We start from the raw sequence: 72,089 nt of genomic DNA, 5'->3' as shown, positions 1-72,089 counted from the left end.
CGGCTAGGAGGAGATAACAACTAGACTGTAAAAAGCAAAAGATTAAAGATTTTTTAAAAATCTGCTAACAGTATAGATTGAGCTTTCTGTGTAGCTTTTTTAAACTTAGGTTTTTCTATCAAGTTTTTTCCAGTGGAAAAGCACAATTTTGTTTAGAGAAATTAAAATCAATCTCAGTGCATGATCTTTGAGGAAGTTCTAAATCTGGCTCATTCCATTCTAGTGAATCAACTTAAACTCAATATACTTGAGAACAGAGATGAGCCAGCATATTTTGGCTTTCATTCCCTTTGAGTCATGCTGTGTATAACAAAGGCCACAAGCTTTCTGCACAGATCCTTGCCCCTCTCTTGGACACAAATGGAGAGTAGGATGCAGATTCCAAACCTCTGTGGATTTATTCCTTACCTGTACTTGGTACTGAGATGGATAACAGCGTTTGTTATTCACATGGCCAGAAAAAGAGATTTCAACAATGAATATCTTTATCCTTTCATTCCTAAGATATATTACTCCCTACATAGTGTCATGACAAACTGACATAGGCTAGGTGGCTTATACATGATAAAATTAATATATTTTGATTCTAGAAGATAGGAAATGAAAGAATAATGTGCACAGGTGTTAGGTGTCTGGTGAGAGACTACCTCCTTGCTCCTAGATAAAGATCTTTCAATACAGACTCAAAAGAGCTATGGCTTCCTGATGCACCTTCCAAATAACTTACCTCTAAGTATCTTCCTGCAGAGTATATTTCAACATATTAATGCGAGAAGAAAACAATCTTTAGTATATGGCTGTGATGGAAAACCTCCTCAGCTTTATTGTCTTGACTCATGGTAGCAAAGTGCACAGCTAAGAAATCATAATGAAAAAGAAGTCCAGGAAGCAAGACAGTAAGAGCAAAATATCAGATAGGAGTATAAATTCTGCACCAACTGGTAACTGGCTGTTACACGACGATTTATGCTATTGGTTTTTTATCCAGCATCCTCCAGGATCAGGAGTGCTACCAGTTCCCTCCTGGCTTCCCTTTTATTCTAGCTGCCTTTAGCTCTTGGGTGTGTGTGTGTGTGACTCTACTTCCAGCCCTCCTAAGACACACACACATACAGTTTCTTTATAACTTGCCTTCTTGGCACATTGCTGGACACTTATATTTCCTGCCTGGAAGAACTTGCCCTTATCAATGTATTACCTCTGTCTCTCCACCTGCCCTAGACTTCAGTGAGCAATCCCACTAAGTACCTGTCAAACATACTTGGCCCCACCTCTCCCCACCCCCAGAGACCTCACATGGTTGCTGTGTTCTTCTCCCTCTAAAGCATGGCAGATACTCCTCTCTTCTTTTCGTCTGCCTTTTTCTCCTGGGACCCAGAAATCCCGCCTGGACCCTCTGCCCAGCAATTAGTCCCCATCTTTTTTTACTGACAAAGCAAGAACCAATTGAAGAACAGGTCTTTAGGATCAGAACTGCTCCCTATACTTTGTTTGACCTTTTCTGTCAAACAAACAAATGAAACAAAACAAAACAAAACAAAACAAAAAACCCTTCTCCCAGTCATAAATTGAACAAAACCTTAACAATCATGTAAATTACATAGTATCATATACAGATGATATCTAATTCATCATATTTGTCAGTTAGATAAAGTATTCTACCATCATTCCTAACTGAAAGAGTTATTATTCTATCCCTAGATTATGTTTATATTTTAGCCTGTAACGCCACCTGAAAACCATGTCATCCACTCTATAAACCCCCTCTTTCAATGTTAAATAACTTGAGTTTGATTATGAAACTAAAACTAGTTTTCAGTCCCATCAGAAATCTGATAACAACTTAAATATTACCTGGGTATATAGGAAGCATCAAACATAGCTTCTTAAACAACTGTAGAGACAGCTAACTACTTAGATAGACCCATAATTCCTCACAACCTTGGAGCGCCAGTCTTTGGCCTTGTGGATCAGGATCATCTGACAGACTTTTGCAAAGCAGAATTATGAGCCTCCTCACCCTGTCTGAGCAAAGCCAGCAAATAGTCAACTATTCTGCATAATGTGTTCTTTTCGTGGACAGTATTTGTCTGTAGATGAAATAGGCAATTTCTACCCAGTGGCTAACTTGCCACAATAAACAACTTGGCCTGGAGGTGAAGATGCTCAATATCTTCTTTGTACCAAGAAGGGGGTGCTGTTTGGAGCAGATATGTCTCACTGTCAAATTATTAAATAACATTAAATGTCACATTCTGTGGATTTCTGATGGTTTTGAAGAATATATATTCTGAACTCTTAAAATTGACTGCTATATTCCCAAATATAGGAGAATGCCAGGGCAGAAAAGTGGGAGTGGGTGGCTAGGTGAGCAGTGGGGGGATGGATTAGGAGGTTTTCAGGGGGGAACCAAGAAAGGGGACAACTTTTGAAATATAAATAAAGAATAGATCTATTAAAAAACGTTGACTGCTTTCAGCTATTTCTAATTGAAATATTTCAAAAACATCCTTTTATAATTAAATCAGAATCTAATATAACCATGCTATCTGTCCCCTGACTCTCATTGTTCAATCATTTAAAAGGAGTTTGCAATAGCAGTTATAGAATGGCTGGGTCTCAGCTTTGTATTGTTAAATGAGTTGCTTAGATACAATGCTTGTCCAATATTTATCCCTACACTCAACAACTGGCTGTTCATTTACATAGTGCAGAGAGTTAGTAAAGAACTGGACAAACCTATATCAAAACTCAAGCAAAACCTAACCCTGAAAGCCCTTACTGAAGAAGATGAGTTTAGAACAGGTAACTGTCAAGAGGCAGAATGAAGATACCATGATACGTGAAGAGGCCAAAGAAAACAGGCCAAAGCTGGCTGATATACTAAAAATATAAAGGAGATTTAAAAAAATCCACAGGAATGGTATGTCCCAGTATAAAATAAACTTTTGCCCAAATCTCTAAATGCCTTTAATCCAGGAACTACTGCAACATAAATTTGAAGAGAGAATGCAAAGACTAGATAAAATAGGAGAGGTGTGGTATGCTGTTTGTACTAGGCAAGAAAATTCTGCTGAACAAAAATATGACCCAAAAGAATACAGAGTTGCCACTCCACCTTTTATGTACCATGTCCAACTCCAACTATACATCACTGAGCTTACATAGAAGCAGGAAGTTGTGAGTCAACTCAAAAATTAAAAAGTAGTAAATGGAAAATGACACGGAGTCGAAACAAACTCAATTTAGTAGAAAATTTTCAATAAAATGAAAATGTTCACAGATATATGGAAAGAATTAAAAATGTGTACTAACAGTAGTGGCCTTTAAGGATAATGTCTACTGAAATCAGTTTGGGTTAGATTTTGTTTTAGTTCTTGTTCTGCTAGTGTAGTAATTGGCAAAAGCAATTTAAGGAGGAAGAGATTTATTTGGCTCACAATTCCAAGTTACTAGGCCATTATTTTGAGTGAGTCAGGGTAGCAAGAATGAAGCTGCTATTTACATATGTAGAGGAATTTTAATCCAGCAACATGGCTGCTCTGTCAAGAGACCACATCCAAAGACCTTCTAGGTATGTGTTACAGCTGAAATCATGCCAAGATTATGATTATGTGGTGAATGATATACCTTTAATCTCTCAGCTGGAATACAGACATGTCCTTAAGACACACATTTAATCCCAAACAATGAAAGTATGGTTAGTTTGTAGGAGGAAACAGCCATGTTTGAAAGTAATGTCTAGTTGAGAAAGTGACATTTGAAGGGAAGACAAAGTGACAATTCAGAGAAAGATTTGACAGAATGAGTCAGAGTTAGGGTACACCCAACTCTAAGGAGTACAGGAAAGAAAAAGTACTTAAGAGAACAGCAGAGACAGAGAGGAGGGGTCATGTTTACCAGAACAGTTTTACAGAGACTTGTAGGTGAAGACAGAATGAACCAGAGAATTAAAAGGAGCCAGAAGATTAAAATAGACTGCCAGGGTTAGTTTGAGGCCATGCAATTCAGTCAGAAGTCAAGAGAAGCCAGTTTGAATCTGAAAGCTTGGATAGGCATTCGTGCCAGAACAACTTGAGTTGAACCAGCCAGCCAGAGTTCAGAAAGAGCTAGAAAGAGAGAGTTCATTCAGCATTAAGCATCTAAGACAACAACTGCACCTGAGGAATAAATGTTGCTTTTATACAAATTCACAGTCAACATCAGAGAGAGAATGTGTGCATGCTTACTTGGACTCAGTTCACTTTTTCCACTCTTATACAGTTCAGGATAACTTGCTTAGGGAATGGAACCTCCCACAGTTGGAAGGTTTTTAGATATCAATCAATGGAGTTAAGATAATCTCCCACTTACATGCCCATATACCAATCTGACTTAGAAAGGACCACAGAATTAGGAAGGTTGAGAACCACTGTCTTATTTTGTTGAAAGCTTGCATCCAGCTGCTAGTAGATTTTTGTTAAGTCATTTGGTGAATATTTAAAGAACATAATGATTACCATGATAAACAGTAAATATGCCTATAAATTTTACCAGTTCTTATTTCTTTACCTCTAATTGTCTTATGGATTCATTTCATAAAACTGATAGAAAAAGAATATCAATAATACTGAGTTGACATTGTTTTTAATCTACATAAATCTAAAAATTGCATCACAATTTGTTGATTCCTATCTGAAAGAGATCTCAAAAAGCTGACACATAAATGTGTATCTATTTTTTGAAGATAAGTTAAAGTAAAATTTGATATAGCAAGTAGACAATATTTTATTAAGTAGTAATTTCTAAATAATTTTCTTTCTTCTTTTGTTTGTTTTTAGAAAAGAAATTCAAGGAAGTGGATTATAAATCTAGTGCCTTCTTGTCATTCTGTAGATTGATTACTCTGAAGCATGTACTGTAAAAAAAAAACTATTTTTTAAGCTCAGTTATATTAGCCTTGTTATGGTGATTTCAAGGACACAATAAAACCAACTACATTTGGGTCCTTTTAATTTACTACTGGCACTGTCTTCAAGAGGTTTACAACTCCCATGTCAAGCTAGGATATGAAAACCACAAAATATTAAGTTCAAAAATAGTTTATATAAACAGCTCAAAGACAGGAAGAGGTTTTCCAGAAGCCTTTGTCTCATTTCTGCCCATAGTTTTTGGCCATATCTTTGTCCGATGGTCATGGCTAGCTACAAAGGAAACTACTAGTAGAACTTACTCCTCTGTTGTCTGCAGAGGATGTCAAGTGAAAACTTGGTTAAATGTTTACATTATTTAAGTATCTATGCTATATGTTGTTAAAATGTATGTACTATGATGATCCACCATCAATTATTTCTTAGATGCAAAATCTCCCTTTACTTATTTATTGTAAATGATAGTGGCATAGTTCATTAAGCATTTGTGTATGCCAAGAGATACAATGATCAGTTTATTAACTATTCAAAAACTCTGTGGCAGGTTTCATTACACTCACTTTACAGAGAAAAAAGCTATTATACAAAGTAAAATTTCTTTATCCTCAAGTTCTTAGTCTAGTATACCAAAATCAGAGACACTTTGAAATCAGTTTTTGTGGGTTTTTTTATTTTAAATATTTTCTTAATTAACACTTCAAATGTTTCCCCTTTTCGGGTTTTCCTTCCAAAAGCACCCTATCCCATCCCCCTTCTCCCTACTCACCAACCTGCCCACTCCCTTTTCCCTGTCCTGGAATTCCACTACGCTGAGGCATCCACCCTTGTCAGGACCAAGGGCCTCCCTTTGATGACCAACAAGGCCATCCTCTGCTTGTGCTTTGTTTGATCTGTGAATTGTATCTTGGATATTCCAAGCGTCTGGGCTAATATCAACTTATCAATGAGTGCATATCATGTGTGTTCTTTTGTGCTTGGGTTACCTCACTCAGGATTCTATTTTGTAGTTCCATGCATTTGCCTAAGAATTTTATGAATTAATTGTTTTTAATATCTGAGTCGTATTCCATTGTATAAATATGCCACTATACCATGTTTACTTGTAAGTTATTCTGCTATTTAGTTAGTCCTTTCAATATCTTTGTTATATTTCATTATGTGAATGGTAAATGGATTACATTTATTTACTTGTTTACTTTGCCTTATTTTTTAAATCATTGACACTTTGCCATACGTGTGGATCAGATAATTTTTTTTTTGAGGAGTAATCTATGAAGAGTCCACAGCATGGCACTAGTTGCTCTTAAATGTCTCACCCTTCATGACTATTCCATGTCCTTTAGCACCCTTCTCTGACTTAACACTATATACTTTCAGAATTTTCAAAAGGGTTTTGTCATCACTATCTTTTTTTTTAACAGCAAAACAACATTCAGACAGCTTTTAAAATAATATGTGCTACGGCTGGGAGTTGTCAGTGTGCTCTGGTGAGTCCAGCAGACCCCAGCGGGAACCTTCAGGTGTCTGCTTCGGGATCTGAACATCCTGAGCCACAGCACTCGGTCTCCAGGAAGTGCAAGAGGCCTGGTGTGCACCCAGAGGCAGACTGGGAGCACACAGCTTGCTCCAGCAACAAGCTTAGGTTCCAGTACCCTGGAACCTGCCACAGCACCCTGTCTCCAGGCAGTGCAGGACATCAGCTGTGCACCAGAGGCCACCTGGGAAGAGGCAGCTTGCACTGGTGAGTCCAGAATTGGCAAGACCGACTAACACCAGTGAGAACTAGATGGCAAAAGGCAAATGCAGGAACGTCACTAACAGAAATCAAAGCAATATGGCAGCATCTGAACCCAATTCTCCTTTAGCAGCATATCCTGGATACCCCATCATGCCAGAAAAACAAGATGTAGATTTAAAATCACTGGTCATGATGCTGGTACAGGAACACATGAAGGATATACTTAAAGAAATTCAGGAGAAAATGGATGAAAAGTTAGAAGCCCTTACAAGGGAAACACAAATATTATTGAAAGAAATTCAGGAGAATACAAAAGTCAATAAGGAGGAAATACAAAACTCACTTAAAGAAATACAGGAGAACTTTGGTCAACAAGCTGAGGTCATGAAAGAGGAAACACAAAAAGCTCTTAAAGAATTACAGGAAAGCACAAACAAGCAAGTGAAGGAGCTAAGCAAAACCATCCAGGATCTAAAATCAGAAGTAGAAACAACTAAGAAAACTCAAATGGAGACAACTTTGGAGATAGAAAACCTTGGGAAGAAATCAGGGGACATAGATGCAAATATCAACAACAGAATACAAGAGCTAGAAGAAAGAATCTCAGATGCTGAAGATACCATATAAACCATGGACTCAACAGTTAAAGAAAATGCAAAATGCAAAAAGCTTGTAAGCCAAAACATCCAGGAAATCCAGGACACAATGAGAAGACCAAACCTAAGGATTATAGGCATAGATGAGAGTGAAGATTTACAACTTAAAGGGCCAGCAAATATCTTCAATAAAATTATGGAAGAAAACTTCCCTAACCTAAAGAGAGAGATGCCCATGAATATACAAGAAGCCTACAGAACTCCAAACAGACTGGACCAGAACAGAACTACCTCCCGTCACATAATAATCAAAACACCAAATGTACTAAACAAAGAAAGAATATTAAAGGCAGTAAGAGAAAAAGGACAAGTAACATATAAAGGAAGACATATCAGAATCACAGCAGACTTCTCACCTGAGACTATGAAAGCTAGAAGATCCTGGGCAGATCTCATGCAGACTCTAAGAGAACACAAATGCCAGCCAAAACTTCTATACCCAGCAAAACTCTCAATCACCATAGATGGAGAAACTAAGATATTCCATGACAAAACCAAGTTTACCCAATATCTATCCACAAACCCAGCCCTACAAAGGATAATAGGAGGAAAACAGCAATACAAGGAGGGAAACTTCACCCTGGAAAAAGCAAGATAGTAACCTTCTTCCATCAAACCCAAAAGAAGTTAACCAATCAAATTTAAAAAATAACATCAAAAATGACAGGAAGTAATAATCACTATTCCTTAATATCTCTTAACATCAATGGACTAAATGCCCCAATAAAAAGATATAGACTAACCGACTGGATATGGAAACAGGACCCTACTTTTTGCTGCATACAGGAAACACACCTCAGGGTCAAAGACAAACACTACCTTAGAGTAAAAGGCTGGAAGACAATTTTACAAGCAAATGGTCTCAGGAAACAAGCTGGATTAGCCATTCTAATATCAGATAAAATTGACTTTCAACCCAAAGTCATCAAAAGAGATTCTGACGGAAACTTCTTGCTGGTCAAAGGAAAAATACGACGAGAAGAACTCTCAATCTTGAACATCTATGCTCCAAATGCAAGGGCAACCCTCATTCATAAAAGAAACTTTATTAAAGCTCAAAGCACACATTGCACCTAACACAGTAATTGTGGGTGACTTCAACACTGCACTTTCCTCAATGGACTGATCAGGAAAACAGAAACTGAACAGGGACACAATGAAACTAATTGAAACTTTGGACCAATTATATTTAACATATATATATAGAACATTCTATCCTAAAGCAAAAGAATATACCTTTTTCTCAGCACCTCATGGTACCTTCTCCAAAATCGACCATATAATTGGTCACAAGACAGACCTCAACAAATATAAGAAGATTGAACTAATCCCATGCCTCCTATCAGATCACTATGGTAAAAGTGGTTTTCAATAGCAACAAAAACAACAGAAAACCCACATACATGTGGAAAATGAACAATATTCTACTCAATGATACCTTGGTCAAGGAAGAAATAAAGAAAGAAATTAAAGACTTTTTTTAGAACTTAATGAAAATGAAGACACAACATACCCAAATCTATGGGACACAATGAAAGTAGTGCTGAGGAAAACCCATAGCCCTGAGTGCCTCCAAAAAGAAAATGAAGAGAGCATACACTAACAGCTTAACAACACACCTGAAAGCCCTAGAAAAAAAGAAGCAATTTCACCCAGGAGGAGTAGAAGGCAGAAAATCATCAAACTCAGGGCCGAAATCAATCAAGTAGAAACAAAGAGAACCATACAAAGAATCAACAAAACCAGGAGCTGGTTCTTTGCAAAAATCAACAAGATAGATAAACCCTTAGCCAGACTAACCAAAGGGCAGAGAGACAGTATCCAGATTAACAAACTTAGAAATGAAAAGGGAGATATAACAACAGAAACTGAGGAAATTCAAAAAACCATTAGATCCTACTACAAAAGCCTATACTCAACACAACTGGAGAATCTGGAGGAAATGGACAGTTTCCTAGACAGATATCTGACACCAAAACTAAATCAGGATCAAATAAATCATCTAAACAGTCCCATAACACCCGAAGAAATAAAAAGGGTCATAGAAAGTCTCCCAACCAAAAAAAGCACGGGACCAGATGGCTTCAGTGCAGAATTCTATCAGACCTTCATAGAAGACCTAACACCAATACTCTTCAAACTATTCCACAAAATAGAAACAGAAGGAACTCTACCCAACTCGTTCTATCAAGCCACAATTACACTGATACCAAAACCACACAAAGATCCCACAAAGAAAGAGAACTTCATGCCAATTTCTCTTATGAATATTCATGCCAAAATACTTAATAAAATTCTTGTCAACCGAATCCAAGAACACATCAAAACGATCATCCACTATGATCAAGTAGGCTTCATCCCAGGGATGCAGGGATGGTTCAATATAAGGAAATCCATCAATGCTATCCACTACATAAACAAATTCAAGGAAAACAACCATATGATCATCTCATTAGATGCAGAAAAAGCATTTGACAAAATTCAGCATCCTTTCATGCTAAAAGTCTTGGAAAGAACAGGAATTCAAGGCCCATACCTAAACATCGTGAAAGCAATATAAAGCAAACCAGTAGCCAGCATCAAACTAAATGGAGAGAAACTTGAAGCAATCCCACTAAAATCAGGGACTAGACAAGGCTGTCCTCTCTCTCCATATCTTTTCAATATAGTACTTGAAGTTCTAGCTAGAGCAATTTGACAAAATAAGGAGGTCAAGGGGATTAAAAATTGGAAAGGAGGAAGTCAAATTATCACTATTTGCAGATGACATGATAGTCTACTTAAGTGACCTGAAAACCTCCACCAGAGAACTCCTACAGCTGATAAACAACTTTAGCAAAGTGGCTGGTTATAAAATCAACTCAAGCAAATCATTTGCCTTCCCACACTCAAAGGATAAGCAGGCTGAGAAAGAAATTAGGGAAATGATACCCTTCACAATAGCCACAAACAATATAAAGTATCTTGGTGTGACTCTAACCAAACAAGTGAAAGATCTATACGACAAGAACTTCAAGTCTCTGAAGAAGGAAATCGAAGAAGACCTCAGAAAATGGAAAAATCTGCCATGCTCGTGGATCGGCAGGATTAATATAGTTAAAATGGCCATCTTGCCAAAAGTGATCTACAGATTCAATGCAATCCCCACCAAAATCCCAAGTCAGTTCTTCACAGAGTTAGAAAAAGCAATTCTCAAATTCATCTGGAATAACAAAAAACCCAGGATAGCTAAAACTATTCTCAACAACAAAAGCAATGCTGGGGGAATCAGTATTCCTGACTTCAATTCTACAGAGCAATAGTGTTAAAAACTGCATGGTATTGGCACAGTGACAGACAAATGGACCAGTGGAATAGAATTGAAGATACAGAAATGAATCCACACACCTATGGTCACTTGATCTTCAACAAAGGAGCTGAAAACATTCAGTGGAAAAAAGATAGTCTTTTCAACAAATGGTGCTGGTTCTATTGGAGGTCAGCATGCAGAAGAATGCAAATTGATCCAGTCTTATCTCCATGTACTAAACTTCACTCCAAGTGGATCAAGGACCTCCATGTAAAACCAGACACAGTGAAACTAATAGAAAAGAAACTGGGGAAGACCCTTGAGTACATGGGCACAGGGGAAAATTTCCTGAACAGATCACCAATAGCTTATTCTCTAAGATCAAGAATTGACAAATGGGATCTCATAAAATTACAAAGTTTCTGTAAGGCAAAGGACACTGTTAAAAGGACAAAATGGCGACCATCAAATTGGGAAAGGATACGCACCATCCCTACATCTGATAGAGGGCTAATATCCAATATATACAAAGAACTCAAGAAGTTAGACCCCAGGGAACCAAATAACCCTATTTAAAAATGGGGTACAGATCTAAACAAAGAATTTTCACCTGAAGAAATTCGGATGGCTGAGAGGCACCTTAAGAAGTGCTCAACATCATTGAGGGAAATGCAATCAAATCAAAACAACCCTGAGATTTCACCTTACACCAGTCAGAATGGCTAAGGTCATAAACTCAGGAGACAGCAGGTGTTGGCGAGGATGTGGAGAAAGAGGAACACTCCTCCACTGCTGGTGGGGCTGTAAGATTGTACAACCACTTTGGAAATCAGTCTGGCAGTTCCTCAGAAAACTGGACATGACACTTCCGGAGGACCCTGCTATACCTCTCCTGGGCATAAACCTAAAGGATTCCCCGGCATGCAATAAAGACACATGCTCCATTATGTTCATAGCAGCCTTATTTATAATAGGCAGAAGCTGGAAAGAACCCAGATGCCCCTCAAAGGAGGAATGGATACAGAAATTGTGGTATATTTACACAATGGAATACTACTCAGCAATTAGAAACAATGAATTCACAAAATTTTTAGACAAATGGTTTGATCTGGAAAATATCCTCCTAAGTGAGGTAACCCAATCACAAAAGAATACACATGGAATGCAATCTCTGATAAGTGGATATTAATTAGCACAGACGCCCTGAATACCCAAGGCACAAATCGAATAACAAATGACTCCCATGAAGAAGTATGGAGAGGGTCCTGATCCTGGAAAGGATTGATCTAGCATTGGAGGGGAATATAAGGACAGAGAAGAAAGAGGGAGGTGATTGAAGAATGGATGGAGAGAAGAAGGTTTATGGGACACATGGGGAGGGGGAATCCGCGAAAGAGGAAATCATTTGGAATGTAAACAAAGAATATAGAAAATAAAAATATTTTTAAAAATAATAATAATAATAATATGTGCTACTAATTTTTCATATAATCTTTAATAAAAATCACAGTGAACCTAATTTGGAGAAAAAACCAAATGACAACAACTTTTAATATGATATTTTATAGGATTCATGGAGAAGCAAGAGGGTCTTCTAACTTGTTAGACCCTCCTCTGTACAAGAGGGAAAGTGCAGAGCTCAATTCCACAAGTCTATGTAAATTATAGGTGAATTTGTTTCATGTAAAAATAACTGTATTAATACTCTAAGAACAATTTAAGAATATCAATATATATGCATTGCCAGAGTAGTGCAGGCTCCTCTTGGGTAAATCATGAAAGAGCACAACCTCAAAGTTCCTCCTATGCAGGATAAACATAATCTCCACATACTTTTAGGTAAATGCCATCTTTGCATAATGTTTGGTCAAATGTGATTCCAGTGTTGGCTCTGGTTTGACTCAACTATAACTTGAGCTAATCATGCTACACAAAATAGCCAATGATGATAGAGAGAATATTGAAATGTTGGTTAGAATTTAATGGAAATAATCTTCTAGACATTTAAACAGTGATAACAATGATTACATAGAGATACTGTGAGATAGATGTACCAGTCAATAAAACTTAAGCTGCAGAAAAAACAAACTGTTCTGTGTTGTACATTGTTTGGTTCATGGCCAATTTTGGCCTAACAGAAAGCAGTATAAAATTTAAAAATATTTTTAACCCCGCTTTCATTTATGCTCCCTTTTCTTAAAACACCATTTAGATCATTGAGGATCATCATTCATCTCAAGGTCTTTAACTTCATAGCATCTTCAAAGTTCCTTTAGCATTCAAGGTCATCCATTCACAGATGAAGACATAAATATTTCTAAGGATAGGAAAAAGAATATTTTTCTTCATTGCAGAGAAATGTACTAGACAGATGGTCTCATTGATGGCAAAATTATACCTTACTCATTTTTGCATCATTCTGACTTAGCAGTCACTGTGTGGTGCTTCCAGAACACACCAAGCATACATGTAAGTAAATACTTCCTTAAAAGTATTTACTGAGTATCTAATGTGTGAAAGATACTCTTGTAGTTGGTTGAGAATAATGAAGTGAATAAAGCAATATTCCTGTTCTCCAAATCTTTAACTTTGGTTTAAAAAAAGCAAATAATGCACACAAAAATTAGAATTGGGTGACAGTAACAGCTATGAGTATTCTGGACTGCTACAGGGCACAATTTATGAGATGTGTCATGTGAATGGAAATCCCAGAGAACTGTAGAAGTAGAAGAAGATGCCAACAAAGAACTCTTCTGAAAGAAGAAATGAGAAGTGTAAAGATTCTGAGGTTGGAATATTTTGAAACTCAATAGAGAAGAAAAGTGATGCCCATAAGATTTGCTGTTAAAAATAAAGTCTGTGATAGAAGATGACATCAGGAAATGGAGGAGGGACAGAGTGCACAGTATTTTGCAGTGTTTGGTAAGGATTTAGATAAGATACCAGGTATCTGGATGGAGCTACTATATAATTTGGACCCTGTGTGAGGAAAGAGAATGACTACATTGACTAGAGGATTGTGGGCTGACAAGAAGGAAGTACCACTTACTTGGGATGCTTGGAAACAGTTCTAGACATGATCAGAATGAGTTACCTGTCAGAAAATAAGTATTGAACCTATGCAGGCAGATGGACATGAGAGAGTGGAGTTGTAGAAAGAGACTGTGAAATATGGTGTTATGTTTAGAAATCCCAGCAAATGAAGGTCATGAAAACTGTAACATTGAATAAAACACTCAGAGTGAACTTCTAGAATAGAGCAGAGTCAGCACACTGGAGTTGGAGGCCAGGATAGGAGGAGGGACGGCCATAATGGTGTCTGAACAAGCAGGCCTCATGGACGGAGGGGAAAGTGGCATTCTGGGTCCAGATGAAGACAGATTTTCAAAAGAGGAGTGACCAAATATGTCAACTATAGCTGATAGGTTAGTAAGGTTCAGTGTTTCCAATTTGTCATGTTTTATCATCACAGATGTGACTGTGCTCTCATGGAGTTGGAGCAAAGGGTGTTTTAATTGAAGTTATTTGTGTTTATCCATGTGCCTTATAATCTACCCAATTGCAAGGAATCTCTGAAAATTCTAGAACTCTAAACTCTGACTCCAGGTAGTAGCAAATAGTGCCAAAAGTATATTGGCATTGGCTTGCCTGAATTCCTTTTGTTCAGTTACTTCAGTTTTATTAGAAGACTAGCAAATTCATAAAATAGAGTAACGTGGCCCAGGCACATTCCAATTTCTATGGCAAATTCAGTATAGGCAAAGTAGTTTGGAAAACTCTCTTGCTTTAATTTCTTAGCCCACTTCCTTATGGTGTTAATAAAGACAAAATATCAAAACCCCACGATCACAGACTAGTAACAGAAAATCCTGTTTGAAAAGGAGACACTTTCATGCATTCATTCTCTTGAGATCAATGAACATTACTAACTTGTCTTGTTCAAATGCACATTTTCCTTAGTGAAATTAGGTTGAAAACACCATTATATAACCAACTCTAGTATCTAAACTATAACATATTTGTTAGTTTTGGGGGGCTTTCAGGGTAGAAGCTGAATGTGGTAGTAGTAATGCATGGCTTTAAATTACATGGGGGTCAGGGATAGAGGTGGAAGGATTGCTGAGTTCAAGCCAGGCTAATATACAGAGAGATCCAGGATAGCCAGGGTTGCAAAAAAATACCATTTCCCAAAAACATGGAATAAGTACTTAGATTATAAACTATTGACACTTATTACTCATGGAGCACAAAACAATCTAAAGTATTCCACTACTGCTCCTACAGGTTCCTTATATAGTATAATGTCTAAATAAAAACTATTCCACATATTTCTTTCACAATGTGCCCTTAAGGTTTTTTCATTTCCTTGGTAAAGAAGTGATATTCATGGGTAGTATGGACAAATAGCTAAGGAAATTGGTTTGAAAAGGAAGATATAAGAAAAATTTACCAGAATGAGTTTACAGTAAGAAGCTATAGTCTAAGAACAACAACTTGCTTGTGCATGGCTCATTCTAGACAACTCCTGGGACTCTTGGGATGTTAGAATTTGCTCTTGTTGTCTCTTCTATTACTAAATGCCAACTTCATTCTTATTAATGATAGTCTATATTAATTCACCGTGCTATAAACACATACTTATATAGTTCATTACTTTCTGCTTGACATGTGCCAGGCTTGTTTTGAAGGATGTATGTGGAATTACATACAATGTGAGTGCTTGAGTTTTTACATGATAAGCAATCTATGATAAGCCATCTTGGCTTGATTTCAGATTGAAACAGCCAATCAAATAGCCTTTACTAAATTAAAAATAAAAGTATACAAAAAGGGAGTGATATGTGAGGAAGAGCTGGTAAACAGGAAGCTCCTGGCAGCCTTACTCTGGATATGTGATTTAAAGAAAGAGCTCGTTAGTTGAAACAGGGAAACCTGGAGACATTGGTGATGTGGAACCATTAGTTGCATTTTACAAATGTGGGATTATATTTACTCCTTTGTCTTATTATTATTTAATGCAAACAAATAGTAGAAAGGGTTAGTAGTTGTTTTAAGTGCAACAGAGATCTTGTTTCAATTCAAGGCCTGGGTTTGACACTGGGGAAATCTGACCCCATTACTTAGGTTCTACATCTTAATTTTCTTAAACATAAACTGGTGTCAGGTCTCATATAGTGAGACTGTTGTGATGCTACTGTAAGCATTTTATGTTAAAAGGGGAGTGCAAAATATAACCCCAGGAAGGTTTTAATTGGAAATTGTGTGATATATATTTTGGAAACAAAACAAAATGGCAATTGTACAATGAGCATATAAAAAAGATAGAAAATATTCTTTGAATAGAGACACTTCTCTATGGCAATAAAAGGTCCTGTTGACTTATATTGTCAAATGTTTAGTGCACAAAAATGTATTATTCTTTAGAATATGTTGAAATCTTAATTACCCTTTCTCACTAGAAAAAAAATAATGAAAAGAAATAATAATACCACATCAAAATTAAATGGTTCTGGAGAGATGGCCCAGACTTTGGTCCCAGGCATCCATGTTGGCTGGTTCACAATTCCCGATAATTCCAGCTGCAGAGGATCTAATGCCTCTGACCGCTACAGTCATAGGTATCCATGTGCATATTACCTCCACCAAACACACACATATAAAGTAAAACAAAATAAACACCAAAATAAAAACTAAGTGATTTGACTTATTATACAATTGAAAACATATTCAGGTATCAATACAGAAAACTAAGAAATTAGTTTTTAATTAAAAATTTCCATTTTAGGATGAAAGAATAGCATTGGGATTTATAATTACAATATAATAGTTCTGTTTTTTTTTAAGATTTATTTATTTATTATATGTAGGTACAGTGTAGCTGTCTTCAAACACACCAGAAGAGGGTATCAGATCTCATTACAGATGGCTGTGAGCCACCATGTGGTTGCTGGGATTTGAACTCAGGACCTCTGAAAGAGCAGTCGGTGCTCTTAACTGCTGAGCCATCTCTCCAGCCCAATAGTTCTGTTCTTACTGTACATGTTTATGCCTTCTACTAATATGTCAAAATATATAAGAAACTATTTGTAAATCTCAAACTATGTTTAAATTTAGTTTTTCAAAATAGATTCCTGCTGAAATAATATGCTTCCCAGATTCCCTAGGTCCAGGAAAGACAGTTCCTGAAGGGAGGAACTACAAGAGGAAACAAAACCCATGTGGTCGTCATCTCTGCCATCTTCTTCCTGTGGGAAGTTTCTCATCTGCCTGCCTGGCTCACAGAGCCATGTGGCTGAGATGCCGACCCTTCCTTTTGTATCTACCAGTCTTCACTGTCCCGCTTCCGCTCGGACACACTTCTCTTCCATTCTTTCAGTCTCACCTTTATGCCGCCCACAGAAATCCAAAGGTCTTTGCTTGTACTCACCTTGAAAACTACTATCCAACTTCCTTTGAAATCTAGTCATATAATATGCATTATAAAACAAACAAACTCAAGATCTGAGTAAAACTTATTGATTCTAAAACTCTAATCTACAACGTTAACACCGGAGTAGGCTAAATCGAATCTCTGCACTTTTGTCTTCCAAATGTCAGTGATGTGGGTACATGTGTCTAAAGGACAGCTCTTCATGCATTAACATATTCTGGCTCTGAAATAATGTCTACCCTTGTCCAAATAGCTGGTTTAATTTAATATATAAACAGTAAAATATCTTCATATCTTCTGGCACGTAGAAATCTCAAATCATTTAACAACACAAACCACAGTATGAAGGAAATGATCAGACTTTGGTTTATTGTAAAATTTAGCAAAGTGTTTCATATAATCCCTGACCCCTCACTCTGAAATCAAAAGCAGAAACAATTATTGCTTATTTTCCCCCTCTACTTTATCTGTGCTACTGTAAGAGAAGGGAGAAAGATTATTACAATAAATAAAAATAGAGATGTAACAGAGAAAAATAAATCAGTCTAAATGAGAAATATCAGGAGCAACAGAAATTTCACTAAGCAGTTTAAAAATAAGCTTCTTTAAAAAGGCTGCCTTATTAAAATAAATCACACCAAAAATATAGCAGCAGAGAAGGATACATACAAGTTTAATTGCACACCAGTCCCATGCAAAAAAAGTGGATCATTAGCCAAAGCAGTAGTACTCAGAATCCAACTTGGGATGCTTGTGCAGAGCCTGTGAGTCCTCTATGATGGAGCTGTCACTGAACTGATCAAAGTCGGAAGGGGTCTGATGACCCGGCACATCGTCTGCCAACGTGTCCAGGTAGCTCCCTACTGAGATGCCATCCAGCCCGTCACTGCCATCATGGAGGCTGTTGTAGCTGCCACGTAAGGAGGTACTCTGACTCTCCAGCAAACTACACAGACTGCCGCTGAGACTGCTGCCTCGGCTGGTAATGGTAGCTTTTTCCTCAATCATCCACTTGATGGACTCGATGCTCTCATTAATGAGGAGCAACTGACGCATGAGTCGTACATCAGTGGCTCTGAGGTTGACCTATGATGGAGAGGGAGAGAAGAAAGACATGCCAGTTATTCAGTGTCTAAGAAAACGCTTAAATTCACTCATATTTGTGGACCACAGTCCACAATTTTAAATTCAGTACACACAAATACATGTATGCGTGTGCATACACATGCTGTCTCTCTTGTCTCACCCACTCTGAAAATTGTTGACTCCTAGTAGAAGTCAGAATCAAGAACTCACTTCCTGACATATCCATTAGGCTCCTAAACAACCAAAAACATCCCCCATCGTATTTCTGACCCCATTGAAGCTCCTTGAACACACCCATCAAATGCCAAGTTGTCTATTAAGAAATGTATTCTCTTTCTGTATTACCTTATCAATACTAATATGGAACTGGGTGTGACAAGCAAGAAAGTGAAGAAATCAAGGAATCTTTACTAGTTTTATAGATAACTCTGCTTATTAAATGATAACAGTCAAAATTGTGAAAAATATCAACATTCATTAGAAAAATCTAATTACCCTGTACGGCAGACATTATTGCTTTCATCTTTCAAAAGGAACTGAAAACCTCAGGGGGGAAAAAGGTTAAGAAAAAGTAGAAACTGTCAGTCTTTCTGTCTGCATCTACATAAAGAACGCTACATAATTCATTTGCTTCTAAGGTGAACCAAACTGGGTGGCAGGGACCTGGCTGGCCACAGAGGGCCTAATCACATTCATTGCAGTTTTGAAAATAAATTCCCACTCTTCCACTTGGGATAGTAGCCCAAAAAGCTGGCCATGCCAATTCTCTCTTTAATACATAGCGTGAATTCAGATATGTAGGTCTCTAGTCTCGTTAAAGGCATCCATTCTTGAATGACTCAAACCACAAACAGAAGCCTATTGTCATCAGAAATGTGCTTTCATGCAAAAGGACTTCCTGCTAAGAAGTTAATCCATAACTGAAGGTGAACAGTGTGAATGTGTGAACAAACAGGGGTGGATAAAATCTCCTCCACCAGAGAGCTGCTGGGGGCAGTGCTAGATAAATTGAGTGCTTGTCCATACACTAATAGAAGAGAGAGGGAGGAAACACAGACAGACAGACAGAAGAAAGAAGAAAGTTCCACTCTAGAGTACAATTTTCAAAAAAAATAATGAAACTATAAATGGAAAATTAAGAAGTACAAGGCCCACTCTTAAAATTCTTTAAGATATTAAAACAACTTCTGCATCTTCTCAGTAAAAAGCATAAAGAATAAATCATACAGAGGCCAATTGGCTAAAATTAGTACTCTTCATGGTGTTCTCAAACAAATTCAGTAAGTCTCAAACGTTATTTTTTTTATTATTATGCTGCTTCAATAACCTTGCAATGACTATGGCCAAGATGGAGGCTTTCTGAAAGTCTTTGTGTTCAAATTACCCACATACCTTGTAAGTCATCAAGACAGAGTTCAAATTACAAGCAATACAAGTATTTATAAATATTAACAATGCACATAGATCCACTGAGGAGCAAAGAAAACCAGTGGGTCAAACTCAGAAAATTCTTCAGTCAGCAACTGAAGCTGAAGTAATTTCCCATGCCATTACATGCATAGAGCAAGCTCAGTATGATCTTTTCCCAACCACTCTCCCAATGGTCAATAGACGCCTATTCCCAAATGCCGACTTTTCTCATAAAAACACCCCACCTGGGTCAAGCTCTGAGCATGCACTAATGGACCATCACCATTCATCACTTCTCCAAAGCCTCCTCGTTCTTCTAGGTGGACTGTTCCCAGTTTACTGACTCTAGTCTCCCATGTTGGTCCATAAAACTTCTATAGTACCTACATTTCTATCTTACGACATTGTTGAATTTTGTGCCATTGCATAGTAGGACTGATTTGTGAGACATATATATAGATAGATATAGATATATTTGTGACGTATATATATTGATCTTCTCAATTAAGTGAATAAGCCCCTTACGAAAGCCCTTCTCGCTGCTCTATTACATTGCGAAGTCTTTCCTAAACACTTTTTAATATTCATCCAAATTTTAAGATCTTGGACATATCAGCTCTTAAAAAATTAATAAACTCAGACTTCCAGAAACTATATCACTGAAGCATTCAAGGGTTAATATGTATTAAAAATACATTTTCTGTCAGCAATTTTGGTCTTGTATAGTGGTAGCATCTAATACACATTTTTTTTCAATTTAATTAATCAATAAGAACAAAAAGAAAGCAGACTATAAAGAACAAAAGCTTCCTTTGACCATGAAATGATTCAAGTAAGGAAATCTTTTGCTGCTAAAAGCAAAACATTCGGAGTCTATTGACTCATTGTTAGGGAGGGTTGGGGAAAGTAACATGGTTAAAAGCTGTTGATACAGATAATGATTATAGATGTGGGTCTATCTCTATGTCCTTCAGGACAGTAAACAGTAAATCTTCCAGATTGCTGGGTATGCTGGTTTCTGTGATTGTCTGCTGGTCTGTTCCAGGAGTTCTTGTCTGTTACTTGTGACTTTCTTCCAGAACTAAGGTGTGGTTATGGCATTAATGAACCCTGGGAGTATGAGCCAACCACCAAAACCTGAATCACAGTGCTAATCCAATGACTGCCCGACCCTTTCCATGTTATGATTCATCTCAGTCCTTGTGATGGCTGCACTAAGAACAGAGTAGCTTTGCCACAGTGGCAGGAACCTGTGGTCCTCTCTGCTAGGGTTTTATAGTCCTGTGACTTCACTCTGAGGATACTGTCAATTGGGGAGTCCTCCTCAAGCTCAGAGCTTCCATGTTTTCAGCATATAAAACCCATTCCTGATTAATCATGCTCAGCCCTCAAGCCCAGTTAGATTGAGTTTCATGACTTTTTTCCTGCACAATATTTATGACTTGTTGAAATCAAATTGCTTATTAGTTGCATGTAAGGGAGTTTCCGAGCACTAGGAAATTTGTCTGCCTAATTACCACTGCTTGCTATGTCCTAGAGGCACATAGTATCTACTCAGTCAAAATATGTCCAATGACTGGACATCAGCTATGCTCCAGATTGGATCCCTTCAAAAGCCTGTAGCTTTGTGTGGGCTGGTGGTATAATACTTGAAAGGAAGAAAAGTCATTAGGAAGAAACAACCATAGGACTGAAGCATTCTCAAGCAGATAGTCCTGTCTATTCATTCACGAGACTCTGTCACTGAGTAACTAGAATAGACTCTCCCTTCCTTAAATTTACAGAGTATAAGATAGCATCCAAAAGGGAAGCGGACTTCAAGCTGTGAGTCACAGTGCATACATGATTCTGTTTGCTCGGGGGCGATAACTTGTCCTAGCACAGCACAGGTGTTCTGTAAATACCCAGTGAAAGGAATTGAACAAAGAGACCAAACAAACCTTGTCTCTCCTTCTTCTGTACAAGTGTCTGGACCAACTAATTCAAAGTAATGTCAGTATCTTCTCCTTTCTCTTCTCATTCCCCACGCCCTATTCTGATCTTTATAATTCCTACTGTGTATTTTGCCTTCACACTGAGTCTTCCAACCCTCAGGTCTTTGGCCTCTGGGGAAAGTGCTGAAACTTCCCTGTCTTTTCTGACAAGTGATGGACTGGGTTTATATAAAACTAAAAATGAAGAACCTAGAAAGAGCAACGATTCCCAACAACAGATTTTTCAAGGTCTGTTTTCTTCCAAACAATCCTTTTTAAAAACCATTTTCAAAATACATTTATTTACTAATGTATTTATCTGTGTAGAGGGTGGGGTGTTATAGGTGTGTAGACATAAGTGAAAGTCATTCGAGAGTCATTCCCACCATGTAAGTCTCATGGACTGGAACAAAGTCAGGTCATTGGACTTGGCAGAAAGTGTATTTAGTGACATTTACCAGAGTCATCTTGCTGGCCCTGAAGGGTCCTTTTCTTCTGAGAAAATGCAACTGTTATGAATTAGAATGACAGAATTCAAGGAAGAATACAATCAAATTTTCAATTAACCAAAGAACTAAGGGGACTGGAGAGGTGGCTCAGTGATAGACAGAACTGGCCATTCTCCCAAAGGACTAGAGCTAAATTTCCAGCATCCACAGGGTAACTTAAAAATGATCTCTAACTCCAGTTCCAGGAGTTCTGAGGGTACTGGGCCTATAAGTGGGACATAGGCATACATGCAGGCAAAACTCCCATACACGTAAACAAAGATAAATAATTTGTTTTAAATTAGAGAATTAAATCTCAAGGTGGAATGTGGTCCAACCTTGAGATAATCCCTTAATATAATCTACCTGTGATCTGTAGGTAAACAAGTTGCTGTGTAGGACTTCTACACACTTGATACTACACTTGATCTTAGCCAAAAGGCCAAGAAGCTATCTGTGTAGGACTTCTAATTCCCCAAAACAAAGGAAAATCATGAGAAGGCATTTGTTTCTCTATGAGTTTTGTGGCTTGATAGGAATGCCAAAGCAAGTTCTGTGAAGCAAAGAGGAATCCTGTTCACTGAGACTGAATTTAGTCCAAGCCTCATGTGTTTGTCTCCTCCATTTCCCACCGAGGTTCCATTTCAGATATCACATAATGAGAAAACATTACTGTACTCCTGTAAAATCCCAGGGTTTCCTTCTATCCTAACATATTCTTTTTTTCTTGAGATTGTATGTTTAACAAATCATTTTTGCTATGAAGAAATCATATGAGCCATAACAAGACAGACTTGATAGCTTCTTGATAGCTTCAGCATGAAGAGTAGCTACCAAAAAGCTTGCAGTTAAGACACTGAGATTCAAAGTCAACATGAGTTTTGCTTGGTTTACCAGAAATTGTGTGATCTTAAAAATTTGGACTCTCTCCATTTAATAAAAATTAGAATTATGTTCTAGGTTATAAGGTAAAAGAACTTGCTGTGCAAACCTTATGACCTGAGTTCTGCCCTTGATCTCTTTGTAGAAGGAAATAACTAACTCCTGAAAGTTTCCCTCTGATCCCCCCATGCTGTGGCACACATATTCCTTTACACACACACACACACACACACACACACACACACACATATATATCATACACATTCCCTCACAAAATAATACATAAAAAGTAATATGTTTGCATTGTAACATGTACATAATTTTTATGAAATGGTGCCACCCTTTTAAAAAATACTGTCTTTATATTAATCAATATGCACATTAGTGGCTGAATTTATCTTAAAAATAGGGGCATGTCTCATGTTGTCTTGTCATACTGGGGGACTATGTAAAGACACCTCTGTAATGGAAGTCAAGACAAGAACTTACAAGAAACAGGAACTGAAGCAGAGGCCATGGGAGAGTTTTTCTTATGAGCTTGTTCCCTATGGATTGTTTCTCCTTATATAACCCAGGACCCATACTCCAGGGGTGGCAGCACCCACAGTGGGATGGGCCCACCTACATTAATCTGGTGTAGGCATTTTTTGATTGTGATTGGTTTCCTTTTCCCAAATGGCTCTAACTTTTTTCAAGTTCACATAAAATTATCCATGGCATGCACATGGCATCCCCGTTGTGTACCTCCTAGTGTCCACTTCTGTTCCTTATCCAAACCCAGCACATTTATTTGATGACCACAGGAGATTCCCTGCCTACTCATGCTTGGGCTCTCCAGAAGTTTTACTGACAGCTGTATTATACAGCATGTCTCTTTATCTGCCTTTCTCAATAGATCCACGAGGACACTGCTGTCTCCCCTTGTTCTGAGAAGACGCTACATAACATTTCTATTTGCTGACTGGTTTAGAACCTTGAGGAGAGAAGCCTGTGACCACACACATCTTTCTCATTTGGTTCAAAATTTAGAGTACAATTTGGGAGTGGGAGGGGGGTTATTTTTGTATCAGTCAGCTTTGCCAGCCTTCATTTATGTTCTTCACTGGTAGAATTGAACAGTTTGCTCTTCTCCCAGACCCTTGTGACTGAGGAACTTCCCTGACGACCATATTGCTAACAGAAAGCACTGCTATTGAATACTTTCAATGACACAGAAAGACGAGTTCGGTCATTTAAAAGAGGTACCTGTGACTTTTCTGAATCTGAAAGCAGTTCCAGCATGAGGCTAGTGGGTGAGTACTGATCACCTCCCTCCAGTGTGTCTTTTATTACTAAAGTGAGCTACACATCCTGTCTTCTTTATCCTATCAGATATATTCTAGGAGACTAAAAGTAAACTGTACCTATTCATATCTGAAGCTTATTTGAGGCTAATACAGCAGACTGAAAATTACCCAAGTCAAGATTTTTTTTTTTAGAATGACTTAGCAAACATGCCCCACATTCACCACAAAGAAGCTGGTTCACACAGAACATAGAGCAGAAGTGTGTCCACTAACATAAATATTCTGCATAGCCATCTTTCCAAGATAGACCTCAAAGCAGTATTTCCAGAAGAGGTTCAGGTCACAATACTGTGTTTCTATGTTATCTGTAGTTCATGTTCCAAGATGAGGATGCACATGCAGGGTGGTATAATGCCAGGTGTTCAAAGCCAACTCACTAGCCAACACATGCACACATATACACCTGTTTACAGGGTTATCCAATGTTCTATGTGCTGGCTAGTTTTATGTCAGACTTGTCACAAGCTAGAGTTATCTGAAAGTACAGAAACTCGATTCCTCCCTAAGCTCCTGCTAGAGGGCATTTTCTTAATTAGTGACTGATGAGGGAGAGCCCTTCCCATTGTGGGCAGTGCCATTCTTACTCTGGTGGTCCTTGATTCTGTAAGAAAGCAGGCTGAATGCACTTCTCCATAGTCCGTGCAATGTGGAAATGTACAGAGATAATTTTATGTTTTGTATGGATGCATTACCTATCAATTAAAAGGCCTATGGCCTATAGCTTAGGAGGAAAATGGAAGCTGGGACATCCAGGGGGAGAAAGAATTGTGGGATCAAGCCAGGTACAGGAGAGTCACCAGGAAGATGTGACAAGAAGGATTCATGGTACCTTAGTACAGGTAACCAGCCATGTGGCAGAATACAGGCTAGAATAAATGGGATATTTTACATTATATCTAGTCAAAGAAGAGCACAGCTATATGACCAAGGTATTTGTAAACATATTTTGAGTTTGAATCTTATTTCTGGGTGCACAGGGGCTTGGAGGAAGAACCAGAGCCTAACTTCTACATAGAATTATAAGCCAAATAAAATCCGCAACCCCCTGCAAGTTGTTTTTGGTCATAGTGTTTCATCACAGCAATAAGGCAGTGACTAAGACATCCTACCACTGTGTGGAAATAAATGAGATAATTAATTTATAAGGTGTTAAGATTTATTTTTGCTCATGCTTTCACAAAGGACACTTAGGGGATGTGGCAGAACAATGCTTCACAAGGGCAGTGCATAAAAAGGAGGCCTATTGCATACATCAAATGAGGTACAAGAAGAAAGGAGGAGTGGCCCCTTGTTCTGGAAAGACTCAGTGAAGCAGTATTCGGCAAAACCAGAACGGGGAAGTGGGAAGGGGTGGGTGGAAGGACAGGGGGAGAGAAGGGGGCTTATGGGACTTTCGGGGAGTGGGGGGCTAGAAAAGGGGAAATCATTTGAAATGTAAATAAAAAATATATCGAATAAAAAATAAAATAAAAAAAATTAAAAAAAAAAGAACTTGGAAAAAAAAAGGAGGTCTATTTAAGTGTCAATAGATGAGAAACAAGTAGGGACTGGGATCCCAGTAGCAAGGCATACTGCCCCGTGAGTCAACTTCCTACTAGAAGGTTCTACATTTTAAGTGCTTCCATTTCCCAGTTCTATCACAAAGTTAAAAATCAAGCCTTGCACACATGGGCCTTTGGAAGTCATGTTAGATCCAAACCCAAACTCTACCATATAAATAAATGCAAAATAAACTGGGCTAACATGAAAAATGGGTGATACCCCTTTAGTATAAAGCAGCTTTTGCCATAAACTCCTGATAACCAATTGATTCTCAAGGAATGCCTTATTCTTTCTCAAGTCTTAGACATATGGCAACCTATACAGATAGAAGTGCTCACACTTCACTGACACTTTTTTTATTTTTTTTATTACATGCATTCTTTATTTACATTTCAAATGATTTCTCCTTCCCTGGTTCCCCCTCCCTGAAAGTCCCATAAGCCCTCTTCCCTGCCCCTGTTCACCAATCAATCTTCTCCCTCTTCCCTGTCCTGGTATTCCCCTACACTGCTGCATCTAGCCTTTCTAGGACCAGGGACCTCTCCTACTTCCCTGATTCTTTTCTCAATAATTATTTATCCTTAAGTCTGGCAATTTCCTGTGGCTATACTTTCTCAAATATACAATTTATATTCATTAAAAGTAAAATCTGTGTAAGCCTTACACTAGTTATGTTACTGGTCTTTCAATATTAGTAAATTCTTTGGTAAACTGTAAGACTAGTTTCAAATAAACAGATTGTATTTCCCCTTTCACTGCTAGTGAAGTGACAGGAACATTTTTTAAGTGCATTTACTTTGAATTTTATGTGTACAGATTTTTTGACTGCATGAACTCCTGTACTCCCCTTGCATGCTGGGTGCCTTCAGCATTAAAATGGCTGAGAGCGTCCGTGTGGGCTCTGGGAGCTGAACAATGTGTGCTGTGGAAGAACAGCAGTGTTCTTAGTCATCCAGCCAGCTCTCCAGTCAGCAGGGGCGCTCTAAAGTTTACTCTTCAGTCATAAAATAGTCGCTCATCTTTTAAAATCAAGAATCAATGAATTTAAATCCAAGGATTTTTCTACTTTTTGTGTATGAATTCATCTATCAGCCATTTTCAAATTAGCAATGTGACATGAGCAAACACAGTTGACTAAGTATTCAGAAAGTCTCCTGTACAGTGTTTTTATCTCTTAGATATAAACAGAAAAAAATCATGGGAACTTCATGTGAGTCCTATATTTAGATCATTTCTACTCTGCCTCCAATTCCTCTAGTTTCCCTGAGCCCTACCTTCTCAAAATCATGTTTTATTACTGTTACACACACACACACAAACACACACACACACACTCACAAATACAACCTCCTGAGTCCATTTAGTGTTAGTGTTGTCATCTGCACATCTGTTAAGGGCTGACCACTTGGGCTTGGATAACATATGAGGGAACTCCTCTTGGGGAAGGTTTATTCTTTCTCTCAACAGCCACTAACTGCTTACAGCTCTTCATCTCCTGTATAGAGCCTCATGAGTTTCCCGTGTGCATCTTCCCACTTTTTAGGTCTTATCTAGATAACCATATGATTGAGATTCATGAATGCAGCTTCCTTCTCATGTATAGAAGACATTTGCTTCAATATTATAAGTGAAAGCAAAAGCAGTAAAATTATGAAGATGTAGTTGCTATCTTTGCATATAACACTGATTTGTAGGCTCACACACACACAAACACACCTCTCCCCCATATTTATATATATATATATATGATTTAAAAATAGAATGTACCTTAATCTTTCCCAGTAGATAGAACTTAAGATAAATGTAAAATGTAGTGAAATTATTGTCAAGGAAGACATGGGAGTACATGCCTATAATGCAGAAATTTGGGAGGCTGAGGCAGGATGATGGTGCCACCTGGGTTACATAGAAAGACACTGTTTCAAATAAGACGTCTTTTATGGAAATAGTCAAGTTTTACATGTAGACTGTTGGATCTGTTGAGACATAAAGTAAATCGGACAGGATAATTAAAATGCTGAAACTCAGTTATGCATTTTCATTTTTGTACTGAAGTGATCTAATGGCTATATTTCTAAAATCTGTTCAACACTTCTGTATTTTAGTAGGTAGAATCAAATAAATCCAGGCAATAAATGTTGGTTACCATTATAATTAATATATAATATAATGCGATAAGTATTATATGATATAATATATATAATATAATTAATATGTTGGATGGTACACAGTTGTTCAATAATAAGGGTTGTCAAAGAAACAGAACTATAATCTTCTGTTTTATAGTTAACCTCTTTAGAGTCTTAACATTGTTTTTACCCTTATTTATTTTATAACTGTACGTATATGTGTGTTTCATGTGCATGGCTGGTGCCCACTGAGATCAGAAAAGGGTGTCAGATGTCCTGGGAACGGAGTTAAAAACAGTTGTGCGACAGTCACCATGTGAATCCTGGGAATTAAAACCAGGTTCTCCACAAGAGCAACAAGTACTCTTAAGCACTGGGCCAGCTCTCCAGCCACCACTTTAATTTCATGCCATCCATCATTCTGTTGTTTGGTCTTGGTCCTTATGTCCTCTGCATCTCCCTTATTCCACCAACTCTAGTCTCAGTCTGATAACTGCATCCAGGTCATGTGTGCTCTAGTGAGCTTTGCTTTTCACATATCTTTTTGAATAGAAAACTCATCTTTCAGTTTAGTAAAAAGTAACCAGTATGTAAGTAAAATTGAGAAAATAACTTCTGCAACAGAATAGACTGAATTGACCCTGCTCATAGGGAAGGGCTCTCCAATTATGAGCTCAGATGCTATTAACTTGACACAATCTCAACTCAACTGGTTGATGAACCTCTGGCATGGGCACAGTCATCTTGATTAAGATAACTGAGGTGGGAAGCCCTGCCCATTGCGATGATATTATGCTCTGGGCTGTTGATCTTGGGCTGTGTAAAGTCAAGAATGTGAACTGAGCCAAAGCATGCCTTTGCTGCTCTGTGCTTCTTGACAGCAGCGAGCCAGCTCTGCTATGCTCCTGTTCTCGGACTTCCTGGATATGGTGGACTACAACCTGGAACTACATATGAGCAAAATAAACCTTTTCTCCTTTAAGCTGCTTTGTTCAGTGTGTTTTATCACAGAAACAGAAAAATGAAGACAGCAAGCTTGGCTATGTACATGGGCTCCCTGAGAATCTTGCTAAAATACTAGTTTTGCTTACTAGTTCCATGATACTGCATTTCAAACAAGGTCTCAGTTCATACTAACTCATAGGAAGCCATTATTCCCTCTCCCAACTGGTAGCCTTGGTAGTCCTTGTCATCCTCTATAGATCTGGCCCATGGTCTGGTTTCTAAAGAGTAGTATGACAGCCCATCTGAGTAAGGTTACAAAGAGCTTGGTTTCTGTGTGAAGAGAACCCTCTTCCCAGCTGTAAACAGCCCTATTCTGAGGTCCACACAATAAGGAACTGAGCTTCAGGCAATAGCTAGCACAGTGGAAAGACCTGTCCCACCCACTGGGAATTCAGCCTTGAGGTGACAGAAGCTTCTACTCCAACCCCACCTCACAGCTGGATGGGTTTCTCTGAGAATTCTCTGAAGCAGGAACACTCAGACCCTTGACTCACAGAAACTCACTGAAACAGTGGGGTTTTTTTTGTTTTGCTTTGTTTTGTTTTGTTTTGCTTTGCTTTGTTTTTATGCTACTGAGTTTTGGGATGCATGAATCACTAGTAGATGCTGAGATAATCTGGCTACACTTTGATCAGCAAGGGCCAGTTTGTGGATATTCTGAGAGAATGGCAGACCTCTGTGTCTATGGGATCTACTCTTCTAATAGCTAAGTTTGGTGTTTAACAAACAAGTAAGTAGTTATGTAATTACTTGGTGGAAACAAAGAATAGTACAGGTATGGCAAGGTCAATATTTAAATAGCTATCCGGATTTCCTGCAGGGCAAACATTCTTCACCAGAGAATGCTGTTTCTTACACTGAGGACTGATAGTGGCAGAAAGGCTTGATACTCAGTGACAGGATGGAGACATGCTGTAGAGATCACTCACATTGTAATCCTGAGGGCGAATAGTAAATAGTTATCCTGACAGGCAGATCTGACCTCAAGTCGGAACAGTCAGATCCAGTGTGAGCAAGACTGTATTTTGGAGCAAACTGAAGGATGAATATGGTAACACTATTGACATTTCAATATTTTCAATTTCTTCTGTCACAATTTTTGTTTTCAAAATTGCTCATTTAAGTGGAAAATACACTTTGAGTTGGCCTCAAAAGAGAAAGAAAGGATGGGAATAGGAGTTTCCTGTTGAGTAGCCTACATTTTTCATATGCTAGTTCATTTTCTTTATAATGGGTCCCTGTAGAATGATCCTTTCGCCCAGGCAAAGGAACTGAATCATTGACATCTCACTGTGATACTCCTTTTCAACTACTGTTTGTGATTTAGCCCCATCCAACATCCTTTATGGTACAAGAGCCTCAACCTTGCCTGATTTTCCACACAGTGCTCAGTGCTGACCAAGTGTTTTCACTTGGGGATTTTAAGTGGGACTCTCCAGATAAGAGCAGTGATCTCAGCCTTACTGTGTGGAGGCAAGGAATGGAAGAGCAGCCAATAAACAACTCCTACAAGATCCCAACACTCAGACTGCAGTTCCTCAACTGACTGTTCTAGTGATTTATTCAGTCTCGGCTTTCAAAAAGGGCTTTCGGAATACTAAAAAAAAAAAATGTATCATTTATTGTAAGCTTCTTATGCCATATACTTAGGTGGCTGCCTTAAATATCACTTTGTCATTATCACATACAAAAAAAAAAAATATTTGCTGAAGTTGATTATTCTCACCATGCTTCCAATCTTGACAAGTGACATACTGGTCTTTACAATATGAAAGAAAAAAAAAAAGCTGATCAAACTGCAGGTCAACAATTAGAATAACCAGAGAACTGAGGTCACAAGGCAAATTGTGGCCTAGGGGACAGGTCAATAAAATCATTGTGTATAGAAACAGAAGTACAGAAGTAGAAGGCCCCAAGCTAGGACCGATGTCAGTGGCACTGTTTAAAGGACAATTAGTGACTTAGTGGAGGTTCAGTGGACCCTGCCTGTGAGTTAGGAATGGTCTCAAGACCTCTCTACTTTCCAATTTCACCTCTGGGAGTCCTGCTGCCTGCTCATGATCTCCTGATTTGCTGGCAGATGAAACACTCTGAAGTACATGCTTGAGACCTTCCTGGTCTTCTGAAGCAGGATTCACCGTAAAGGAGATTGTTTAGCATAGACTAACAATATTAGGGTTTTCCTAAAGCATAACCTAGTTGGAAGAAGGAACCCGTTCGCACGCTCAGTGCAGAACACTCTGCCATCGGTCCACCATCCCAGCAACCTAGCCGCTGCTGTATAACCTGGGAATTAAGATGGACAGTGCTTCAGGCTTCTGATCCTAGTGAAGATTGTCTTAGAAAAGTGAACAATAACAGAGTGCCAGAGCAGGAGTCCTGGAGGAAGTTTTAGTCACTGACACCCACAGCTAGAAACAGCAGTACACCCAGCCTAAGTCTGACTCAGGCTAACACTTAAAGGCCTCCAAACTCAGCTCTATTTTCATACCCAACAGCCACAGAAAGCCAGAGAAAAGTCTAGAAACAGTCCAGAACAGCATTAAAAAAAAAAAAAACAAGTGTCCAAGGATAAGAAACTATTTTTTTGTGTGTGTTGCAAACTATTAAAACAAGAGAAATCTGAACTGAAATACTTCAGTCCTTAAGGGAAGGGGAAAATCAATACTACCAGAGGGCACTGCATATCTACAGCATTACCCTTAAATAGGGAAGGGGAATCAGGCTGAAGCTCAGCAAAGCATGGAGTGCTCCTCCTTCCCTCAAGCTGCCCTGGCTGGTGAGGTCTTCACAGTCCAAGCTGAGAAAGCTGGTCTCTTGTACAGCCTCCTGGCACTACAGCACATAGCAGACGTATAGTGTAGCATGGTTGAATAGCAGCCAAAGGGGCAAGGTTGTTGTTGGGTTTTTTTGTTTTTTTGTTTTGTTTTTTCTTTTTTGTTGTTTTTTTTTAAGGGCTATTTAGTAGCTTGACATTAGCATTATGGAATGATTGGATGCTCGACACTCTCTTAATAACCCTAGGGATATGCCGGGCGGTGGTGGCGTATGCCTTAAATCCCAGCACTTGGGAGGCAGAGGCAGGTAGATTTCTGAGTTTGAGGTCAGCCTGGTCTGCAGAGTGAGTTCCAGGGCTACACAGAGAAAACCTGTCTTGAAAATCCAATACTAAAATAATAATAATAATAATAATAATAATAACAACCATAGGGCTAGCTGAGAGACTGTCACTCAAATTGAACTTCACCATCAAGAAATAAACTCCATTACTTTATTTTCTGTTTTCTGGGGCCATCAAACAAGATTAAAAATAATTTGCTATGATCAGTTTTACCATAAGTTTCTAAACTTCCTTGAAAATCACTTATCCAATCATAATATTTTATAATGTTATCTATCATTTGAAAATGATCAAAATTTCAACAAAACCTCAATGATATGCTAAAATAGCTTAAGACCTGATTGTCTATGGGGATATTTCTTCAGTTAATTAGCTATTTACTTTCAATTTGGCTCAAACTTAGGAATTTATAAGTGAATTTGGAAATTTGTGTCTCAAAGATGTGCAAATAAATCTATATTACAGGGAGGAAAAAATGATAATCTTACAAACTTTGATTTTTGTTTCAATGGACATTTGACATTTTTGTCTCTAAATGAGGAATTTGGTCTTATGATTTTTCCTGAGAAAATAGCACATTTATCTGATTCTTGTTTATAAAACTAAATACCCTGTCAATTGGACATGTTTCTTCTGGGTTTCTTGTGACAATGAAGTTTGCAACTTGCTGCCTTCCCCAAGAAGCACTGGGAACTCAACACTAGAACTGCTCATAGCGAACTGTCTAAACCGCTCATGGACTCAGAGAAAGCAACAGGAGGGGAACCTCGCCTTCCCAGAACTTGGTTTCTTCTGGGCAGGTATCTTGTTGTTTTTCTTGTTCTGGTTTGTTTGCCTTGTTGTTTCCAATCCTGACTATGGAGCCCCATGTTTTATTTAACTCTATGATCACACCATACCCATTTCACAACTAGATAATGGCAGGGCTAATTACATAGCCGAGTATGCCTCAAAAACAAAGTGGGTGTAAACAGCCACTTCAGTGGCTACTGAAAATCAAGGCCAGGAAAAGTTTCACAGTTTCTATACAACTTTGGGAGCACCCTGGCATTCTGGTTTCATGATGGCATGTCTAGATGGTCCCTGTGGGAGAGAGAAATCTGTTTGGGAACTCTGGGTGGTAATAGAGGCTATCGCCAGTTGCTCTCTGTTCTCTGCTTGCCAATTTGCTAATGTCTTTGAAGAAAACATTCCTTTTACACTAAGGAAGAAAATAACTCTTTGAAATTGGTGGCCTTTGTTTTCTAGTGCCCTGTGCCCAAGACTATGAACTGAGGTTCAAGTCCTATAGATATCTGTGGTCTTAACTGAGAAATCATTTACCATTCACTAACAAAATTGTTACATGCAGGACTAGAAAGATGGATTAATGGGTAGAGTCCCTTGCTACACAGGATCTGCCCTCAGTTCAATTCCCAGAAGCCACATAAAAGCATATATGTATGTGTCCGCATGCATACATACATACACACACATATACAGTAATAAATAATATTGATGATATGATGATGATAAGTACTTTCAAAAGACTATGAGGGGGCTAGAGGGATGGTTCAGTGGTTAAGAACACAGGTTGCTCTTCCAGAGGGCCTGAGTTCTATTCCTAGCACCCACATGGCATCTCACAACCATCTATAGCTCCAGACCCAGGAGATGCAAGGCTATCTTCTTTTGACTTTCATGATAACCAGGCATACATGTACTGCAGTTACACATATAGAGGCAGAACATTCATATACATCAAATTAAAAAGTAGGCATATCTTTATTTTTAAAGTGTCCTAACTTCAAACTATAGCTGTTTATTGTTTTTAAGTGCACGCGGTAGTGTTTTAATCAAATAACTATATTTACTCCAAGAATCCTTCTGACTTTTCCCTTCTAAGTAGAAGCCCAAGTTCAGGGTGTAGAATTTAAAAATGTATTTGTAGCTCAGTTTGACTTGCAAGGGCTCTGGGTGAATGGCCTCCATGAACAAAGCTAGACAAAAGCCACAGAACAATCATGCCGGGACCCAACGAAAATATTTACAAATAACAAGAGAGCTAGATGGGCGAGCTGGGTTTTCTAAATCCCAGCTGCAAGGAATTAAAAGGGGGCAGGGGAGAAAGAGGAGGAGGACAAGATGCTTCCTGGAGAAATTTTCCAACTGCTTTTCTTCTAGTTCATTGGAACTCTGGCCTTGGAGTCTTCCTTCATCCCCCAATTTCCATTCTAATGGCTGCAATCACTGCGTTGTATAAGTCTTCAGCAAAAGCTTGTTTTGTGTCTGTATTTACTGTTCTTTGCCCTTTTTAAAAGATAGATTCTTTGATGGTATCATCTGGTAGCCACTGAGAGGATTATTATGAGACACGGGTAGCTTCAGTACCTTAGAGATAATGCAGAGGAAGCAGGCAGGTAGAAAGCACGGCTGTGACATCGCATACTACCATTAAGTTTGTGTCCCCTGCCTTCAGCCCTGCTGTTCATCTTAATTTATTCACTCCTCGGCTTTTGGTCAGGTAATAATTATTTCAATTGCCCAGCACAGACACACACTGAATGTAATACTTAAAGAATAACTAAATAAACACATCTTTTGAGTAGGAACACAGAGAATCCCATGAGGAAGAAGAGGATTGCTTTTATTTCTTTTGTACTTATTACCTGTCTGATATTTTGTCTGATTACCTGCCTCTAAGAATACAGAAAATAAATCCCAGCACAGTTAGAAGGTATGAAGTAAAAATGTTTCCACATAGTCCAAGCAAGCCGGTCAGTCTGTTATACATGCAGCTGTGTAACCTCAGTTCAGTATAGATCAGCCCAGGTGCTATGTCTGTGCAGATATCACCAGATCCCACAGGTTAAGGGCCTCCTTTCTAATGTGAGCTCCAGATTGTTTTCTCATGCTTTTGACCAACCACCTATGTATAGACCAGGTTCCTGGGATTCTCCTCCTTGGAATGAACAGGTTGCTAGTGCCTCCCACAGACCTCAATGCAATGTCTTCTTTAGATTTACCAGTATATTTTAAAGGCTACAGCAAGGTAAGGAAGAAGGTCCACACAGCTTCCATGCCCTTTCTAGTGCTCTGCTCTCCAAAAGGCTAAGTGAAACTTTCCAAAGCCCATCCTGTGTGTTTTCATGGAGACTTCAATAAATAAGCTTGATTAGTCTATATCACTGACCACCTTAACATTCATCCCTTATTGGTCTCAAAACCTTTTTTGGTTTCAGACTGAGGTGCCAATCATGTGACCATGCTTTGGTCTTTCTGTGCTGACCAATTCCCATGCTGAGACCACCAATGGACAGAGTCTTCAGTCACTGTCATACAGAAGACATTTTTTCCTTTGAAACTTGTAAGAACTTTAGGATCTTTATGCCATAAAGGGAGACCAGCCATTAGTTTCTACATCTTTCTGTGACTGAGCACCTATCACATATAAAGTGTTGTGATGACTCTCCAATAATCTTCCTTAGCTGCTTATGTTATATTTCTGCAAATAGCTTAATGACACCTGAAGTGCCACCCTGTAATATCATTAATCCAAGTCATATATTTCTATCTCATCCTTCATTTTTCTTTCACAGTGGCTCTGCATTTAATGGTATCTGCTGCCTTTATTATTATTATTTTCTAAATTCTCTGTTTACATTCCCAATGCTTTCCCCTTTCCTGGTTCCCCCCTCCCCATATGTCCCATAAGCCTTCTCTCCACCCATTCTCCAATCACCTCCCTCCTTTTTCTCTGTCCTGGTGCTCCCCTACAATGCTGTATCAGGCCTATCCAGGACCAGGGACCTCTCCTTACTTCTTCATGGGAGTCATTTGTTATGCTACTTATGTCTTGGGTATTCATAGCTTCTGGGCTAGTTAATATCCACTTATCAGTGATTGCATTACATGTATATTCTTTTGTGATTGGGTTTCCTCACTTAGGATGATATTTTCCAGTTCCAACCATTTGCCTAAAAATTTCATGAATTCATTGTTTTTAATTGCTGAATAGTACTCCATTGTATATATATATACCACATTTCTGTATCCATTCCTCCACTGAGGGACATTTCCAGCTTCTGGCTATTATAAATAAGGCTGCTATGAACATAGTAGAGCATGTGTCCTTATTGCATGACAGGGAATCTTCTGGGTATCTCATCCTTTAGAAGTATTTCAATAATCCTTTTGCCTGGCACCATTTTGAAGTTTTATGCTAATGAATTCTAAGTGAATTTGTAGTCACTGAAATAGTTTTACATATAGTCTTTCTAATTCAGTTTCCTTCAAGAATTTCACTTTCACTCATTAAAACAAGTTTACTGGGACATCTAAGAGTTTCTCACTTTTGAATGTGTGATGACATGTGTGCTATGGTATTGGGGTTGGTCATCTGTGCTGTGTATTCAAATGCTGAGTTCTCTGCCCCAAGGTCAGGTTGTAGTCTGGACATAAACATTGTATTGATCAATGTGCTATAAAGCATTCTTGCCAATAATGTCTGAATGGCCAGTGTGCCTGTCACTGGGCAGGTGAGAGAGGACATCAGAACTTAGGAGAGGGTAAGGACATATCATGTAGGGAGATACAAGGGAGAAGAACAAAGAAGGGAAGAAGGAAGTTGCCATGGGACATAATGGATCATGAGGATGGACCATGAACAGCAGACTAGGAGAAGCTCTCTCTGAGGATACACATAGAACAGAGCAAGACTCAGTTGGCAAGTAATGGCACATTTATCTGCTTATTATTAGACAGGTTAGAATAGTTTAGAACCTACCCAGAGTAGTGCCAGCATCTTGTTAATAAAATATGATGTCTCTGTGCCATTTATTCAAGAGGTAAATGGGATAGAGTGGGGCATAAACTCCCCCATTAAATCACTACTTTAATGTGGATGCATAGGCAGATCCACTTACAGCATAAATAATATAGAAATAGATTTAAAATAGAAGTGATAGGTGTTTTGCTCTTTATTTGCTGCTTAGATGCTTTGTAAGGCAAACATCTATTGACAGTGCAACTGAGGGCCTTGCAGAGAGAACATAATCTTGATGTTTGTTGTGTTACCACTAGTAGCATAACCTTGACTGATTACCCAGTCTTCTCACCTGCTCTTGTTGTCCCATTATATAGATAAGAATAACGAAGATCATTCACAAAATTCCTTCCAGCACTCAAATGATACGGCTCTCAAAATCCCGTGTTAGAAGTGTATGACCACTATAAAGTATTCAGAGAAAAAGGAAGGATTCTCTACTTGCTCCATAATGATAAGAACAATTTGCCATTGATTCTTGAAGAAACTACATTGGGAGAAAGTTTATACATAAACAATCTTCCAAGGTATTGAACTCCTTAGATGGGAGAAGCAGCAACACAAATTGATGACAGTCACTAGAAGACAGGTGACAAGGCGGATCTGAGCTCCTCAGCACGTGTTCATGCTATCCACGAATCCCAGTGTAGGACACCAATGGCAACCTACACTAAAGAAATAGGTGAGAGAGGAAGAGCAGAGGGCACAGCTTGTAGCAATATGCAGAGAGTAGGAGACTCACTGCTGTTGGGGAAAGAAGCCATGTGGTAAGAAAATCACTTGACTTGAGAAGGAGTAAAATAATAACCACTTGCCTAGCGATGCAGAGAGCTATTTGTGCTTAATGCTGACAATCCAATTGGAAGAGCTCGGATGTTGAGTGTGGTTAAAGAGAAGTGGAAATGTAAGGCAGAGGTGTGCCACGGCAGTGGTGTGCCACGGCAGTGGTGTGCCACGGCAGTGGTGTGCCACGGCAGTGGTGTGCCACGGCAGTGGTGTGCCACGGCAGTGGTGTGCCATGGAGGTAGGGAAGGCCAGGACAGCAGAGACAGGGAGAAACTTAGTGCTTATTTCTACATATTTCTTGATCAGGGATTTGACTCTGCTGGGCTGCAAGTGGCTAAGTGAACTTCCTTGGAAATCACATTTCACTGTCCAGGGCTGCATGGGCATCTCAATCCCATAATGCGCCAATAACTGTAGCAAAGGATATCAGAGAAAACTGATTGGTCATGTAAGAAACAACTATATGAATTTCTGGCCCAATTGATTTAATCATGTCTCAAATGTAGTTCTCTAAACTGCATGTAATTACCTCATCCTCAGAGTTCAAAGTGACAGGTCCTCTCTGGAGCAATTGTGATGGGAATAGAAAGAGGCTTAATTTGCACTTGTGAAGTACAAACAGGCACTTTCCATTTTCTCAGTCAGTTTTGAAACCAGGGGAAAGTACTTTTTGAAGATGACACTGAAAGGCCCAGAGCCCTGACACCAAATTCTTATTCTGATCTCCATTTCCTCCCCATAAACTCAGTTTAGCTGGTCTTCAATTCTCATAGAAAATAACTTCTTACCCTTGGTTGTTGAGCTGTTTATCCTTTGAGAATATTCTTAAACTTCTCCAGCTTATGTCTTTTAAGAAATGGACATGAAATAGACACATGAGTTAAATGCAGTAAAACTCATTGTTCCCCATTTTAATTTCCAAATACACTTTATGTTTTAAGTTTTGAAACGTATTTGCTGAGCAGGGCTGTGCATGCCGATAGCTACCAGCTACGTAGGTTGAGGCTAGAGATGTCAGGTTGAGGACTGCCTGAGCTCTACACACATTTCTGACAAAAGGGTAAAAATAAGATTTCCTCTAGCATTGTTGGCTTACAAAGGAGTCTGCTAGGCTCCACCCAACAGCTACCTCTAGAGAAGCCACCTGCCAGGTGGGAGCCAGGTGTCTAAGAAGGATTGCTTGGGTACTTCAACTCTGTCTGTCTGTCTGTCTCTGTCTCTGTCTCTCTGTGTGTGTCTCTCTCTCCCCACCCCTGTCCCCTCTCACCACTCTTCCTTTCTCTCCCTCTCCTGGTCTCTCCCCCTTCTCTGCTCTCACTCTCTTCCCCACGTGCTCCCAGCCAGCCTCTCCCTCTCTCCTCTCTCTTTCTGTCCTTCTCTGATCCCTTCCTTTCTCTGTCTCAACACCTTTTCCAGGTCCTCTTCTCTTCTTCCAATAAACTTCCTTTTCACTAGGCCTGTCACATGGCGGTGATTCCTCAAGGGAACACCTTGGCCAGCCCTGCTGAGGTGCTACCTCCTGTTGTATTATACTGCTGTTTTATGAAGCACAGGAAGCACCCTTACAGAGTCAAATGAAACAGATACAGAAAACCTTACAAAAAAACAAGATCAGCAGTCACTTTACAAGCACATTTTCTTTTTGGGAGAAACAGGGGAGGAAAATCTATGCTGATGCTCTTTTAGAGGGCATGGAGACACAGAGAGCTTGGGAAGCTTCACCAATTCCTACCAGTAAGGTTCTCAATATTCTCAAAGACATTTAAAGTCATAGGCTAATGTGAGGCTTCTCCAAGGAGCACAGCCATTACAGCTCGTGGAGCGGTTCAAAGTTTTTGGATGAAGAGGCCAACGGGGATGGCTGTGTAATAAGTATAATTAAGAGACTACATTTTCTACTTAAGCAACTGAGTAGAAAAATATTATGATACTAAAGATAAGGATTATGATCTTTATCAAAATATAAAAGCTCTAAAATGTTCCGTTGCTTATGCCTTGGAAATCACAATTAACCTAGAAATTAACTAAAATAGGAGGTTTTATTTTCTGTTTGGACTTGACACAACAGAGACTCTTATGGACATTACATAACTGTGGAAATTACTAATGTATTAAATAGTCCAATAACTTTACAAGGGTGTGGCTTGTATGCATTTACATAAACACTTCCATGAAATCTAAACTCTGTAAGGGGCAATGGATGGTTTATTTTTTTACTTTTAGATTCAATGATTTGCTATTATTATTATTATTTGGTTGTTATTATTATTAATTTCTCAACCTGTATGAGTTTCCAAATGTAGGCAGGGGAACCACAGACAGCTTGATCGCTTAGCAAAACAAACAAAAAAAAACAAGCCTAGTTTTGATTTCAAAGGACAGGTTAAAATCCCATTCTTCCATGAAGTAGCTGTTGCATTTCTGTCTGTTGGACAGGTTCCTTAAGACTTTCTTTATACCAGCTCTCTATTTCACAAAATGTTGGTACCGGGGTGGAACTGCATGATATAGTGTATGTAGCCTGTATGCAACAGAATTTAGCTGCATCCTTTGATTTTGAAATAGGTCAAATTACCAACTTGCAGATAAGTGGAATCCATTAGCCCACAGATCTAGTATATATAAAGGCTACGGTAAATAAGATATTATGGCATTCCAGGAACTTTCTAGGAAATCAGATTTTAAATATCTTACCACAAAAATATCTTAAAAGGCAGCCTGTGAGCGTATTAATTTGCGTAACTATGAAGTCACTTAACTATAAAAGCAGAGCATCCTGTTCACCTTAAATGTAAATGATAAACGATTTAATGTAAATGCAAATGTAAAAAATAAAATGATTATGCATAAAATTTTAAATGCTTGTCGTATTCAAGGAAGTTAGAATTATTTGTTTGTTTGTTCATTTAGTAATTTAGTTATTGACAGACTGGCCTGAAACTCTGCAAACTAAGCTTCTGTAACTAAAGGCAAGTACCATCACGCGTAGCAAGAAAATAATTGCACTGAATTTTATTTCTGATAAAAATTTGGTTGTTTATTTCATCCGAAGAGTTATTTAAAAGTTGACTTTAGTATAGCAAATGTGTCCAATCAGCAGGCTATCAGCACACTTTTAATGCCAGCACTGGGCAGGCAGAGGCAAGTGGAGCTCTTAAGAGTTTGAGGCAACCTGGTAGACATAGAGATCCACACCAGCAAGACTACACTGTGGGCCCTACCTCCAAAAGAAGAAAGAGGAAACCAAAAAGAAGGAAAGGGAGAAGGGAAGGAAGGAGAGAGGAAGGGAAGAGGGAAAAAAGGCAAAAATATAGCCAATCTAAATATAGATTAAGGGACTTAAGGGACTATACTTTTCATTTATGACATTTAAAGCTAAACATCTGCTAGTGATACTACATTGCTCTGAAGAATTGTGTGTTTGAACTTGGTTGATAAATTCCCAAGTGACTGTTCAATGCACCAATGAAAAGATGGTGTACAAATCAGCATAAAAAATGTGGATAGTGATAAAGAAACCACAGCTGATGGTAGGGGTGGAATGCTGTATTTTATGAAACATACAAACTCATGGTTAATGATACACGGGCAAGGTTGCTTAAACTCTTCCAATATATTCTGCTGATACCTTAATATTGGATAAAGACTCTATCGTCCCCAAAAGAAGAAACTCTACAACATAGACCATTCCTGCGTGATTCTATCCTGATATATAGGATGCCATGCTTGTTTTAAAGGAAAATTCAAGTAAGGCTCAATAAATAAATAAATAAATAAATAAATAAATAAATAAATAAATAAAATAAGTAAGTAAATATAACAAGTAGGGATCACTCTTCACAGTACAGGTACAAAGGGAGGATGGCAAAGACTTTACAATTACTGGCTCAAAAACGGTGGCTCAGAATACAAATATACTTGTGCTTTCTATTCTTAGCCTCTAATATTGCTAATTCTGAAAATTGCTACTGCCAGATTCAATGTCTCACAAATAGCTGCTCTAGCACTACAAATTAGCATATATTCAATGTTAATTCATTGCTTCTAGTTTTGTAGGACCACAGATGAGGATGATTAAAGCAGATGTCTGACATATGGCAACAGATGGGTCAACACATTTTAAAGAGCTGCTGGGAATAGAATGATTCGCTTTCCTCAATTTATATCAAAAAAGGTAAAAGGAATGAAGGAGACACCATCCAAGCGAGGTGGGCTTACTAGGCTCCTAATTTTCCCACAGTTCCCACGTGTTCTTCAAAACTATGGGACTTGCAGTTTGCTAGTATGTTTCAGGACACAAAGTCAGTCTTTTCCAGGTAGGAAAAAAATCATAAACAAACATCAGAGACTGTAGATAAGAACTTCCTACACTCCTGAATATGACAGTTGGTGTCGAGAATTATTAGAGCAGATGGTACACAATGACTTCATCAGGACACGTCTGGACATCAGCTCCCAAGTCCAAGTATATGATTCTTGCTCATGTGATTGCCTAACCTAATGTGACCTGAAATTTGTCATTTGCAATTGTATATTTATACATGCCTTTCATTATAATGCAGACAAAGGAAAGAGTAATGCATAAAACTGTGTCTCAACAGCTGAGACATTCTCAGGTAGAAGTCTGTCCAGAGAAGTAACATTACATTATTGTTCAGGAGTAAGGGAAATTCCACCATTACTTGGAAGTGGTTCCACCGCTGATTACAAACAGTGCCCCCACACAGTGAAAATGAATGCCTGAATTTTGTTGGGTAGCATTTTTCATCACATCCTTAGCCATGATGTCAATCTATATACTTTCTCTTGGGTATAAATTTTTTATACAGAGTTTTGTTACGTTGATTTGATTGTTCCATGCTAGGCCAAACTTAAAACAACAAAACAAAAAAACTTCTTAAACAAAGCCCTCATAGAATTTCCTAAGTTAAACAAAACCTCTACACTTCCCCTGTATCTGAACACATAAACAAAAAGACGACGTACAGCAAAAGCTCATCTTTCACACAACCACTCAGGAGAATATGAGATGCTTTTATGGCAATTGAAACCTGGGCAGACCCAGCTTCAAAATCTAATCTATATTGCGTCGGGACTTCTCTGACATCAGTAAAGCCTCCGGGCTTCTGTGGTTAGTATCTTTCCCCTGGTTCCGGATCATGATTACAAACCGAATGTGGAAATCTCTTAATGATCTGCCTGCCCAGCATCTGTTCAGCAATCAGACTGTGATTCTCACTGCCACTTGTTTATTCCCCCAGTAACAGCAAGATCAGCTTCCTGGGCTGATTTTTGCAATGATCAGAGTCCACTGCTCTGGAATCAGGGTAAGAGAGGACCTGCAGTGAAGTGCTGAGTTCTGCAGAGAGGCGAGGTTCCCTTCAGTACAGCTGATGGCAGAGAACGCGCTGTTCTGCCAGCCACGCACTGCAGAGTAGCCATGTGCTATTTTCCTATTGGTTTTGCTCTATAATTCCATAGAGAAATTTTTAATTTTCAAGGTAGTCTTCATAGTGACAGGGACATATCCCAATAATAATAACAGTACAGAGAAAAGCAAGCAGTCTTTAAACAGCTTTCGTGTCATACACTGTAGCTAATCCTCAATGTATGTATTATGTCCTTTTACCTACGCTTAATAACATTCCTGACTGGTAGCTATTTTCTTCAAATTGCAACATGATAGTCATTCTACTAGGAATCACTGGAGCAGAGATTCAGGCCTACTTCTTAGCAGTTCTTAAACAAAACCTGCTACTCTACCCCTTAAAAGAATTCTGAAAACAATATACTGTTCTCTTAAACAGAAAAAAAATTCAATGTGACAAGAGAAATCTCCATGAGGAATTTGAAAATCATGTAAAACAATGACACCTATCCCTTGGACTAGGAATTATTTGAATAAAACATGAATATAAAAAGTATTCATGAAAATTAAACTCTAAGAAACGAGTTAAACACATAACATTATTAGGGCTATGCACACAAAAGACAAATTTTCAGGTAATATAGATGATGTATTAAGACAGTCACAGAGAGAGATCAGAGAGGTGATTTATAACTTAAGGGGCTTGGCTGCTCTTCCAGAGGACCCAGATTCAATTCCCAGCACCCACAATGTGGCTCACAACCATCTGTAACACTAGCTCCAGGTCATCCCAACACGCTCTTGACCTATGTGTTTACCAAGCATGCAAGACAAACATGCAGGTAAAATACTCACACACATAAAAATAAATACATTTTTTATGACAGTTACATGGGGAAAATCTAAAAAACAATATCAAGCAAAAGACTGGGCTCCTACAAAGGTAAGAAAAGAAATGGCAAAGCGTACCTTCTACAGTGAAAACAACCGCAGAAGAAAACTCCCAAATTAAATGAAAGTTCCCTCAATAAAATAATGCAGTCTGATCAGTGTGGTCAGATTTTTGTTCCTCCTAGGAGTGGAGAATTATGTATCTGTGTCAGTAGAATGATTAAATGTTTATTTTTTTTTTTCTGTAGGAAACTTCAATATGGTAACCCAGGCAACTTTAATTTATTGAGATTGTATTATGAAACCACAAAACCATAAAAAAGTGGGATTAGAGTTAATGGGACGACAACAAATATTTTTGAAGCATTTATATCACAAATAAGTTTCATAGTCTTGTTTCTACTCATGTTCCAAAACTATGCTGTCATGTTTTACATGACTCCACATTTCCTTCCTCAGTAAGCAACAGTTTTTTTTTGTTTATGGCTGGTTCAAAAGTATGCCTATTAAAGATACTAGATATAAAACACATGGAAACTGTTTATTTCCAATGAAAAGAAATACAAGAAAACGAACAAGCATGCAAAAGCACCCCTACCCGCATTCTATAACTTCCCTAAAACAGCAACTACAATTGTTCATTTTTGATTATTTAGCCATACTCACACGTCTTAATTTCATATTCTCTTATTTAGGATTATTTAACCATTTTTATTAATCTCATCCCCACTAACTCTGAACACACAAGTCATACATCTGTCTCAATCTTTCTTAGTACGATTTCACAGTTAATCAATATTTCTCACTATGTCTGATTTGCTGAAGTTATTTAAACAATCACAGGTCTCCTCAAAGGGGCACTCTTACAAATTAACGACCTTATATTACTCTGTTCTTCCAATGCTGAATTCCTTACTCTCTTAAATTCTAAAGCTGTGTAAATTGGATATGGTTCTAGATAAGAGAGAATGTATTATCTACAGAGAGATCCACAAAGAAACAACATCAAAGGCAACATTAAGCAAAATGTAACTAATTGTTTGACCCTCGGGATAATAACTCAGAGTTAACTACATGCAATGTGGGAGCTAAGGTTGGAAGGGAGGGAAGAGACAGGCAACGGCAACTAACTGAGGCTGCTGAAGGGCCTGAGGAACGGAAATGGGGCTCCAGTTGGGAATTAAGGAACTAATGTAGAGCTCCTGAGTCCAGCATCAGATAAATAAACAGTTATGAAATAATATTTTTCTTTATAAAAACAATAAAAACATATGCTTTATTAAAACTACTTTGGAGATTTGACAAGAATTTTTAATACCACAGAAATTAAATTATTTAATAACCCATGCCTTTTTACCTGATTCAGTGTAAGTAACCTGAAACCGTGTCTCCAGGTTATCTCTACCCTGTGTGGGGTTCATCACAGGAATCAATATTGCTGATAAATAAAAATGTGTGCTGTGTTTACTTCATGCCTTCTGCTGAAGTATTTCCTGAGGCAGAGATGCAGAGCCTCATCTAGGGCACATCCTTACTTACACCGTTAAAGGGTGTACACGTGAGTTTTCATCAGTGTCTGGTCCAACAAGAAGTGAGGATTTGGAAAAAAGTATATTTACTATGGAGCTGTATGAGTAACACTTAAGTGAAACACACAGATTCCTAACTGAGACAAAATTAACTCACGTTGAAAGGCACAGAGCAGACAAAAGGATTCCCGTTGGACTAATTGTCAAGAGTATGCATCAATCTGACTTTCTAACTTTAATTCCTTTCTTTGCTCTGGGAAGAGTTAGTTGATTCATTGAAGCAGCACCAAAAAATCTACACTTAAGAATAATTAAGAGGTGTGAGATTTTCAAGTTGCTTCCTCCTACTGCATCAAAACCAAGTCAATGATTAAAAAAAAAAAATCGTAACAGTACATTCCTCTGTAAGAACTGGGTGAAATCCAAATGGAGTCCATTTGTCTGGAGACTGAATGCAAACAAACATGACCCAGCACTTCATGTGGTGAAACTCCAGAACATTCCCAGTAATGATGCTGGACTTTTGGAATTAAAGTGTAAATGGAAATGAATTTCCTCTATTTATATTGGCTAAGCTGTGACACCTGGAACAACCAGTTTTGGAAGTGGAAAAGCTGGCCTCCGGTCTTTATCAGTGTGAATTCCCTCCATTTCTGTATCTTTATTTCCAAATCAGCAGTGAGAATTAGATATTGCTCCTAGGAGAGTTAACTAGTGATAAATGGTTATGAGCAAGAATTACAGCACAGTTGATAATCCCTTTGGCTCACTTGATTTATGGTGTCAATGAAGACGATGGTGCGATCTAATGACCATACCTAGCACTCACAACATGAACCTAAATCAGTGCAGACACCTGAGAGAATGTTTCCATCTTGTTCCATGCACAGCAGTGGAGAATGGAGATTCCATTACCCTTTGGTATGCAGTTCCTGTGACACGTATAGGTGACATGTATAGGTTAGTATGTGGTGGCTTATGATTTCCAATTTTTTAAAGGATGACCATTGAAAGACAGGGGGTGTGGGGTGAGGGAGAAGCAGAACTCTGGAAAGTGAAGATCTACTGTTAAGTCCTTTTCCCCTAGTTTGAGTCCTAGTAATAGGACCTGAATCTGGGTTGATATTAAGTCCATGGTCTACTAGAATAAGACTCCCTGAATTCTTATCCATTTTCTCTACTGGCAAACCCACATACATAAGGACCATAAATGGATTAATTATACAGACTCTCCCTCCCATTTTTACTATGGCCATTTCCAAGCTAAGGTTTAGAAATTTCCAAATAAGGGATAAATGATACAAGAATAGTTACTACAAGGCACAGAGAAAAGGCAAATCTTAAAAATGAAGTAATGCAGTTATGAAGAGGATCTAGAAAGGATAAAATTCTATTTAATTGCTTGGAATTTTCAGGACAACAGCCTTTGGTAAGCACTTACTATTGCCAAATTAAAGAAAATTAAGAGAGTTTTCAAGTTCTCTCTTTCTCTTCTCTTTCTCTCTCTCTGTGTATGTATGTGTATGTGTGTGTTTATGTGTGTGTATTGTTATTATTAAATATAGTCCTCCAAGCCAGACTGAATTTTACCACATGTAATGGAGCACATGGAGAGAGGGTAGTGCTACTTAATTCACTGCCTCCTTAACCAGCAGCTAAGAACCTGGCAAAAGGCCATGGATAAGCACAATTCTAAGACACATACTATATGCCAGATATATGCTGTAACCACTGTACTGAGATATAGGGCACAAATGTTACACTCATTATCTAATTGTATAACCTGAAGAATGATGAAGGAGAAACAAGGGAAAGTACTTTGAGAACTGTGGAAATGGTTCTTATGAGATACATGCATCTCAAAAGAGATGCCATTTTGCTACTGTTGTGAATCATAATGTAAATATCTAATATGCAGGATCTCTGATATTTGACCCCCATAGGAGAAGAGCTGATTGATCTCTGGTCTCTGGAGGCTTAGTGTTCTGTCACTAAAACTTCTAAGGACAAATCTGAATTCCATGCAGAAAAGTGAGATATGTCAGCAATTGTTTCATTATTGTGCAACAATATGCACAGAAGAGGAAAAGGGACACTGCTCATGAAGAATGCCTGCCTTGGGGAAGTACTCATTAAGTTCCCGAGAAGCACAGCAACACAGTGATATCACACTTGCTGTCTTTAGAATCATTTTGGGGTGTGTGTGTGTGTGTGTGTGTGTGTGTTAGCGAAAGAGGGAAAAGGAAGAAAATGAGTTGGAGAAACACAAGGTTTAGAGGGCCCTGGGTAAGCACAATACATTGATTTGGGCCCTGTTTTTTTGCAACCTTTAATAAAAGTCTAAGATATTTCTAAACAAATGATTTTTAAATGTCTGCCACATAGTTAGAATTTTTCCTGTAGAGGATTTGAATTAGAAAGACTTATTATAGGCAGGAAAATTCCATGCAGTGGTACTTCTCAGAAGGCAAAGCCATCATGATGCCTTTGGGAAAAGCAGTATTCACACAGCTGTGTACAGACAAAAATATCCAGAAGGAAATATACAGTTACTGGTTCAGTTGCAACACCAGATTATGTGATGACCATTTTAAATCTTTTTAATTAATATAGTATCAAATAAATACACACATAGACAAACTGATTCATCAGAACTCCTACCAATATTATGATCCCAGAGAGAACATTCCCTTTTCTGACGCAAAAAGCAAGAGGAATTTTATTTAATCCAGCATGCTGGGGTCTCTGTGCACATGGGGAGAGAGCGACCCTGTGCAGCTCGCACAGCAGGCCTTAATACAGTCCTCAGAGCAGCAGGCATTAGCAGAGACCATTCAAATTGCACCAGGCACCTTTCTTTCCCCGTGTGTACTCAACAACATGAATTTTAACCTTTACCCTCAGACCTCAAACTCTCATTACATAGCAGGAGAGGATGGCAGAAGTAGATGTGAGTGCTCTCTGTGTAGGGGCCAAGAGGAGCATTCCCTAGCAGGATGTGCTCTGTCAACACTCCTAGACCCATGGTTACTGAGATAGACCGTATCCAAAAACAGAGTGTGACCTAAAACCAGGAACAAATTCTCCAATACTCTTTCAAAGCAGGTAGAAAATAGTTGTCTTCCCCCCCCTTTTTTTTTACATCTATTACTGCAATCACAGTAAGAGGATGTTGCAGTCTCTAATCAAGAGCCTAGTTCCAAATGCCTGGGTTTGGCTGGTGGGCCTGTGTTCTTTGTTCTGCTCTGGAAAAGTGCTGCTGACACACTCCAAACATGAAGGCTGGAAATAGACCAAGGTATCCTGTAGTTCAGTTAGCACTGAGGTATATTGTAGTTCACAGTTAGCTCTAAGGAAATGGCTCGGCCGTTGAGAGACACAGGCATTAAATCAATTACTTACAGCTATGTCCCAGAACCAACTATATCTTAGGAGAAGAGAGTGAGCCACCAACCACACTGGGATACAGGATCTAATGCTGCCACATCAGGAGTGGCAAATGATGAGACATCTGCATAATTTTGTCATACTTTCACTCCACAGAAACCTTTTACCAGAGGCTCATGAATGTCTTCTAAACGATAACAGGATTTCACTATAGAAAGATTTCTGACAGTTCAGTCTTGATCTACCTGTAACTCGTTAACTTTTACAGTGTGACTAACACCAGATTGAAATGATAAAACCAAGTTAGAGCGAGGGCCCCATGTGCATTATCCCTGCAATGCAATTTATAGTCTCATTGTCAAGGCAGAAGACTAAAGTGTGGGTTCTCATTGTAGCCTATGAGTCACGTACAATCCTAAAAAGAAGAGTTTCTGTACCCTTAATTATTTCTAATCCTCTGGTCTTGACAAGGATTATTTTTCTCTCTAAAACCCTTTACATTTTTTTCTGGGAGCTGAATGCTTTTTTCTCACCTACTCTTGTCGGTAGTATTTGGGCTATGCTGAACAGCTGGGTGGGATGCTTCACTACTGCCACCGTCTCAGAGCATTTATCAGATCTGTCGTTGGCTTCTTTACACTTCTTTACACGGACCTGTTACGGCCCAGTGTTATTTATACTTTTGGACTTTGCCTTTGCTTTCATTTGTTTATGACTGTCTTCCTTCTTGGAGAAAGAAAGAATTTGGTTGTTTATTATTATTATTATTATTATTATTATTATTAGTAGTAGTAGTAGTAGTAGTTGTTGTTGTTGTAGTATATAGGAGCCCACAGTCAAGAGAGACTATAGACATTTTAAAGAAACTGAATTCTTTTTAAAATGTTGAATTTTTTAAAAGTTTGTGGAACTTTTAAAGTTATACTATGGTTTGTTTATACTGTGATGTATGTTAACATCATATCTTGAGGATAAACAAGAAAGAAAACATTAAGAATCAATTCTGATGTGCTTCTCAGGTTGACAAGGGTTTGATTTGCTAAGTTTGCCTTTTGAAAATATGACACAAGCTGTAGTAATCTAGGTAGAGGGGATTTCGATTGAGGAATTGTTTTCATCAGAACAGCCTATAAGCCCAGGGGTACTATCTTGATCAAGGACTCATGTGGAAGGGCCCAGCTCTCTGTGAGCAGTTCCAACCCTGGAAAGGTGGTTCTGAGTTCTATAAAAAAAAGAAAGCTAAGTAAGCCATGCAGAGCAAACCAATAAGCAATGCTTCTCTGTGGCTCCTGCTTCAGTGCCTGCCCTGAGCTCCTTCTGTAAGGAACTCTCTTCATGATGGACTATAAGCTATGAGAAGCAACAACTCCCAAGTTGACTTTGATCACTGTATCTTTTTACAGCAAGAGAAAGCAATCTAATAGAGTGCATATTTAGTCTACTGGTTCTGTTCCTCTAGAAAACCCTGACTAATATAACATGTATACATAATTAGTTTTTCTAGTTGATGAATAAATGAACCATATTAATAATATTAATAACATCAACAGTACTATATTTGTAATGATGGCTCAAAATTTGATGAGGGTATATATGATGTATGTGTTTGTGTGTAGGTAGGTGCATGAGTGTGGACGTCAGAGAACAATCTCTGCTGTCATCCTAGAGAATGCCACATGCTTCCTTTAACACGAGGCTTCTCATTGTCCAGGAAATGGTGAAGCCCAAGGGAGAGTCCTGTATCTTTCTTCCCAGGTCTGAGAGTTTATTAAGCACCATATGCCACACATTTTTGCATGGGTTCCTGGGACTGAACTCAGGTCATGATCATGAGGCAAGCACTTTACAGACTGAGCTATTTCTCAGTTCTGTTGGACTTTTAGTGATAACATGCAGTGATGAATGTACAGAAGAATAGATTGTACACACATCTATGGTGATTTCTTTTCGATATACTTCTGCAGCAAGGCCAGAGTAGGTAGGTCACATAGGAAATACCTCTTATCTCTTTAAAACAACAGCATCAAGCTTATCAAGGTACTTTCCCCACATCAAACCCACAGCAAAGCATCAGAGACCATTTCTTACAGTGTCCAATGCAACACATCGCCACTATCTTCTCTTTGCAAACAAGCCTGAAAGTTTATCGCTTTTAGTCTCAAATGTCAACACACAATCACGACACCCTAGCTATGCTTTGAAGCAACGAGTATGACAGATGATAGGATGATAGATGGTTACCATAAATAAAAGACTCACAGAAGACTATTTATTGGTTGAACCTAGAAAAGTACCTACATCATGAGCTTCTAAGAGTTATGAACATATCTGGGCATGATGGCACATACCTTTAACCCCAACTCTCTGGAGGAGAAGTTTGGTGAATCTCTGTGAGTTCCAGCCTAGTCTGGTCTGCATGGATGGCTACACACAGGTTAGGGGAGCAGAGGAAGATTCTCATAGGCTAGAAGTCTCTACATACTGGTAATGAAACTTGTTATAGGTTCTTCTGAAGCTCCAGTTCACATTTATGCACTCTCTCCCTCCCCCCTCTCTCTCCCTCCCTCCCTTTCCCCTCCCCTTCTTCCTTCCTCCTCCATTTCTCTGTGGTGTGTGTGTGTGTGTGTGTGTGTGTGTGTAGGAATGTTAAGTGATACTTTTTTATTGGTTTTCCCCTTATTTGGGGGACAGGGTCCTGCACAGAACTTGGTGCTCACCAACCCCCCTCCTCGACTATGGGGCCATGGGACCAGCAAGCTGTATGGATCACCCTGTCTCTTCCCTACCCCATGCTGGGGTTACAGGATTTACTGCTGTGGCTTTAAATTCAGCTCCATAGGGTTGCTCAGGAAACACTTTATGTATTGTGCCACCTTCCCAGACCCTGCCTGAATTTAAAAGCCCCTTCCAAAGTCTACCAAGGCCAGGACAAAGCAGAGAGCCACCCTTTGAATAGTAAACTTGTGGCATTGAAAGAAAAAACAAGGGGATGGTAAACAGCTCAGCTGCTAAGAGTACTTATTGTTCTTATAGAGTTTTCCTTCCCATAACCTACAGGATGGCTCACAACTCTCTGTAACTTCAGTTGCCATGGGTCCAGGAGAACCAGTGATTCCATCTCACACTAACGCATGGTCAGGGATTCCAAAGACTTTCACATGAACCTTAATTCCATAGTTGTGCCTTTAAAACTAAAGTCTCCATGCAGGAAAATGTCTTTTCAACGTGTCTCACATCAGTGTAGGATAGGAGGTACATTTTTATGTCAGCACAAGATGAACATTCTGAGTTTAAAATTCCCACACAACTTGTAGTCTTTTTTTAAACAACGCAGCTTGCTTCTGTTATGCGACCTGCATGGAAGGAAATTCTTTTCTTCCAGAAAATGATCTTAGGATGGGTGTGGTGGTGCATCCTTTAACTTGAGCACTTGAGGGCCACAGGTGAGTTTGAGGCCATGGTTGTGCAGTAAGACCCTGTTTCAAAAAAAATGAAGGAAGCCTGGAAAGAAGGAAGTTAGGAGGAAAGAAGGAAGGAAGAAAGGAAGGAAAAAAGGAGGGAGGAAGAACAGAAGCAAGGGAGGAAGGATAGAAAGAAGTTAGGTTACTGAGCCAGCAACTTGACTTAGCAGATTTGATAACCTGAGTTAAATCCCAGGACTTACACAGTAAGAAACTGATTCCTGAGTTGTCCTCAGTCTCTGTCCCACACGCATGCTCTGACATTATTTTGCGGGAGTGTGATGGTTTTCAAGTTACATGTTTACCTTCTACGAGCTTCTAGCAAAGTGACATTAGGGCTGCTGACAATGCAAGAGCCACTTATTATGAAAGTACGTCTCATAAGTTTTACTTATTATGAGCAGAGACTGAAGGAAAGGCCATCCAGAGACTCTCCCAGCTGGAGATCCATCCCACATGCAGACACCAAACCTAGACACTATTGCTGATGTCAAGAAGTGCTTACTGACAGGAGCCTGATATAGCTGTCTCCTGAGAGGCTCTGTCACATCCTGACCAGTACAGATGCTGCTGCTCACAGTCAGACATTGGACTGAGCACAAGGACCCCAATGATGGATTTAGGGGAAGGACTGAAGGAGCTGAAGGGGCTTTATCTGGCATCAATGCAAGGAGCGGCCCTTGGTCCTGTGAAGGCTTGATGCCCCAGTGTAGAAGAATGCTAGGGCAGTGAGGCCGGGAGTAGTGGGTGGGTGGGGGAGCACCCTCATAGAAGCAGGGGGAGGGTACAGGATAGGGGGTTTGCAGAGGGAAAACAGGACAAGGGGATAACATTTGAAATGTAAACAAATAAAATATCCAATTAGGAAAAAAAGATTTACTTATTACATTAAGAATACTAACATTAAATGGGCAAAAAGACAGAAGCAGCTTCTGCTGGGAGCTAGATGCCCTCCATGTCTTTATCCCTAGGTTAAAGCCTTAATTTACATGATTGCCAGGGTCACCTCATGAGTCAGGAGGGCTTATCCTCATGAGTCATGTCCACAGTCAGGCTCCCCTGTCTCAAATGTAGCATCTGGCGCCCGCTGACATGTTGACTTGTAATCATTCTCTGGCCAAATTATATTCTTATTTTATCTTTCCGACCATCTTGAGAACTCATTAAGGAAAATACCTCCGCTTCCCAGTTTCTACCTAGAGGCAACCAAGTAATAAAAATCTCCTTGCCTCCATTAAAGGGTACCCAAAGCCAAGTGTGAAGCTAATAAAATTAAAACTTGCTTTTAAGGGAATTTTAAAGATTTTTTTTATTATTACAAAACTAAAGAATCCATTTAAAATAGGGAGGGGGCATAGTAAAAACAAAAATCATTAAGAAAAGTATCCGTAAAAGTCAAGCAGAAATCTATTTTCAAGATTTTTTTCAAACATTTCAATTTAGGTTTTAGTGTCATTTATGAGTTTTTTCTTTCAAAAAAATTAGATTTGCTTATTTTATGTGTTTGAGTGTTCTGTCTACATGTATGCATGTGGGTACAGGGAACTGAAACAGCGTTCTCTGCAGAAGCAGCAAGTACTCTGCACTGTAAGCCACCTCTTGAACCCACTTTCTCTCCCATATGTGTACTTGTGTCTAGTCCAAGGTTTTGCTCTGAAAAGTTCATTAAAGGCAAAAGTTGGCAACCATATGCTGTAGTAGGAAAGTCTAAGTCACTAACTTCACATTTCTATGCTCACAGATATTGAGATCTGCAAACTATGGCTCCAAATATGGAAATCGGAACCCAGTGTTTTCATGTTTTCTCAATGGCTCCAGCCTACCTGAAGATTATAAAGGCTTTGCACATGCAGGAGCCCTGACTGGGATCCGCATGGCCACTTCCACATTCAGTGCCTCTCCTGGTCCACAGCAGACACCGAGTTTCTAACTAATACAGGTCTAGGAAGGTAACATCAGGACTGAGCATTAGATGCCTTATAATTTCAATCTCCTATGGTCTGCTGATTGCCTCTGTTATCTTCTTCATGTCCAATTTGCCACAAAATAAATTTATGAAAATGGTTTTCATTCTCAAGCTTGAAGTATGGTCCAGACATTTTGAAATAATACAACAGCCTTTTGAATAACTCACCAAAAAGTATGTTTTAAACTAGATTACTAAATATTAAAACAAAATTTGATAGAACTTATCTATACTTACTGGAGTTTTCTGATATTATGAGCTTATATAATACAGTCATATATAATAATCAATGAAGTCTTCATCTTAAGAAAATTGTTTAAAATGAATCTTTGTGGGAAGAAAGCTCAAAACAAAGAAAGTCTCTCAAAAAATATTACTTATTATTGTATGTGTGTATGATGTGTATGAGGGTAATGGCATGTATCATTTTGTGTGTGTGTGTGTGTGTATGTGTGTGTGTGTGTGTGTGTGCGCACGCGCGCATGCGCACAGACCAAATGACAAGGGATAGTCACCCACTTTTCACATGTAGGTCCCAAACTAGAATTCAGGTTGCCTAGGTAGGCAGCAAGTGTCTTTACACACAAAGCCATTACAAGAACCCCAATATTGACCTTTTAAGGAAGACATTTTGTTTTTGTTCCCTAAGGTCAAAGGCAGGAATCACACAAGCACACACACACACACATACACACACACACACACACACAGATGCGCACGATTATCAAGTGATAAATGAATCCACAATCACAACAACCCCTGCCACATATCCCAAGGGCTTGTTATCGTTTTCTGAGGTACTAAGAGATCACAGATTTACAAGAGCTAAACTATATTTTTAAAAGAAATTTCTGAAATATTGATCAGTGTGGAGAAAAAAACAGCACAGTACCTAAAATCAGGTGCCATATGTTCAAATGACAATTTTGCTCACTAATTAACTGTGTGTCCTTATCCTGCATTCTCAACATATCTCTGTGCCAAGACAAAAAGTTTCATTTTAAGTACGAACGAAAATACTTCCTTTGTTGTAGTCTAATCTTAGGGACAAGTGATATGACAGACATTAAATGATCTGAGAAGTAATTTTTGTTGTATTTTTGTGTGTGTGTGTTTTAAGATTTATTTATTTACTATATGTAAAAGTACACTGTAGCTGTCTTCAGACACACCAGAAGAGGATGTCACCAGATCTCGTCACGGATGGTTGTGAGCCACCATGTAGTTGCTGGGATTTGAACTCAGGACCTTTGGAAGGGTAGTAGATGCTCTTAACCACTGAGCCATCTCACCAGCACTTGTTTTTGTTTTTGTTTTTTTTATGACAAGGTCTCACTGGGTAGGCCTAGCTGTCCTGGTACTCACAAAAGTCTGCCTGCTTCTGCCTCCCAAGTGCTGCCACCCCTCATAGGCTTCTTGGGTAAATTTTGTACCAGAGGCCCAATACCTACCTCCAGTTTCATAATAAATTTCACATGTAATTCTACATTTCTCTCTTGTATTGTCAAATTTCCTAATCTCTCAATTCAAAATAAGAACCATCGTTTGCAATGAAAATTTTGTTCCTTCCCCCCAAGACATCCTAAAATTACTTAGATGTTTACCTTTTGTATCAAATTATGCCTTTATCAGTATTTTCCTTACCCATGGCACTATTTGTATTGTTAAGAAGGGTTTCGACATTAAGGACTTTGGCCAGAAACAGGTTCTTACTCCCACTTGAATGTCTTTACCCACCTTTCTGCCTTACAAACCACCTTCTAGATCTCTAAGAGCAATGACTACAACATTGACAGACAGGGATAAAACATGTTATCTATGGAGGCATAAAAGGAGATGCCAGGGGCCTGAAGGGATGTGCAGTGGGAACGGTGTTGCCTTACAAGCGTGAGGACCAGAGTTAGGATCCCTAGCATCTGCACAAACACCAGATGCATCCCTGTAATCCAGTGAACTAGCTAGCTACCTAGACGAGACACATGGACAATTGGTGCCTCAATATATAAGACTGGGACTGACTGATAGAGGAAGGCACGTGACGTCAGCCTACACATGCACCTGCATGCACGCACCTGTGCATAGCTAAATAAATATACCTCCTCTGCCTTCTAACTGGGGCCAGTGCTTAAAAGATTTACTCAATAGAGGCTTTTATTAGAACACAGTTTATCCCAATCATACATACATCCCGATACATCTTTCTTAGTCTACAGACATTGAGACCTCACAGAGAAAAACCCAACGAAGATTCATTAATTTGTTGTCATTGTCCATTTATCTTTTCAAAAATTAATATCAGAGTGATGTCTAGGCAGGTATGAGGTCTTTCAAAGGACCCGTGTTCAATTCTAGCACCGCGGTAGCTCCCAACTGTCTGTAATTCCAGTTCTGGTGTATACAACACTGTTTTCTGGCCTTTCAGAACATCAGGTATAAATGCAGTATACAGATTCATTCACAGAAACCATTCATACTGGTAAAACAAAAATAATTTCTTAAAAAATACTGATGTGCCATGATCATCATAAATAGCAAGATACAGCTGAAAATTTTTTTTATCAACTTGGAAATTTTCATTTGGAAAATAAATGTCTCGTAGATATTCTTAGTTGAAAATGACCAATTTTCTTTATCGTACAGAAGTCACTACAAATAAAAGTCAAATAAACATAAGACATTTGAAAGCCCTTAATGGACAAACTCATTGATTTAAAAGGTTTTTTTTTTCTTTATATCCATGTATTTAGTTTGTGAGGCGTACATACATGAACACGTGACACTATGGTGTGTGTATGGAGATCAGAGAGCAACTTGTGGGAGCTGATTCTCCACATGAATCCTGGGTATCAATCTCAGGTCATTGGACTTAGGAGTTAGCGTGGTTCTCAGCCTTTCTAATCCACCTAACCTCATGTGGTGACCCTAAACCATAAACTTATTTCATTACTATTTAATAACTGTAACTTTGTTTTAATGCAGTCTATCTGATATGCGACCTCTGATAGGGTCGGGACCCACAGGTTGAGAACTACTGCCTAGATCAGTAGCAACTCTGAACTTGATGTATGTTTGAAATGCTTAGAGTCTAAGAAATCTCACCTCCTTTAATTTTTTATTCCATATTTCGAAGCTCATTGCTTATTAAGATATGGTAACTATGTAATAAATATTTGAAGTGATTAATATGTAAGCCTTGTATAGTGTATTTAGGCAGTGAAATATGAAAAGTAATAAAAATAAATTGCAATGCACAACGTATATATCCATATATACACATTCAGTTATATGTAGAAATATACATATTATTTCAATATCTGGAACTTTTTCAAGTGATAAGCAAGTATTGAAGACATAAAGTCTTCAAGTAGACCAGGGATCTAGCGAGGGTCTTCAGAGTGATATTCTATAGTGTTTTAATAGGTCATGATCTCCCGAAACTACTGTTTAGCTTGGAATTTATCACTGGGGTCTCCCTATCACAGAAAATAAACATGGAAGGAAACTTAGATGTGAACCCCCCACAGACTGCTTTTGTAGGAAGCCCTACTCCACCACCACCATCCCCCCCCACACACACACACACACACACCATCCCCGAGCCTGAGGGCTGCTGTGGAAATTTTCCTCTCCTCCGAGTTAGAAAATGCTATTGGTTTGTGGCCATTTGCCTCAAATGTCTTAGAAAGAGATAATTTCCTCCAATCAGCTCATCATTGTAAAGATCACAAACTGAGATCTGTAGAGGCCAAGACTCGCCCAAGAGCTCAAGGCAAATGAATGAAAGCCTTAGTCTAAGCACATCCGGAATAACGAGTCTTAGACCTACTTGACCCATTGTCCTAATCCGAGGGTCACACACACACACACACACACACACACACACACACACACACACACACAAAATGGTAGAGAAAACAAGTGCTGATTGAGGACTAGAGAAAAGGGTAGGAGGCAGTCATTAGCAAATCCCTGGGCTCGGGGTCACCTGCTCTCCAGGATCAAAACAGTGAAACAAGCCATTCACAGGCACATCAATGGCGAGTAGCCATTGTTTTCAGAACCAGCTGTGGCGAATCTACCCAAGAGTGGCCTTGGGACAGCTGCAGCTGCTGCAAGGAGGGGAGGGTGGAGGAGAGAGCAAACTACCGAGGCAGGCTGCAAGAACCCCGCCGCGCCACCTCCTGGCCAGCTGGGAGGCGTTTCTGTGCTAAGTGCTCTGGATTAAACCACCCTTTAAACCAAGGCAAAACACAAACGGCTCACAGCAGGCCGGATCCGCGCAGTAACTGCGGGCCTTCAGCAGGCTAGAGCGGGAGAATCTGCGGCTGGCAGCTGCAGAGTGGTGCGCAGGGAGGAGCACTATCAGAAAGTAGAGGAGAGTCAAAAGAGCTGCCAGGGCACCCTGTGACCGAGCAAAGTCCTCAAGGTTCCAGCTTAGCTGTAGCCGAGTCCAGAGGCGCGCTTCCGCTCACCTCCTCCCAGCTTCTCCCCGGCTCCCGCGCTAACCTCTCGGGTCCCAGCCCCCCCCCCCCCCCCCACTCCCGGTCCCTAGGTTGCTACTGACGCATTACACTCACCATCTCCTGCCTGAGGATGTGCAGTTTGGTCTCTAACCTCTCCAGGGCGCTGGGGTGGCTACGTCGTGGAGAGCCAGAGGCAGGGGAGGATGAAGACGAGGAGGACACGGAGGGGGCGAAGCTGCTGCAGCTGCTGCTGCTGCTGCAGCTCCCACCAGCCCCGCTGGGGTCCGCAGCCCCTTCCTGGGGCGCCGGCTCCTCCCCGCGCAGCGAGCGCGCTAGGCTCTCGGGCACTTTGCGCCCCAGCTTCAGCTCGATGTCTCTGAGGTCTGGCAGCGGGCCGTCTTCCATGACTCTTTGCGAGGGGCGACACTGACAGTAAAGGCAGAGGGCTCGAGGAGGCGGCGGCCTGGCGGCCTCTGGAACTCAGCACTGGGTTCCCGGGGCCGGGCCTGGGTCCCCGCGGTCGCCTGTGCGCTCCATGCCCCGGGCGCAGTGGGCAGATCTGCACCAGGCTGCAGTTTTAGGTTCTGCTGCTCCGCAGCCAGCGAGATTAGGCAGATCGCTTCATTCCTTCCTTTCTGGCCACTCCACCGCCAAGTTGAGTTAATTGATACTGCAGAAAAGAAGGGCAAAAGCTAGAACGTTATACCGAGAGACCCAACAGGGAAATGGAACCTGCTGGATGGGGGGAAAATTCCCATTTCAAACTGTTCATTCACATCCCTGCGCCGTTCACGGTGCCCATCTGGTATTACACCACACAGAATAACGAGGTGGCCACACTCCCGGGTCGTTTCATTTTCCAGCCATATGTCGCCAAGGATCAGACTATCTTGGACGGTCAGAGGAAAAAAAAATTCTGGTCAATGAAAGATGTGGGTTCTTCGTATGTGTATGCGGTATAGAAGCATTAAAAAAAAAAAAAGACACAGTTAGCTTAGCTGGGATTCAAGGGCTTCCTGGTTGCTGCAGCAGTGTCCTTCCCCTTTTGGTTGTCTCTTCCAAGTCATTGTGTTCCTCCGAGCCTCGGAAACTTTAAACTCGGCTGGCAGGTGGACCAAAGCAGAGCCAACCCTTGTACCGTATGTCACAGACAAGAAGGGCAGCAAAATCTTCCCAATCCTGAAGCTAAGAAACTGACTTGCAAGTCCTGCCTCAGGGAGCATACCCATATTAGGTTACTAAGCTAAATGTTGTCCTGCCGAAGTCCTCTGACGGCTACAACCTGTAGAACACATTTTTAACATTACAGGCAGAAGAATGGCTAAATTATATGTCGTTTTCCATCCCCCAACTTGCCTAAAAGCCAGTACATGTAGCATTAGAAATCTTTCCCAAGAACTCTCCACAGAACGGAGAAATTCAATCAATAAATATTTCAGTGAAAATGTACAATGAGATATAATTGTCTTATCAATATTTCAGTATACTAACCCAAGCAGAAATGAAGAATAGAATAGACAGAGCATATATGTATATGTATATGATATATATATATAATATATATATATGAATACTAAGAGGGCAGAACAATTTTAAAAGGAAGAAATTGCTGAGTCCTTCCTCTTTAATTATGGAAGAAAAGCTCTGAGAATAACTAGTGAAATCATACTTGTTGTCTTTGATAATTTACCTATAATTTGCCACTATTTAGGAAGAACCACAACTTTGTAAACCATTAATCTGGAATACTTCTACCAAGTAAATTAGCATAAAGTACACAGATTATAAGATTCTTGAACATTGTATTTGTGTCAGTGAGAGTTGAGAGTAGTATTTTCAACCCACTAAACTATAATTTTTGGTTTCCATTGAAGTCTTTCCAAGTTGATCCCTTTTCCTGGGACCAATAGAGGTTTGTGTCCTTGGTTCTTCTGGCCTCTATTCCCGTTCAGCTGTTCCATTCAAAAACAACATAGATAAATGGAGTTTGGAGTTTGTTCATGTCATTTTCTCAGCTAAGAAACCTTAAAAGGAAAAAAGCATAGACCTTCTGAATGAAATATCTCATGTCAGGGAAAACTTTGCTGAAATTGTCTTGTCAACAAGCCAGACCTTTGCATGTGTTAACTGTTTTTAAAGTGAAAAAAGAAAAAAAAATGTTTTAAGCTAGGTGGCTCATTTCAAAGTCAAAACTACCATTTATGGAATCAAAGAAGAACCAACTTAAATCGAAACTCTCCCATAAAACTGCATGTATTGTTTTAAAGCGGGCAAACCATTATGGCAGTACGGCATGTAATTATGGACGCTTCTCATTTGAGTCACAGACAGCTTTTTATTATGAACTGTACAAAGTCCAACGCAGAGATGAATGCAAAGTCAACCTCGTGTGTTGAATATCTAGTTTGATCTTTGTTCAACAAGTCATTGTGGAGTTATCATCAATGGAGTACCTCTCTGTAACTAAGACAGTAGATGACATTATAATAAAAAGTGTATTATAGTCTGGTGGTGGAACATGCCTTAAATTCCAGCACTCAGGAGGGAGAGGCTGGCAAATCTTTGAGGTGGAGGCTGGCCTGGTCTCCAGAGCAAGTTCCAGGACAGCAGGGGCTACACTAAGAAATCCTGTTTGGAAACGAACAAACAAGTATATTGCATATAGTTGATAATTTGTTCTGGTGAAAGTTTGGTTATGTTAAGTTTTTAAAGTGTTCTTTATGGCACCTTATGATATATTTGTTTAAAATAGAAATGTTTTGAATATTCAGTTTGGGGAACAATTTAGAATTATAATCCTTACTAGTCCAATAATAGAGTATAGTAGACTTTCTGTGTGATCTGATATGATATTTCTCATTCCAAATACCTGAAAATTGGATTTTTTTAAAAGTTTTAGTCTTCAGCACATTTTCTGTTCATTTTAAAGATGTATCTATGTATCTATAAGGGTTGGCTCATGCCTTGATGTGGGAAATTAGACATAAGCTGCCACGGTGAGCTCTAGATGGGCAGTGGGCAGTGCATAGCCTCCCCTGCAGGGCAAGGGGGAAACCAGGGAGAAGAAAACAGACAAGGACAGACACACCCTGACCACACTCTTTCCTCCCTGCCGGTTCCTACTGACCCAGCTCAGTGCTTGCCAGTGCACTGTGTTTACCCAGGCCTAATGTACTGAAACAGAACTGTAAAAACATTGGGTTTGTGTGTGGCAGTTTTTATGCTTTAGTAGGTAATATGTCTAGGGCCTGCATTAGTTCTGACTTACATTAGTTTTTTTACTTTATTAAGATGCATATGTAAATAGGAAAGGATGTTAAAGTATGGAAAGCAGAGAGACAGCTTCCTCTGCTGTTGGATTATGTTCACAGAGAAGAACAGAGTCCTCTTATTTATTATAGAAAACCCCTGCTGGTTGATTAAATAGGAGCATTTTTGGACTCAGATGACACAATCTCAGAGAATGCACTGGTCACATCAAACTGAGGTGAGGCATGCTTCTCCCATTCCTTGATAAGAACACTTCCTGGTCAGAGCATGTGGTGAGAGGATTGGGGAGAACATCAGAGCAACAGTAGACTCAGCAGGACTTAACTGTTTTGGTAGCACCACTTCTTCCTTAGTCTGCTGCTGGCAGTTTAGTTAAACAAGAACGCCCTATTTCCTTTGCTCTGGCACTGACTGAAAGTCTGCCCTGTTCCCAGCTCCTGCTGGCACAGAGTTCAAGGACTTAGGCAGTCTCTACCTGAGACTCCACTCCCCATAGTGCAAAAGAAAATCAAGCTGCAAGCAGGGTCAAATTACCCTTAAGAGTTTTAGGAAGTAACTATTTAATAGGTATCATGTTCTTTAGATCTTTAAGAGCATAAAGCTGCTGTGGGTATACATATTTGTGTCTAGCTTGTAGGCGGAACAAGGAAGGTAACATAGCAAAGCTGAAGAATGTTGACCTTACCCATATAGAGGAGAACTATATATCTAGTAAAGCCACTAAAGTTTCACCTGGCCCATTTACAACACCATTAAATCGCCTAATGATTTTGTTGCTGGTTTAGATCTGTTTACCCAGTAACATCATTTAGTTTACTACCAACTTAAGCAAGTTGTACATGTGACAGCTATAACTATTGTCACCTGTCTACCTCTTTACTTTCCTATTTATGTTTCACCATCTGTGTATCTAAAATATTTCTCTCTAAAGAGCACAGTGCCTTTAAAGAGTGTTCTTTGAAATCTAGTTAATATTTATAATCAGAGCTAGCCACTTCCTGAAGAGATTTAGCACATAACACTAAAAGTAGGTCACTAGCATCTAAGTCTCCCTTATCCCACTCTGTAAGCCCTGCCAAATCTCACTTTGCTGTCATTGCTTGTACTAGTGCCTGAGTTTTCTTTTTCATTCTTTGCTCAGGTTTTTTTGATGTTGTTGTTTTGTTTTGTTTTGTTTGTTTGTTTGTTTGTTTTATCAGACTGGACTCAGAGAGAGAAATCTTGGTACTTTCCTTGGTAGCTATCCCAGTGTGATTTAGAGGATGACAGTTTTCATTCTGTTTTGGTAAACATTTACAACAAGCTCCATGCAAATATGCAAGCAACTGATTTGTAACATTCTACAGTAGTATCAGCACTTCCATTGTGTAGCATATCAGTCTGAGTCTGAGTCACCAACCAGAGTTGGGGAAGAGTGTGCAGCAATATAGGTCAATATAGCATTTCCACTCTACAGGTCAGATAGTTGTAAGTGACCGTGCTATTTATGTAAATAACAATAGGAAATTACCCACGTAAATAAATATATTCAAGAACATAGAGCAATCAAATATCAAAAATTTAGGAAATGATGATGACACTTGAGGATTTATCATATTTGTTTTCATTTACTTAACCAAAAATTTACACAATATAATTTTTAAGTGGTAGGAATGTCTAGCAGAGGGTTTGCAAAAAATACTGGAAATTTAGCAATAATCTCTTGCAAACTGGAATGGGCTCCTGGACACTTCTGTTTCTTACACTTGCTGAAAGGGAAATCACTAAAGTGGTGTGAAGTCCAAAGGTTAGCAATACTGTGACACTTCAGAAAGCTCAGGAAATCAATCGCTTGTGTTGGTTTCCTTGGACTGCCAGAAAGTCGCACAGAGTGGCTAACTTAAAACGATAACAATCTATTATTTCAAGGTTTTATAAGCTAAAGGTCTCAAGCAATGGTCTAGTGCCCCGCACCCCCTGGTTTGTGTCAGCACAGCTACGACCACAGCCTTCATATTTGTTGCTTCTTCTTCTTTTTTTTTTTTCTTTTTTTTTTTTTTTTACATTTTTTTATTTATTGAAAAGGGAAGTAAAGGGAAGTAAAAACACTTTATGATAAAATTAAAGATTTACATGGAAAATATTTCAGATAAACACACAAAATTGACAATTTTCATGGAAAGCTAAGGAGTAAAGTGGTAGACATGTAAAACATTGCTAAATTAATTGAAATATGGAATAGAAACATTTTATGACAGAATTGAGGATTTACGTGGAAAATATTTCTGATAAAATTGTAGAAAAATGTAGAAAAACATGTTAGAATTGAAGATTATCGGGCTGGAGAGATGGCTCAGCAGTTAAGGGCACTGACTGCTCTTCCAAAGGTCCTGAGTTCAAATCCCAGCAACCACATGGTGGCTCACAAGCATTCGTAAGGAGATCTGACACCCTCTTCTGGACAGTGTGTCTTAAGCTCTTAAGACAGCTACAGTGTACTTACATATAAATAAATAAAATATCTTAAAAAAAAGAATTGAAGATTATCATGGAAAATTTTATATAGATATAATAATGGTAGGCATAAAAGTATTCCTAAGTTGATTAAAAATGGAATTATAAACATTTTCTGATAAATTTGAAGATTTACATGGAAAATATTTCTGATAAAATTGTAAAAATATATAGAAAAACATGATAAAATTAAAGATTATCATGAAATTATATAGATAAAATAATAGGCATAAAGATAATTCTAAGTTGATTGAAGGTGGAATTATAAACATTTTCAGATAACATTGAAGATTTACATGGAAAATATTTCTGGTAAAATTCAAGAAATAAATATACAAAGACGTTAAAATTGACCATTTCATGGAAAATTTTACATAAACAATGGTTGTTGTAAAAACTCTTTCTAAATTAATTGAAGGTGGAATTAGAAACATTTGTGATAAAATCAAAGATTTACATTGAAAACATACATTTCTGATAAAATAGAGGAAGCATATAGAAAGACATTAAAATTGAAGATTATCGTGAAAAATAATGCAGACAAAATGGTAGACATAAAAGAAATTGCTAAATTAATTAAAAGGGGAATTATAAACCTTTTCTGATGTTGCTTCTTTCTTCTGCGTACGTATCTCAAATCATTTCTTCTTTAAAGGATGTCGTGTTAGATCACAGCCCCATTCACTATATCCCAGTGTATCTTACATTAGTGAATTATACCTGAAATATTCCCATTCCTCCCTAATCTCTCACTCTGAACACTACAGCCGAAAATCAGCCTTCATCGGCCACTGACGAGCTGTGAGGACGCATGTGCATGTGTATGATTTTTTAAAGCAGTTTGTGACTCAGTGAGAATATTTTTGTGATCGTAGGAAGGGACGCAGAATATTTGTATCTTATCTGAAAGATAAGTACTGTAATTATGTTCTTAGAAAAATAAAGCAATGGCTACTGGTCATTATGTCTATCATCCTTGTCATTTTATTTAAAATTTATCATTAAGTCATATCCCATTTGGGGGTGTGTATTTTAGTGAGGCTTTTATCTATATGAATTAACCACAACCCTTTTTTTGTACCAGGAAAATATTTTAGCTCAAAAAAGCAAAAATTGGGCTGGAGAGAAGGCTCAGTGGTTAAGAGCACTGACTGCTCTTCCCAGAGGTCCTGAGTTCAATTCCCAGCAACCACATGGTGGCTCACAACCATCTGTAACAGGGTCTGATGCCCTCTTCTGGTGTGTCTGAAGATACCTACAGTGTACTCACATACATAAAAAAGAAAAGAAAAGAAAGGAAAAGCAAAGCAAAAATTGCTGTGATAAATTGGGAGAAAGTAGAAAAACACTAGATGGACGCAGGTACATCCTGAGCATAGGAATTACACCCAGCCCGTAGAGGTGTTTAATGCTCCAGGCAATCTAGAATAGAAACTGACATTAACCTTCCCCCGTAAAGAAACCTTTTAAACTACAAAGGATGAAAAACTCTGTGTTCTACTTGTGGCAAATAAGGAGGCTAGAATGTACTCTACTACCAACTTCATGTTATTTTCTGCGTTTTTGTTTGTTTTTTTCTTGTTTGTTTGTTTTGTTTTTAACATGTAAGAGCATTTTGCCTGCATGTGTCTATATATCTGCGTACTACCTTCAGAGGTCAAGAAGGAGCATTGGCTTCCCTGGAACTGAAGTTACAAATGGTTGAGGGGCACCACATGGGTGCTAGGAATTGAACCCACATCCTCCAGAAGAGCAACTGAGACATCTCTGCAGCTCTATACACAGTTTTCTTCACCGTCAGATGATCTTTAGATCTAATTTATCACATGTAAGAGAGGCTGGACTGGGTAGCACATGCCTTTAATCCCAGCACTTGGCAGGCAGTAGCAGGCATATTTCTATGAGTATGAGCTCAGTATTCTTTACATGGTGAGTTTCAGGCCAGCCAAGGATACAAAGAGAGAGGCTGTCTCAACACCACAAAGGCAAATTACAAACAAATAATAATAACAACAAAAGCAGGATTACTAAGTGGTTCAACTTCTACCTGACATATTTGGGGGACCGTATTGTAGTAAGGCTTTAACTCAGGGCCTCATATAATTAAGGTCAGTACTTTTACCACTGAACATATATTTTCAAATTTTATTCATGTCTTTTTCTTTATTTTCCTTCTTTCCTTCTTTTTTTCCCAAACCCCCATCACCCAAGACTATCTCACTATATATCTTTGGCTAGCCTGGATCTTTCTATGAGGCTAGCCTTGAACTCAGAAGAGATCCACCTGCCTCTTCTTCCAAAGTACTACGATTAAAGGTGTGTTAGCATCATGTCTGGCTAAACTTATACTTTTAAGAAATCAAAATATAAAAACAACTTAAATTTTTTTTCTGATGAACTAGGGGAGTTCATACACTGGCTGAAATAGGTCTCAAATATAAAAGAGACAGAAGATATGAAGAGGGGAACCCAGCCTGGGCTGTTGAGTAAGAGTCACTTTCAGTGAAAGGAGAAGGACTTGGGAAGACAGCTCCCATTTCCTAGGGATTCTCACGCCCTTGGGAAGAACCAGGCCCCCACCTGATGCCAACTCTGCATTCTGGAGAAGGCAGGCCTGGAAAGACATGGCAGTTAGTGATTTGACTCACAAGTGATGGCCCCAAGGGAAGTATGGAGGTGAGGAAGAAAGTGCTTGTGAAAGGGTGTCCCAATGAAAATGTGTGCACTTAGTCCGTCCTGGGTCATGGGATTGTGACCTTATGGCCAGGGAGACTGCACCTGTCTGTCTAATGAAGCAAATCCCAGGAGTGTGGCAATTTTCAAGGAGAAAATCTCAAGGCACCGTGACATTCCAGAAGATGAAAGGCAACTGCAAGGCCATGGCTCAGCGCCGCCCCTCCCCCCTACACACACACACACACACACACACACACCAACTTAGTTGGCTCAGCCCCTTCATTCCTGTGATCTTCTTATACCCAGGCCACTTAGGGCAGCTGACTTTGTGGTGGTTGACCCTTAATTCCATAATAACCTTTGTCTGTGGCAGTTCAAACACTTCAAAGTTTAGTGTTAAAACATGCTTAGCTCTGTTTAAATTACATCATGCAGTACCAGAAAGCATTTCATTTCTGGTTTAAATTTGTGACTCATTGTTGCCTTGTATGGGGGCCAATTGGAGAAGATATGATCGGAAATATCTGCAGAGTCACGACCTAGATATGATCTCGAAACTGGATCGGGGTCAGGGATGTGGATGAGAATCTTAAACGGATGACTGTGTTCTACTGTGAGATCTCTGGTAAGCAAAGCAGAGGATAGAATTATGCACTTCTGTTGCCTGTGATCAACTCGAAGAGGCAGATTGCATAAGTATTTGGATCCGAGACCCATGACAGGAATGATTTTAGTTGATATATAACCTGACATTACATCACTCAGAACTGAGTGTGAATAGAAATTAGGGGGAAAAAAATTCTAGTTTATTGGAATGTAGGCTCTGTTTTATAGAACTTGGGTTTCTGGGTGTAATCAGAAACTTTGCTGTGTGTTATAGCACCTTTCCTGCTTGTGTAAGTTCACATTGGTTAAAAGAGTACATAAAGGCCAAACCATATCTGTCTGAGATGGCTTGCATTTTCTTTATTGAAAATAGGGTTTTTTTAATGCAATATATTCTGATTATAGCTTCCCCTTCCTCTATTCCTTCTCATTTCTACCACTTCCTATCCCAATCAAATCTAGCCCCTTTCTGTCTCTCCTTAGAAATACACATGGAAGGGATAATAAAAATGTGGAAATATTAAAATTATAAAAATTAACACATTGAAATAGGACAAACAGAAGAAATATATCCCAAGATAAAGCCCAAGAGACAGAGATGTAGAGACCCATTTTTTGTACATTCAGGAATTCCATAAAAACATAAAACTGGAAAGCCATATTATATATTCAAAGAACCTGTGGGGTAAAACTAAAAATAAATTAAAAAAAGTAAAATTAAAAGAAGTGAAAGCCCAGACATAGAATTATGTCACAAGGAACTTCAGTGCCATTGAATACCTTTTCTGTCTTCTGGTGGCCAAGCAGCCTGCTCTTAAGAGTAATTTGTTTCCTTAGTGAGACTCCCTTGGAGAAAAATTAATTTTCATTTGCAAGTAGTTATCAATTAGAAATATCTTCTGGATTGAGGATATGATGGGGGAGGGGGAGTGATCTATTCTCCTTTCAGCTTTAGGACCTCATCTGGAACAAGCCATGCAGGCCCTGTGCATGCTGCCTTGGCCTCTGCTGTGTGTAGAAGGCCTTATGTTCTCCATCTCCCCCAACCCCTCTTAAGATCTTTTCTCCCCATCCTCGTTCACAGGTTTCCTAAACTCTGAGGGGAGGGGTGGATTTGTGCTTAAGAATGAATATTACAAAGTCTCTCACTCCGTATAATGTTTGACTGTGGGTCTCTGTGTTTGTTCCCATTTGCTGCAGGAGGTCACCTCTCTGATGATGGCTGAGCAATATATTGATCTATGAATTATAGCAGAACGTTATTAGGTGTCATTTTATTGCTATGACACCTAATGAGTTGTCTTTGGTTTTCCCATTGGTCCCTGGATTATGTTGTCTGAGGTTCTTTGTCATTGAAGTAGTGCCAGGCATGGGTTCCTCTTGACACTGGGCCTGAAGTCAAATAAGATCTTGACTACTCCCACAGCCATGCCCTAGCATAACTTGCAAGCAAGACACCATTGTAGATTGAAGAGTTTGTAGTAGGGTTGGTATTTACTGTTTTGATTTGGTAGGGGCATTTCACAATGTTTAAACAAGCATTTTAATCAATGGTCAGGCATATAAGGAAAATAAAAAAGAAATAGAGGTTAGCATCCAGAAGCTGGGGCAGGAGAATAGCTGAGTTTGCGGCCAGCATAGGCTACAGAATAAAAATCTGTTTCAAAAGACAAGCAAACAGAAATAAACAACAAAATCAAAACACAAAATAAAAGAGAACCAAAACCAAACCAACCAATAAAGAAAGGAAAATTTTAAGTCGGATATCACACTTTCAAACACTTGTCCATGTTCAATACCAAGGCCCTTTCCCCCTTTTCCTTGTGCTCTCAGTGGGTGTTCCCTTAAACATTCTTTTCTGCTTCCATCACTCTAACGCTTCACTGTGCTCCTCACTGTTCTGAGGAATGAGCAACCGTGAAGAGCTTGCAAGCCTTAAGCAATGCACTCCTCTCCCTTATCATTGCCTCTTCCTGTTTTGCTTGGTATTTCCCCCACTGCAATCTCCTCCCTCCCTTGGTGCTGTGAATTGAGCCCTGGGTCCTGAGCATGCGATTCCCTACAACTGAACTTCCTGCTAATCCCTCTCCCTTCAGTTTATCCTTTCTTTCTTTTTTCATATTTTTTCCCATCCTTGCTTCCTTTGTTCTGTCTTCCCCTTTCTCTGTCAGTCTTTCTGTTTCCATGCCTACCTCATTCCTGCCTGATTGCCTGTTCTTATATTTCAAGTTTTTGACTATAAATGTGATGTGTTCTCTTACTGGTTGAAGTAGATTTAACAGTTTCCTTTTAATACTGTTCACTGGTGTTTATTATTCTGCATATCATCATGCCTTCACAACCACCATAAAACATGTTTTCTAAAATAAAATTATAAATTAAGTAAGGGCTGGAGAGATGGCTCAGCATTTGAAAACGCTTGCTGCACTTCCAGAGAACCTGAGTCCACTTCCCAGCACCTACTCAGACTTAACAACCGTCTGTAATTCCGGTCCCAGGGGAACCCAGTGTCATTTTATAGCATCTATATGCACATGGTGCACAGACATACATGCAGACAAAATAAGAACAAAACCAAAGCAACAAATGTATACATAAAATAAATATGAATAAAAATGAATAAAATTTAAGAAGAAAGTTGTTCTCTTACTATATGTCACAATCAACACAATCAGTGCTCAGTTAACTTCAACAAAGTTCACAGACCTGCAGTTAAGAGACATATTATCTAAAGGTAAACACCCTTCAGAGATTGTGTGCTTAATCAGTAGTAAATGCTTTCTCTGTGTGTTGGATAAAATCTCCAGGGATCAGCTCTCTTCCTCCACTTGATTGCAATTTTTTGCAGACATGAGATAACTGAAAATACCAAACATTCTGTCACCCAGAACCTCTCCTTCCTTCATCATCAACTTAAAGCCTCTGTTCTCATGTTTACTAAACCTTATAGAACATGTCAGCTCAATGGGAAAAGAGACGATCTTATCATTTTATAGTAGTGAATATGAGGAGACAGAGACAAGCAGAGCTCTGTGAGTTCTGGGCCAGTGTGATCTACATAACAAGTTCCAGGGTAGCTAGAGTTATATGGTGAGACATACCCTGAGCCTACTCCTCTGCTTCCATGCCACACCTCACATGAAAGAATCCAAATGAAAAGAATCATTGAACTTTGCACTAGAGAGCTAGATGCCTCAATGATTGAGAGCTCTTGCTGCATTGAAGAGGCCCAGAGTTTAATTCTAGCATCCATGTCAAGTTGCTCACAACTGCCTGTTATTACAACTCTGGAGCACCCCTTATGCAATTCTGGCCTCAGTAGGAGCCTGCACATATATGAGATACACATAAACAAAATAACATTTGAAAAGAGAAAGTAGAAGTGCTTAGTTAATAAACAGAAACACGCAGAAAATCTCAAGCTATCCTAGAATTTGTTTTGTTTCTGTTGTTTGTCTGTTTGTTTTCAGAGAACGCATTGTGCCTCCTTTGCTCTTCTCCTTTCCTAATCCTTTTATACCATGTCAGGAGTTCAACTCAGTGTCCACACTCTGCCACCAAGCTGTACCTCCAACCTGCTTAGAAAGTAGCTATGAGTAAGAAATATTCCCCTGCAAGCTCTGCTCAAAGGCATCTACCGTCTCTACTTGGGTTAGCAAATAACTGTAGGTCTTTCTGAATTCAGTTTGCATAAAATTGACAATGGCCCAAACTTCTTTTTTTTAAAGATTTATTTATTATTGTATGTAAGTACACTGTAGCTGTCTACAGACACACCAGAAGAGAGCATCAGATCTCATTACAGATGGTTGTGAGCCACCATGTGGTTGCTGTGATTTGAACTCAGAACCTCCAGGAGAGCAGTTAGTGTTCTTAACTGCTGAGCCATCTCACCAGCCCTACAATGGCCCAAACTTCTAACCATCATTTTCTTTTATCCTTATTACAGGATAATTATAGCAGAAATGAACATGTCTCATTACTATTTTAAGAAACAAAACCACCCAGACAGGTAAGCGACTTAATGAAAGTGATCATTCAGCATCCTTACCTTCTTTGCTGTCTTGGGCTGGTTGTGCTAATGCATTTGTCCCTAGTAGGAGCTTGTCTCCATGCTGATCCCAGGCACCTGGCTTGGGTTCTTCTCTTTGTCTTTGTAATCCATAACATCATCTTCATTATCTGTCACTTCATTAATTCATCTTGTGCAAAATTAAATGCCTCACCCTTCTCAGACGATATTCCATACTTGCTTGTTTCGGCTGCTGACCCTGGGATTTCTGAGCCCAGAATCTCACTGAACTCACTTGTCTCCCACCTTACCACTGCATTCAGAGCTTACTTGGCTGTCCTGACGTTTTCTATTCTGAAGACTCTTCTGTGG

At 39.1% G+C, this 72,089-nt stretch overlaps 1 protein-coding gene and 1 pseudogene across 1 annotated transcript; both read right to left on the bottom strand.

Annotated features, from left to right (window-relative positions):
* Positions 1–17,374: 17,374 nt before the first annotated feature.
* On the bottom strand, positions 17,375–59,733 carry Lurap1l (leucine rich adaptor protein 1 like). Its single transcript, XM_052175515.1, has 2 exons — positions 58,775–59,733; positions 17,375–18,109 (listed from the first exon to the last, which is right to left on the bottom strand). The coding sequence occupies exons 1-2, from the start codon at positions 59,063–59,065 to the stop codon at positions 17,735–17,737; spliced, it is 666 nt and encodes a 221-aa protein (XP_052031475.1). The 5' UTR covers positions 59,066–59,733; the 3' UTR covers positions 17,375–17,734.
* LOC127681868 (uncharacterized) lies at positions 22,193–22,434 on the bottom strand (annotated as a pseudogene).
* Positions 59,734–72,089: the final 12,356 nt, after the last annotated feature.

This window comes from Apodemus sylvaticus, chromosome 3, assembly GCF_947179515.1.
Source record: "Apodemus sylvaticus chromosome 3, mApoSyl1.1, whole genome shotgun sequence".
Classification (NCBI taxonomy): Eukaryota; Metazoa; Chordata; class Mammalia; order Rodentia; family Muridae; genus Apodemus; species Apodemus sylvaticus.
The sequence above is the reverse complement of the archived record's forward strand: the minus strand, read 5'-3'. Positions and strand labels throughout refer to the sequence as shown.

Bases quoted from the DNA above. Each gene is read 5' to 3' on its own strand.
- Lurap1l (XM_052175515.1), bottom strand. From the start codon at position 59,065: ATGGAAGACGGCCCGCTGCCAGACCTCAGAGACATCGAGCTGAAGCTG. The intron at 18,110-58,774 runs GTGAGTGTAATG...TCTCCATCATAG, and splicing joins ACATCCTCAGGCAGGAGATG to GTCAACCTCAGAGCCACTGA.